At 46.0% G+C, this 72,089-nt stretch overlaps 1 protein-coding gene across 1 annotated transcript; it reads left to right on the top strand.

The window, feature by feature from the left end:
• The first annotated feature begins 54,517 nt into the window (after positions 1 to 54,517).
• Positions 54,518 to 56,533, top strand: LOC135816791 (E3 SUMO-protein ligase ZBED1-like). The gene has a single exon (XM_065329892.1). The coding sequence runs from the start codon at positions 54,518 to 54,520 to the stop codon at positions 56,531 to 56,533; it is 2,016 nt and encodes a 671-aa protein (XP_065185964.1).
• Positions 56,534 to 72,089: the final 15,556 nt, after the last annotated feature.

The raw sequence follows: 72,089 nt of genomic DNA, 5'->3' as shown, positions 1-72,089 counted from the left end.
AACAAGAAGCTCCACGGAAGGCATGGACACAAGTAAAGGAAAACACAAGTAGATATACATACACTTACACATACATTTGCATTGAGGGTTTCGGCCGATATTTCTTTACACTCGGCTTTGGTACTGGATGACAACGGGTATTATGAGTTTTTCGCCATGATGATAACTATCCACGATGCATTCGACACATCCAGGGGGGGGGGGGCAATGCGTGCCTTCCCGTACCTTGACCACCATTTTTGCACAATAATTATTGTTTTCCGCATTCTGCCAGGGTCGGCAGTCGTCTTTCTAGTAAACAATGCAAAATTACTTAAGGCTAATGAAATTATTACTGCCATGCTCTGCCTCTCTTATCTTTTCCTATTCCGAGGGCTCGAGCATTCCGGGACCCAGCCAGCATGATCTACAACATCACCGGACATGAAGGGACAAGGTACCAAGAAGACGGACCAACTACAAGCAAACACCGGGCCACCATGACACCTCTCATTGAGGTCATGGTGGAGGACGACCTACACATTTTATAAACCCTAATTCATAAATCACCATAATTCTCTCCATAGTAATCCCTATTCTCTGTAAGGAGTCGTGGTCGACTCCTCCCATTAGGGGAGGCTGTGTTACGAAATTCGATTCGCTTATTATTTACATCCGTTGTTGTTCCTGGTCTCGTTGTCTTGTCTTGTCCGGTGTCAAATATGGTCTGCTGTCTGTACGGGAGTGATGCGGGGTGTGCAGTATATGGGTGTGATGTGTATGACGTGGTGTATGTAGTATATGCGTTGTCAGAGAGTGTGGATCTGCTTCTGCCTGAGTGAGTGCGTTTGTCTAACTAGTTGTCGCGCATGCGTGGATTATGTGGAGCATGCGCTGTGCGAGTCGAGTTCGGGTGTGAGGGAGTGGTGTGATTCGTCCACGATGTTGTTGTCTTGGTTCTAGTCACATGTATCGTACGTACTGGTCGCTCATTGGTCGTTTCGATGTGTTCGCCGTTTCTCTGTTTATTACTGTTGGTTGTTTATTATTTCGTTGTCTTTCTCCCCCGCTCTCTTCGCCATCAGTTCTTATTTTGATAAAGTATTCTTGGAGCCAACAGATGAGTCAACGAACGGTTGTGTGGTGTGAAGGCAAAGGGGTGGGGAGAAATTCCGTAACAGCAGTGCCAAGTGTTCAGCGTCACTGAATGCGGGTGCCAGCGGCCTACAAGCAAACCAAAAATCAAATCTAAGCGGTCACTCATATTGCAGCTGGGTCTTGTTATAGAGGGGTACGTTGAAAGTGACACGTGGACACAAATGGTCAAAAAGCGACAATTTCTCACCTTTCTGCCCGTTCGAAGCTCAAGAACTGACCATCGCCACCCTGATCTTGTTGTATAGCTGGACATAGAGAAGTGCACCAAGAAAAAATGCCACATTTCAATAAACAACTCGCCCAGGGCTGCTCAAAGCTGAACAGAACCTATCTCGAAGTTTTGGGCCTTTTTGCCCGTGATTCTTCACTTTGCGACTAAACTATTCGCAGCAGTGCCAAATGTTCAGCGTCACTGAATGCGGGTGCCAGCGGCCTACAAGCAAACCAAAAATCAAATCAAAGCGGTCACTCATATTGCAGCTGGGTCTTGTTATAGAGAGGTACGTTGAAAGTGACACGTGGACACAAATGGTCAAAAAGCGACAATTTCTCACCTTTCTGCCCGTTCGAAGCTCAAGAACTGACCATCGCCACCCTGATCTTGTTGGATAGCTGGACATAGGGAAGTGCACCAAGAAAAAATGCCACATTTCAATAAACAACTCGCCCAGGGCTGCTTAAAGCTGAACAGAACCTATCTCGAAGTTTTGGGCCTTTTTGCCCGTGATTCTTCACTTTGCGACTAAACTATTCGCAGCAGTGCCAAATGTTCAGCATCATTGAATGCGGGTGCCAGCGGCCTACAAGCAAATCAAAAATCAAATCAAAGCGGTCACTCATATTGCTGCTGGGTCTTGTTATAGAGAGGTACGTTGAAAGTGACACGTGGACACAAATGGTCAAAAAGCGACAATTTCTCACCTTTCTGCCCGTTCGAAGCTCAAGAACTGACCATCGCCACCCTGATCTTGTTGTATTCCTGGACATAGGGAAGTGTACCAAGAAAAAATGCCATATTTCAATAAACAACTCGCCCAGGGCTGCTCAAAGCTGAACAGAACCTATCTCGAAGTTTTGGTCCTTTTGCCCGTGATTCTTCACTTTTCGACTAAACTATTCGTAGCAGTGCCAAATGTTCAGCGTCACGGAATCAGGGTGCCAGCGGCCTACAAGCAAACCAAAAATCAAATCAAAGCGGTCACTCATATTGCAGCTGGGTCTTGTTATAGAGAGGTACGTTGAAAGTGACACGTGGACACAAATGGTCAAAAAGCGACAATTTCTCACCTTTCTGCCCGTTCGAAGCTCAAGAACTGACCATCGCCACCCTGATCTTGTTGTATAGCTGGACATAGAGAAGTGCACCAAGAAAAAATGCCACATTTCAATAAACAACTCGCCCAGGGCTGCTCAAAGCTGAACAGAACCTATCTCGAAGTTTTGGTCCTTTTGCCCGTGATTCTTCACTTTTCGACTAAACTATTCGTAGCAGTGCCAAATGTTCAGCATCATTGAATGCGGGTGCCAGCGGCCTACAAGAAAACCAAAAATCAAATCAAATCGGTCACTCATATTGCAGCTGGGTCTTGTTATAGAGAGGTGCGTTGAAAGTGAAACGTGGACACAAAGTGTCAAAAAGCGACAATTTCTCACCTTTCTGCCCGTTCGAAGCTCAAGAACTGACCATCGCCACCCTGATGTTGTTGTATAACTGGACATAGGGAAGTGCACCGAGGAAAAATGCCACATTTCAATAAACAACTCGCCCAGGGCTGCTCAAAGCTGAACAGAACCTATCTCGAAGTTTTGGGCCTTTTTGCCCGTGATTCTTCACTTTGCGACTAAACTATTCGCAGCAGTGCCAAAGGTTCAGCATTATTCAATGCGGGTGCCAGCGGCCTACAAGAAAACCAAAAATCAAATCAAAGCGGTCACTCATATTGCAGCTGGGTCTTGTTATAGAGAGGTACGTTGAAAGTGAAACGTGGACACAAAGTGTCAAAAAGCGACAATTTCTCACCTTTCTGCCCGTTCGAAGCTCAAAAACTGACCATCGCCACTCTGATCTTGTTGTATTTCTGGACATAGGGAAGTGTACCCAGAAAAAATGCCACATTTCAATAAACAACTCGCCCAGGGCTGCTCAAAGCTGAACAGAACCTATCTCGAAGTTTTGGGCCTTTTTGCCCGTGATTCTTCACTTTGCGACTAAACTATTCGCAGCATTGCCAAATGTTCAGCGTCACTGAATGCGGGTGCCAGCGGCCTACATGCAAACCAAAAATCAAATCAAAGCGGTCACTCATATTGCTGCTGGCTCTTGTTATAGAGAGGTACGTTGAAAGTGACGCGTGGACACAAATGGTCAAAAAGCGACAATTTCTCACCTTTCTGCCCGTTCGAAGCTCACGAACTGACCATCGCCACCCTGATCTTGTTGTATAACTGGACATAGGGAAGTGCACCAAGAAAAAATGCCACATTTCAATAAACAACTCGCCCAGGGCTGCTCAAAGCTGAACAGAACCTATCTCGAAGTTTTGGGCCTTTTTGTCCGTGATTCTTCACTTTGCGACTAAACTATTCGCAGCAGTGCCAAATGTTCAGCGTCACTGAATGCGGGTGCCAGCGGCCTACAAGCAAACCAAAAATCAAATCAAAGCGGTCACTCATATTGCTGCTGGGTCCTGTTATAGAGAGGTACGTTGAAAGTGACACGTGGACACAAATGGTCAAAAAGCGACAATTTCTCACCTTTCTGCCCGTTCGAAGCTCAAGAACTGACCATCGCCACCCTCATCTTGTTGTTTTCCTGGACATAGGGAAGTGCACCAAGAAAAAATGCCACATTTCAATAAACAACTCGCCCAGGGCTGCTCAAAGCTGAACAGAACCTATCTCGAAGTTTTGGGCCTTTTTGCCTGTGATTCTTCACTTTGCGACTAAACTATTCGCAGCAGTGCCAAATGTTCAGCATCATTGAATGCGGGTGCCAGCGGCCTACAAGAAAACCAAAAATCAAATCAAATCGGTCACTCATATTGCAGCTGGGTCTTGTTATAGAGAGGTACGTTGAAAGTGAAACGTGGACACGAAGTGTCAAAAAGCGACAATTTCTCACCTTTCTGCCCGTTCGAAGCTCAAGAACTGACCATCGCCACCCTGATGTTGTTGTATAACTGGACATAGGGAAGTGCACCAAGGAAAAATGCCACATTTCAATAAACAACTCGCCCAGGGCTGCTCAAAGCTGAACAGAACCTATCTCGAAGTTTTGGGTCTTTTTGCCCGTGATTCTTCACTTTGCGACTAAACTATTCGCAGCAGTGCGTAATGTTCAGCGTCACTGAATGCGGGTGCCAGCGGCCTACAAGCAAACCAAAAATAAAATCAAAGCGGTCACTCATATTGCAGCTGGGTCTTGTTATAGAGAGGTACGTTGAAAGTGACACGTGGACACAAATGGTCAAAAAGCGACAATTTCTCACCTTTCTGCCCGTTCGAAGCTCAAGAACTGACAATCGCCACCCTGATCTTGTTGTATAGCTGGACATAGGTATGTGGACCAAGAAAATATGCCACATTTCAATAAACAACTCGCCCAGGGTTGCTCAAAGCTGAACAGAACCTATCTCGAAGTTTTGGGCCTTTTGCCCGTGATTCTTCACTTTGCGACTAAACTATTCGTAGCAGTGCCAAATGTTTCGCGTCACTGAATGCGGGTGCCAGCGGCCTACAAGCAAACCAAAAATCAAATAAAAGCGGTCACTCATATTGCAGCTGGGTCTTGTTATAGAGAGGTACGTTGAAAGTGACACGTGGACACAAATGGTCAAAAAGCGACAATTTCTCACCTTTCTGCCCGTTCGAAGCTCAAGAACTGACCATCGCCACCCTGATCTTGTTGTATAGCTGGACATAGGGAAGTGCACCAAGAAAAAATGCCACATTTCAATAAACAACTCGCCCAGGGCTGCTCAAAGCTGAACAGAACCTATCTCGAAGTTTTGGGCCTTTTTGCCCGTGATTCTTCACTTTGCGACTAAACTATTCGCAGCAGTGCCAAATGTTCAGCATCATTGAATGCGGGTGCCAGCGGCCTACAAGCAAACCAAAAATCAAATCAAAGCGGTCACTCATATTGCTGCTGGGTCTTGTTATAGAGAGGTACGTTGAAAGTGACACGTGGACACAAATGGTCAAAAAGCGACAATTTCTCACCTTTCTGCCCGTTCGAAGCTCAAGAACTGACCATCGCCACCCTGATCTTGTTGTATTCCTGGACATAGGGAAGTGTACCAAGAAAAAATGCCATATTTCAATAAACAACTCGCCCAGGGCTGCTCAAAGCTGAACAGAACCTATCTCGAAGTTTTGGTCCTTTTCCCGTGATTCTTCACTTTTCGACTAAACTATTCGTAGCAGTGCCAAATGTTCAGCGTCAAGAAATCAGGGTGCCAGCGGCCTACAAGCAAACCAAAAATAAAATCAAAGCGGTCACTCATATTGCAGCTGGGTCTTGTTATAGAGAGGTACGTTGAAAGTGACACGTGGACACAAATGGTCAAAAAGCGACAATTTCTCACCTTTCTGCCCGTTCGAAGCTCAAGAACTGACCATCGCCACCCTGATCTTGTTGTATAGCTGGACATAGACAAGTGCACCAAGAAAAAATGCCACATTTCAATAAACAACTCGCCCAGGGCTGCTCAAAGCTGAACAGAACCTATCTTGAAGTTTTGGGCCTTTTTGCCCGTGATTCTTCACTTTGCGACTAAACTATTCGCAGCAGTGCCAAATGTTCAGCGTCACTGAATGCGGGTGCCAGCGGCCTACAAGCAAACCAAAAATCAAATCAAAGCGGTCACTCATATTGCAGCTGGGTCTTGTTATAGAGGGGTACGTTGAAAGTGACACGTGGACACAAATGGTCAAAAAGCGACAATTTCTCACCTTTCTGCCCGTTCGAAGCTCAAGAACTGACCATCGCCACCCTGATCTTGTTGTATAGCTGGACATAGGGAAGTGCACCAAGAAAAAATGACACATTTCAATAAACAACTCGCCCAGGGCTGCTCAAAGCTGAACAGAACCTATCTCGAAGTTTTGGGCCTTTTTGCCCGTGATTCTTCAATTTGCGACTAAACTATTCGCAGCAGTGCCAAATGTTCAGCATCATTGAATGCGGGTGCCAGCGGCCTACAAGAAAACCAAAAATCAAATCAAATCGGTCACTCATATTGCAGCTGGGTCTTGTTATAGAGAGGTACGTTGAAAGTGAAACGTGGACACAAAGTGTCAAAAAGCGACAATTTCTCACCTTTCTGCCCGTTCGAAGCTCAAAAACTGACCATCGCCACTCTGATCTTGTTGTATTTCTGGACATAGGGAAGTGTACCCAGAAAAAATGCCACATTTCAATAAACAACTCGCCCAGGGCTGCTCAAAGCTGAACAGAACCTATCTCGAAGTTTTGGGCCTTTTTGCCCGTGATTCTTCACTTTGCGACTAAACTATTCGCAGCATTGCCAAATGTTCAGCGTCACTGAATGCGGGTGCCAGCGGCCTACATGCAAACCAAAAATCAAATCAAAGCGGTCACTCATATTGCTGCTGGCTCTTGTTATAGAGAGGTACGTTGAAAGTGACGCGTGGACACAAATGGTCAAAAAGCGACAATTTCTCACCTTTCTGCCCGTTCGAAGCTCACGAACTGACCATCGCCACCCTGATCTTGTTGTATAACTGGACATAGGGAAGTGCACCAAGAAAAAATGCCACATTTCAATAAACAACTCGCCCAGGGCTGCTCAAAGCTGAACAGAACCTATCTCGAAGTTTTGGGCCTTTTTGTCCGTGATTCTTCACTTTGCGACTAAACTATTCGCAGCAGTGCCAAATGTTCAGCGTCACTGAATGCGGGTGCCAGCGGCCTACAAGCAAACCAAAAATCAAATCAAAGCGGTCACTCATATTGCTGCTGGGTCCTGTTATAGAGAGGTACGTTGAAAGTGACACGTGGACACAAATGGTCAAAAAGCGACAATTTCTCACCTTTCTGCCCGTTCGAAGCTCAAGAACTGACCATCGCCACCCTCATCTTGTTGTTTTCCTGGACATAGGGAAGTGCACCAAGAAAAAATGCCACATTTCAATAAACAACTCGCCCAGGGCTGCTCAAAGCTGAACAGAACCTATCTCGAAGTTTTGGGCCTTTTTGCCTGTGATTCTTCACTTTGCGACTAAACTATTCGCAGCAGTGCCAAATGTTCAGCATCATTGAATGCGGGTGCCAGCGGCCTACAAGAAAACCAAAAATCAAATCAAATCGGTCACTCATATTGCAGCTGGGTCTTGTTATAGAGAGGTACGTTGAAAGTGAAACGTGGACACGAAGTGTCAAAAAGCGACAATTTCTTACCTTTTTGCCCGTTCGAAGCTCAAGAACTGACCATCGCCACCCTGATGTTGTTGTATAACTGGACATAGGGAAGTGCACCAAGGAAAAATGCCACATTTCAATAAACAACTCGCCCAGGGCTGCTCAAAGCTGAACAGAACCTATCTCGAAGTTTTGGGTCTTTTTGCCCGTGATTCTTCACTTTGCGACTAAACTATTCGCAGCAGTGCGTAATGTTCAGCGTCACTGAATGCGGGTGCCAGCGGCCTACAAGCAAACCAAAAATAAAATCAAAGCGGTCACTCATATTGCAGCTGGGTCTTGTTATAGAGAGGTACGTTGAAAGTGACACGTGGACACAAATGGTCAAAAAGCGACAATTTCTCACCTTTCTGCCCGTTCGAAGCTCAAGAACTGACCATCGCCACCCTGATCTTGTTGGATAGCTGGACATAGGGAAGTGCACCAAGAAAAAATGCCACATTTCAATAAACAACTCGCCCAGGGCTGCTTAAAGCTGAACAGAACCTATCTCGAAGTTTTGGGCCTTTTTGCCCGTGATTCTTCACTTTGCGACTAAACTATTCTCAGCAGTGCCAAATGTTCAGCGTCACTGAATGCGGGTGCCAGCGGCCTACAAGCAAACCAAAAATCAAATCAAAGCGGTCACTCATATTGCAGCTGGGTCTTGTTATAGAGGGGTACGTTGAAAGTGACACGTGGACACAAATGGTCAAAAAGCGACAATTTCTCACCTTTCTGCCCGTTCGAAGCTCAAGAACTGACCATCGCCACCCTGATCTTGTTGTATTCCTGGACATAGGGAAGTGTACCAAGAAAAAATGCCATATTTCAATAAACAACTCGCCCAGGGCTGGTCAAAGCTGAACAGAACCTATCTCGAAGTTTTGGGCCTTTTTGCCCGTGATTCTTCACTTTTCGACTAAACTATTCGTAGCAGTGCCAAATGTTCAGCATCATTTAATGCGGGTGCCAGCGGCCTACAAGCAAACCAAAAATAAAATCAAAGCGGTCACTCATATTGCAGCTGGGTCTTGTTATAGAGAGGTACGTTGAAAGTGACACGTGGACACAAATGGTCAAAAAGCGACAATTTCTCACCTTTCTGCCCGTTCGAAGCTCAAGAACTGACCATCGCCACCCTGATCTTGTTGTATAGCTGGACATAGAGAAGTGCACCAAGAAAAAATGCCACATTTCAATAAACAACTCGCCCAGGGCTGCTTAAAGCTGAACAGAACCTATCTCGAAGTTTTGGGCCTTTTTGCCCGTGATTCTTCACTTTGCGACTAAACTATTCGCAGCAGTGCCAAATGTTCAGCATCATTGAATGCGGGTGCCAGCGGCCTACAAGCAAACCAAAAATCAAATCAAAGCGGTCACTCATATTGCTGCTGGGTCTTGTTATAGAGAGGTACGTTGAAAGTGACACGTGGACACAAATGGTCAAAAAGCGACAATTTCTCACCTTTCTGCCCGTTCGAAGCTCAAGAACTGACCATCGCCACCCTGATCTTGTTGTATAGCTGGACATAGAGAAGTGCACCAAGAAAAAATGCCATATTTCAATAAACAACTCGCCCAGGGCTGCTCAAAGCTGAACAGAACCTATCTCGAAGTTTTGGGCCTTTTTGCCCGTGATTCTTCACTTTGCGACTAAACTATTCGCAGCAGTGCCAAATGTTCAGCGTCACGGAATCCGGGTGCCAGCGGCCTACAAGCAAACCAAAAATCAAATCAAAGCGGTCACTCATATTGCAGCTGGGTCTTGTTATAGAGAGGTACGTTGAAAGTGACACGTGGACATAAATGGTCAAAAAGCCACAATTTCTCACCTTTCTGCCCGTTCGAAGCTCAAGAACTGACCATCGCCACCCTGATCTTGTTGTATAGCTGGACATAGAGAAGTGCACCAAGAAAAAATGCCACATTTCAATAAACAACTCGCCCAGGGCTGCTCAAAGCTGAACAGAACCTATCTCGAAGTTTTGGGCCTTTTTGCCAGTGATTCTTCACTTTGCGACTAAACTATTCGCAGCAGTGCCAAATGTTCAGCGTCACTGAATGCGGGTGCCAGCGGCCTACAAGCAAACCAAAAATAAAATCAAAGCGGTCACTCATATTGCAGCTGGGTCTTGTTATAGAGAGGTACGTTGAAAGTGACACGTGGACACAAATGGTCAAAAAGCGACAATTTCTCACCTTTCTGCCCGTTCGAAGCTCAAGAACTGACAATCGCCACCCTGATCTTGTTGTATAGCTGGACATAGGTATGTGGACCAAGAAAAAATGCCACATTTCAATAAACAACTCGCCCAGGGCTGCTCAAAGCTGAACAGAACCTATCTCGAAGTTTTGGGCCTTTTTGCCCGTGATTCTTCACTTTGCGACTAAACTATTCGCAGCAGTGCCAAATGTTCAGCGTCACTGAATGCGGGTGCCAGCGGCCTACAAGCAAACCAAAAATCAAATCAAAGCGGTCACTCATATTGCAGCTGGGTCTTGTTATAGAGAGGTACGTTGAAAGTGACACGTGGACACAAATGGTCAAAAAGCCACAATTTCTCACCTTTCTGCCCGTTCGAAGCTCAAGAACTGACCATCGCCAACCTGATCTTGTTGTATAGCTGGACATAGGGATGTGCACCAAGAAAAAATGCCACATTTCAATAAACAACTCGCCCAGGGCTGCTCAAAGCTGAACAGAACCTATCTCGAAGTTTTGGGCCTTTTGCCCGTGATTCTTCACTTTGCGACTAAACTATTCGTAGCAGTGCCAAATATTCAGCGTCACGGAATGCGGGTGCCAGCGGCCTACAAGCAAACCAAAAATCAAATCAAAGCGGTCACTCATATTGCAGCTGGGTCTTGTTATAGAGAGGTACGTTGAAAGTGACACGTGGACACAAATGGTCAAAAAGCGACAATTTCTCACCTTTCTGCCCGTTCGAAGCTCAAGAACTGACCATCGGCACCCTGATCTTGTTGTATAGCTGGACATAGAGAAGTGCACCAAGAAAAAATGCCACATTTCAATAAGCAACTCGCCCAGGGCTGCTCAAAGCTGAACAGAACCTATCTCGAAGTTTTGGGCCTTTTTGCCCGTGATTCTTCACTTTGCGACTAAACTATTCGCAGCAGTGCCAAATGTTCAGCGTCACTGATTGCGGGTGCCAGCGGCCTACAAGCAAACCAAAAATCAAATCAAAGCGGTCACTCATATTGCAGCTGGGTCTTGTTATAGAGAGGTACGTTGAAAGTGACACGTGGACACAAACGGTCAAAAAGCGACAATTTCTCACCTTTCTGCCCGTTCGAAGCTCAAGAACTGACCATCGCCACCCTGATCTTGTTGTATAGCTGGACATAGGGAAGTGCACCAAGAAAAAATGCCACATTTCAATAAACAACTCGCCCAGGGCTGCTCAAAGCTGAACAGAACCTATCTCGAAGTTTTGGGCCTTTTTGCCCGTGATTCTTCACTTTGCGACTAAACTATTCGCAGCAGTGCCAAATGTTCAGCGTCACTGAATGCGGGTGCCAGCGGCCTACAAGCAAACCAAAAATCAAATCAAAGCGGTCACTCATATTGCAGCTGGGTCTTGTTATAGAGAGGTACATTGAAAGTGACACGTGGACACAAATGGTCAAAAAGCGACAATTTCTCACCTTTCTGTCCGTTCGAAGCTCAAGAACTGACCATCGCCACCCTGATCTTGTTGTATAGCTGGACATAGGGAAGTGCACCAAGAAAAAATGCCACATTTCAATAAACAACTCGCCCAGGGCTGCTCAAAGCTGAACAGAACCTATCTCGAAGTTTTGGGCCTTTTGCCCGTGATTCTTCACTTTGCGACTAAACTATTCGTAACAGTACCAAATGTTCAGCGTCACGAAATGCGGGTGCCAGCGGCCTACAAGCAAACCAAAAATCAAATCAAAGCGGTCACTCATATTGCAGCTGGGTCTTGTTATAGAGAGGTACGTTGAAAGTGACACGTGGACACAAATGGTCAAAAAGCCACAATTTCTCACCTTTCTGCCGGTTCGAAGCTCAAGAACTGACCATCGCCAACCTGATCTTGTTGTATAGCTGGACATAGGGAAGTACACCAAGAAAAAATGCCACATTTCAATAAACAACTCGCCCAGGGCTGCTCAAAGCTGAACAGAACCTATCTCGAAGTTTTGGGCCTTTTGCCCGTGATTCTTCACTTTGCGACTAAACTATTCGTAACAGTGCCAAATGTTCAGCGTCACGAAATGCGGGTGCCAGCGGCCTACAAGCAAACCAAAAATCAAATCAAAGCGGTCACTCATATTGCAGCTGGGTCTTGTTATAGAGAGGTACGTTGAAAGTGACACGTGGACACAAATGGTCAAAAAGCGACAATTTCTCACCTTTCTGCCGGTTCGAAGCTCAAGAACTGACCATCGCCGCTCTGATCTTGTTGTATAGCTGGACATGGGGATGTGCACCAAGAAAAATGCCACATTTCAATAAACAACTCGCCCAGGGCTGCTCAAAGCTGAACAGAACCTATCTCGAAGTTTTGGGCCCTTTCCCTGTGATTCTTTACTTTGCGACTAAACTATTCGCAGCAGTGCCAAATGTTCAGCGTCACTGAATGCGGGTGCCAGCGGCCTACAAGCAAACCAAAAATCAAATCGAAGCGGTCACTCATATTGCAGCTGGGTCTTGTTATAGAGAGGTACGTTGAAAGTGACACGTGGACACAAATGGTCAAAAAGCGACAATTTCTCACCTTTCTGCCCGTTCGAACCTCAAGAACTGACCATCGCCACCCTGATCTTGTTGTATAGCTGTACATAGGGATGTGCACCAAGAAAAAATGCCACATTTCAATAAACAACTCGCCCAGGGCTGCTCAAAGCTGAACCGAACCTATCTCGAAGTTTTGGGCCTTTTGCCTGTGATTCTTTACTTTGCGACTAAACTATTCGCAGCAGTGCCAAATGTTCAGCGTCACTGAATGCGGGTGCCAGCGGCCTACAAGAAAACCAAAAATCAAATCAAATCGGTCACTCCTATTGCAGCTGGGTCTTGTTATAGAGAGGTACGTTGAAAGTGACACGTGGACACAAATGGTCAAAAAGCGACAATTTCTCACCTTTCTGCCCGTTCGAAGCTCAAGAACTGACCATCGGCACCCTGATCTTATTGTTTTGCTGGACATAGGGACGTGTAGCAAGAAAAAATGCCACATTTCAATAAACAACTCGCCCAGGGCTGCTCAAAGCTGAACCGAACCTATCTCGAAGTTTTGGGCCTTTTGCCTGTGATTATTTACTTTGCGACTAAACTATTCGCAGCAGTGCCAAATGTTCAGCGTCACTGAATGCGGGTGCCAGCGGCCTACAAGCAAACCAAAAATCAAATCAAAGCGGTCACTCATATTGCAGCTGGGTCTTGTTATAGAGAGGTACGTTGAAAGTGACACGTGGACACAAATGGTCAAAAAGCGACAATTTCTCACCTTTCTGCCGGTTCGAAGCTCAAGAACTGACCATCGCCACCCTGATCTTGTTGTATAGCTGAACATAGGGATGTGCACCAAGAAAAAATGCCACATTTCAATAAACAACTCTCCCAGGGCTGCTCAAAGCTGAACAGAACCTATCTCGAAGTTTTGGGCCTTTTTGCCCGTGATTCTTCACTTTGCGACTAAACTATTCGATGCAGTGCCAAATGTTGAGCGTCACTGAATGCGGGTGCCAGCGGCCTACAAGCAAACCAAAAATCAAATCAAAGCGGTCACTCATATTGCAGCTGGGTCTTGTTATAGAGAGGTACGTTGAAAGTGACACGTGAACACAAATGGTCAAAAAGCGACAATTTCTCACCTTTCTGCCCGTTCGAAGCTCAAGAACTGACCATCGCCACCCTGATCTTGTTGTATAGCTGCACATAGGGATGTGCACCAAGAAAAAATGCCACATTTCAATAAACAACTCGCCCAGAGCTGCTCAAAGCTGAGCAGAACCTATCTCGAAGTTTTGGGCCTTTTTGCCTGTGATTCTTCACTTTACGACTAAACTATTCGCAGCAGTGCCAAATTTTGAGCGTCACTGAATGCGGGTGCCAGCAGCCTACAAGCAAACCAAAAATCAAATCAAAGCGGTCACTCATATTGCAGCTGGGTCTTGTTATAGAGAGGTACGTTGAAAGTGACACGTGGACACAAATGGTCAAAAAGCGACAATTTCTCACCTTTCTGCCCGCTCGAAGCTCAAGAACTGACCATCGCCACCCTGATCTTGTTGTATAGCTGGACATAGGGATGTGCACCAAGAAAAAATGCCACATTTCAATAAACAACTCGCCCAGGGCTGCTCAAAGCTGAACCGAACCTATCTCGAAGTTTTGGGCCTTTTGCCTGTGATTCTTTACTTTGCGACTAAACTATTCGCAGCAGTGCCAAATGTTCAGCGTCACTGAATGCGGGTGCCAGTGGCCTACAAGAAAACCAAAAATCAAATCAAATCGGTCACTCCTATTGCAGCTGGGTCTTGTTATAGAGAGGTACGTTGAAAGTGACACGTCGACACAAATGGTCAAAAAGCGACAATTTCTCACCTTTCTGCCCGTTCGAAGCTCAAGAACTGACCATCGGCACCCTGATCTTATTGTTTTGCTGGACATAGGGAAGTGTACCAAGAAAAAATGCCACATTTCAATAAACAACTCGCCCAGGGCTGCTCAAAGCTGAACCGAACCTATCTCGAAGTTTTGGGCCTTTTGCCTGTGATTCTTTACTTTGCGACTAAACTATTCGCAGCAGTGCCAAATGTTCAGCGTCACTGAATGCGAGTGCCAGCGGCCTACAAGCAAACCAAAAATCAAATCAAATCGGTCACTCCTATTGCAGCTGGGTCTTGTTATAGAGAGGTACGTTGAAAGTGACACGTGGACACAAATGGTCAAAAAGCGACAATTTCTCACCTTTCTGCCCGTTCGAAGCTCAAGAACTGACCATCGCCACCCTGATCTTGTTGTATAGCTGGACATAGGGATGTGCACCAAGAAAAAATGCCACATTTCAATAAACAACTCGCCCAGGGCTGCTCAAAGCTGAACAGAACCTATCTCGAAGTTTTGGGCCTTTTGCCTGTGATTCTTTACTTGGCGACTAAACTATTCGCAGCAGTGCCAAATGTTAAGCGTCACTGAATGCGGGTGCCAGCGGCCTACAAGCAAACCAAAAATAAAATCAAATCGGTCACTCCTATTGCAGCTGGGTCTTGTTATAGAGAGATACGTTGAAAGTGACACGTGGACACAAATGGTCAAAAAGCCACAATTTCTCACCTTTCTGCCCGTTCGAAGCTCAAGAACTGACCATCGGCACCCTGATCTTGTTGTATTGCTGGACATAGGGAAGTGTACCAAGAAAAAATGCCACATTTCAATAAACAACTCGCCCAGGGCTGCTCAAAGCTGAATAGAACCTATCTCGAAGTTTTGGGCCTTTTGCTCGTGATTCTTCACTTTGCGACTAAACTATTCGCAGCAGTGCCGAATATTCAGCGTCACTGAATGCGGGTGCCAGCGGCCTACAAGCAAACCAAAAATCAAATCAAAGCGGTCACTCATATTGCAGCTGGGTCTTGTTATAGAGAGGTACATTGAAAGTGACACGTGGACACAAATGGTCAAAAAGCGACAATTTCTCACCTTTCTGCCCGTTCGAAGCTCAAGAACTGACCATCGCCACCCTGATCTTGTTGTATAACTGGACATGGGGAAGTGCACCAAGAAAAAATGCCACATTTCAATAAACAACTCGCCCAGGGCTGCTCAAAGCTGAACAGAACCTATCTCGAAGTTTTGGGCCTTTTTGCCCATGATTCTTCACTTTGCGACTAAACTATTCGCAGCAGTGCCAAATGTTCAGCGTCATTGAATGCGGGTGCCAGCGGCCTACAACCAAACCAAAAATCAAATCAAAGCGGTCACTCATATTGCAGCTGGGTCTTGTTATAGAGAGGTACGTTGAAAGTGACACGTGGACACAAATGGTCAAAAAGCGACAATTTCTCACCTTTCTGCCCGTTCGAAGCTCAAGAACTGACCATCGCCACCCTGATCTTGTTGTATTTCTGGACATAGGGAAGTTTACCAAGAAAATATGCCACATTTCAATAAACAACTCGCCCAGGGCTGCTCAAAGCTGAACAGAACCTATCTCGAAGTTTTGTGCCTTTTTGCCCGTGATTCTTCACTTTGCGACTAAACTATTCGCAGCAATGCCAAATGTTCAGCGTCACTGAATGCGGGTGCCAGCGGCCTACAAGCAAACCAAAAATCAAATCAAAGCGGTCACTCATATTGCAGCTGGGTCTTGTTATAGAGAGGTACGTTGAAAGTGACACGTGGACACAAATGGTCAAAAAGCGACAATTTCTCACCTTTCTGCCCGTTCAAAGCTCAAGAACTGACAATCGCCACCCTGATCTTGTTGTATAGCTGGACATAGGTATGTGGACCAAGAAAAAATGCCACATTCCAATAAACAACTCGCCCAGGGTTGCTCAAAGCTGAACAGAACCTATCTCGAAGTTTTGGGCCTTTTGCCCGTGATTCTTCACTTTGCGACTAAACTATTCGTAGCAGTGCCAAATGTTCCGCGTCACTGAATGCGGGTGCCAGCGGCCTACAAGCAAACCAAAAATCAAATAAAAGCGGTCACTCATATTGCAGCTGGGTCTTGTTATAGAGAGGTACGTTGAAAGTGACACGTGGACACAAATGGTCAAAAAGCGACAATTTCTCACCTTTCTGCCCGTTCGAAGCTCAAGAACTGACCATCGCCACCCTGATCTTGTTGTGTAGCTGGACATAGGGAAGTGCACCAAGAAAAAATGCCACATTTCAATAAACAACTCGCCCAGGGCTGCTCAAAGCTGAACAGAACCTATCTCGAAGTTTTGGGCCTTTTTGCCCGTGATTCTTCACTTTGCGACTAAACTATTCGCAGCAGTGCCAAATGTTCAGCATCATTGAATGCGGGTGCCAGCGGCCTACAAGAAAACCAAAAATCAAATCAAATCGGTCACTCATATTGCAGCTGGGTCTTGTTATAGAGAGGTACGTTGAAAGTGAAACGTGGACACAAAGTGTCAAAAAGCGACAATTTCTCACCTTTCTGCCCGTTCGAAGCTCAAAAACTGACCAGCGCCACTCTGATCTTGTTGTATTTCTGGACATAGGGAAGTGTACCCAGAAAAAATGCCACATTTTATTAAACAACTCGCCCAGGGCTGCTCAAAGCTGAACAGAACCTATCTCGAAGTTTTGTGCCTTTTTGCCCGTGATTCTTCACTTTGCGACTAAACTATTCGCAGCATTGCCAAATGTTCAGCGTCACTGAATGCGGGTGCCAGCGGCCTACAAGCAAACCAAAAATCAAATCAAAGCGGTCACTCATCTTGCTGCTGGCTCTTGTTATAGAGAGGTACGTTGAAAGTGACACGTGGACACAAATGGTCAAAAAGCGACAATTTCTCACCTTTCTGCCCGTTCGAAGCTCAAGAACTGACCATCGCCACCCTGATCTTGTTGTATAGCTGGACATAGGGATGTGCACCAAGAAAAAATGCCACATTTCAATAAACAACTCTCCCAGGGCTGCTCAAAGCTGAACAGAACCTATCTCGAAGTTTTGGGCCTTTTTGCCCGTGATTCTTCACTTTGCGACTAAACTATTCGATGCAGTGCCAAATGTTGAGCGTCACTGAATGCGGGTGCCAGCGGCCTACAAGCAAACCAAAAATCAAATCAAAGCGGTCACTCATATTGCAGCTGGGTCTTGTTATAGAGAGGTACGTTGAAAGTGACACGTGGACACAAATGGTCAAAAAGCGACAATTTCTCACCTTTCTGCCCGTTCGAAGCTCAAGAACTGACCATCGCCACCCTGATCTTGTTGTATAGCTGGACATAGGGATGTGCACCAAGAAAAAATGCCACATTTCAATAAACAACTCTCCCAGGGCTGCTCAAAGCTGAACAGAACCTATCTCGAAGTTTTGGGCCTTTTTGCCCGTGATTCTTCACTTTGCGACTAAACTATTCGATGCAGTGCCAAATGTTGAGCGTCACTGAATGCGGGTGCCAGCGGCCTACAAGCAAACCAAAAATAAAATCAAAGCGGTCACTCATATTGCAGCTGGGTCTTGTTATAGAGAGGTACGTTGAAAGTGACACGTGGACACAAATGGTCAAAAAGCGACAATTTCTCACCTTTCTGCCCGTTCGAAGCTCAAGAACTGACCATCGCCACCCTGATCTTGTTGTATAGCTGGACATAGGGAAGTGCACCAAGAAAAAATGCCACATTTCAATAAACAACTCGCCCAGGGCTGCTCAAAGCTGAACAGAACCTATCTCGAAGTTTTGGGCCTTTTGCCTGTGATTCTTTACTTTGCGACTAAACTATTCGCAGCAGTGCCAAATGTTCAGCGTCACTGAATGCGGGTGCCAGCGGCCTACAAGCAAACCAAAAATCAAATCGAAGCGGTCACTCATATTGCAGCTGGGTCTTGTTATAGAGAGGTACGTTGAAAGTGACACGTGGACACAAATGGTCAAAAAGCGACAATTTCTCACCTTTCTGCCCGTTCGAAGCTCAAGAACTGACCATCGCCACCCTGATCTTGTTGTATAGCTGGACATAGGGATGTGCACCAAGAAAAAATGCCACATTTCAATAAACAACTCGCCCAGGGCTGCTCAAAGCTGAACCGAACCTATCTCGAAGTTTTGGGCCTTTTGCCTGTGATTCTTTACTTTGCGACTAAACTATTCGCAGCAGTGCCAAATGTTCAGCGTCACTGAATGCGGGTGCCAGCGGCCTACAAGCAAACCAAAAATCAAATCAAATCGGTCACTCCTATTGCAGCTGGGTCTTGTTATAGAGAGGTACGTTGAAAGTGACACGTGGACACAAATGGTCAAAAAGCGACAATTTCTCACCTTTCTGCCCGTTCGAAGCTCAAGAACTGACCATCTGCACCCTGATCTTGTTGTATTGCTGGACATAGGGAAGTGTACCAAGAAAAAATGCCACATTTCAATAAACAACTCGCCCAGGGCTGCTCAAAGCTGAACAGAACCTATCTCGAAGTTTTGGGCCTTTTTGCCCGTGATTCTTCAGTTTGCGACTAAACTATTCGCAGCAGTGCCAAATGTTCAGCGTCACTGAATGCGGGTGCCAGCGGCCTACAAGGAAACCAAAAATCAAATCAAAGCGACCACTCATATTGCAGCTGGGTCATGTTATAGAGAGGTACGTTGAAAGTGACACGTGGACACAAATGGTCAAAAAGCGACAATTTCTCACCTTTCTGCCCGTTCGAAGCTCAAGAACTGACCATCGCCACCCTGATCTTCTTGTATAGCTGGACATAGGGAAGTGCGCCAAAAAAATGCCACATTTCAATAAACAACTCGCCCAGAGCTGCTCAAAGCTGAAAAATTTTGGGCCTTTTTGCCGGTGATTATTCACTTTGCGACTAAACTATTCGCAGCAGTGCCAAATGTTCAGTGTCACTGAATGCGGGTGCCAGCGGCCTACAAGCAAACCAAAAATCAAATCAAAGCGGTCACTCATATTGCAGCTGGGTCTTGTTATAGAGAGGTACGTTGAAAGTGACACGTGGACACAAATGGTCAAAAAGCGACAATTTCTCACCTTTCTGCCGGTTCGAAGCTCAAGAACTGACCATCGCCACCCTGATCTTGTTGTATAGCTGGACATAGGGATGTGCACCAAGAAAAAATGCCACATTTCAATAAACAACTCGCCCAGGGCTGCTCAAAGCTGAACAGAACCTATCTCGAAGTTTTGGGCCTTTTTGCCCGTGATTCTTCACTTTGCGACTAAACTATTCGCAGCAATGCCAAATGTTCAGCGTCACTGAATGCGGGTGCCAGCGGCCTACAAGCAAACCAAAAATCAAATCAAAGCGGTCACTCATATTGCTGCTGGCTCTTGTTATAGAGAGGTACGTTGAAAGTGACGCGTGGACACAAATGGTCAAAAAGCGACAATTTCTCACCTTTCTGCCCGTTCGAAGCTCCAGAACTGACCATCGCCACCCTGATCTTGTTGTATAACTGGACATGGGGAAGTGCACCAAGAAAAAATGCCACATTTCAATAAACAACTCGCCCAGGGCTGCTCAAAGCTGAACAGAACCTATCTCGAAGTTTTGGGCCTTTTTGCCCGTGATTCTTCACTTTGCGACTAAACTATTCGCAGCAATGCCAAATGTTCAGCGTCACTGAATGCGGGTGCCAGCGGCCTACAAGCAAACTAAAAATCCAATCAAAGCGGTCACTCATATTGCAGCTGGGTCTTGTTATAGAGAGGTACGTTGAAAGTGACACGTGGACACAAATGGTCAAAAAGCGACAATTTCTCACCTTTCTGCCCGTTCGAAGCTCAAGAACTGACCATCGCCACCCTGATCTTGTTGTATAGCTGGACATAGGGAAGTGCACCAAGAAAAAATGCCACATTTCAATAAACAACTCGCCCAGGGCTGCTCAAAGCTGAACAGAACCTATCTCGAAGTTTTGGGCCTTTTTGCCCGTGATTCTTCACTTTGCGACTAAACTATTCGCAGCAGTGCCAAATGTTCAGCGTCACTGAATGCGGGTGCCAGCGGCCTACAAGCAAACCAAAAATCAAATCAAAGCGGTCACTCATATTGCAGCTGAGTCTTGTTATAGAGAGGTACGTTGAAAGTGACACGTGGACACAAAGTGTCAAAAAGCGACAATTTCTCACTTTTCTGCCCGTTTGAAGCTCAAGAACTGACCATCGCCACCCTGATCTTGTTGGATAGCTGGACATAGGGAAGTGCACCAAGAAAAAATGCCACATTTCAATAAACAACTCGCCCAGAGCTGCTTAAAGCTGAACAGAACCTATCTCGAAGTTTTGGGCCTTTTCGCCCGTGATTCTTCACTTTGCGACTAAACTATTCGCAGCAGTGCCAAATGTTCAGCATCATTGAATGCGGGTGCCAGCGGCCTACAAGCAAACCAAAAATCAAATCAAAGCGGTCACTCATATTGCTGCTGGCTCTTGTTATAGAGAGGTACGTTGAAAGTGACGCGTGGACACAAATGGTCAAAAAGCGACAATTTCTCACCTTTCTGCCCGTTCGAAGCTCCAGAACTGACCATCGCCACCCTGATCTTGTTGTATAACTGGACATAGGGAAGTGCACCAAGAAAAAATGCCACATTTCAATAAACAACTCGCCCAGGGCTGCTCAAAGCTGAACAGAACCTATCTCGAAGTTTTGGGCCTTTTTGCCCGTGATTCTTCACTTTGCGACTAAACTATTCGCAGCAATGCCAAATGTTCAGCGTCACTGAATGCGGGTGCCAGCGGCCTACAAGCAAACCAAAAATCAAATCAAAGCGGTCACTCATATTGCAGCTGGGTCTTGTTATAGAGAGGTACGTTGAAAGTGACACGTGGACACAAATGGTCAAAAAGCGACAATTTCTCACCTTTCTGCCCGTTCGAAGCTCAAGAACTGACCATCGCCACCCTGATCTTGTTGTATAGCTGGACATAGAGAAGTGCACCAAGAAAAAATGCCACATTTCAATAAACAACTCGCCCAGGGCTGCTCAAAGCTGAACAGAACCTATCTCGAAGTTTTGGGCCTTTTTGCCCGTGATTCTTCACTTTGTGACTAAACTATTCGCAGCAGTGCCAAATGTTCAGCGTCACTGAATGCGGGTGCCAGCGGCCTACAAGCAAACTAAAAATAAAATCAAAGCGGTCACTCATATTGCAGCTGGGTCTTGTTATAGAGAGGTACGTTGAAAGTGACACGTGGACACAAATGGTCAAAAAGCGACAATTTCTCACCTTTCTGCACGTTCGAAGCTCAAGAACTGACAATCGCCACCCTGATCTTGTTGTATAGCTGGACATAGGTATGTGGACCAAGAAAATATGCCACATTTCAATAAACAACTCGCCCAGGGTTGCTCAAAGCTGAACAGAACCTATCTCGAAGTTTTGGGCCTTTTGCCCGTGATTCTTCACTTTGCGACTAAACTATTCGCAGCATTGCCAAATGTTCAGCGTCACTGAATGCGGGTGCCAGCGGCCTACAAGCAAACCAAAAATAAAATCAAAGCGGTCACTCATATTGCAGCTGGGTCTTGTTATAGAGAGGTACGTTGAAAGTGAAACGTGGACACAAAGTGTCAAAAAGCGACAATTTCTCACCTTTCTGCCCGTTCGAAGCTCAAAAACTGACCATCGCCACTCTGATCTTGTTGTATTTCTGGACATAGGGAAGTGTACCCAGAAAAAATGCCACATTTCAATAAACAACTCGCCCAGGGCTGCTCAAAGCTGAACAGAACCTATCTCGAGGTTTTGGGCCTTTTTGCCCGTGATTCTTCACTTTGCGACTAAACTATTCGCAGCATTGCCAAATGTTCAGCGTCACTGAATGCGGGTGCCAGCGGCCTACAAGCAAACCAAAAATCAAATCAAAGCGGTCACTCATATTGCTGCTGGGTCTTGTTATAGAGAGGTACGTTGAAAGTGACGCGTGGACACAAATGGTCAAAAAGCGACAATTTCTCACCTTTCTGCCCGTTCGAAGCTCAAGAACTGACCATCGCCACCCTGATCTTGTTGTATAACTGGACATAGGGAAGTGCACCAAGAAAAAATGCCACATTTCAATAAACAACTCGCCCAGGGCTGCTCAAAGCTGAACAGAACCTATCTCGAAGTTTTGGGCCTTTTTGCCCGTGATTCTTCACTTTGCGACTAAACTATTCGCAGCAGTGCCAAATGTTCAGCGTCACTGAATGCGGGTGCCAGCGGCCTACAAGCAAACCAAAAATCAAATCAAAGCGGTCACTCATATTGCAGCTGGGTCTTGTTATAGAGAGGTACGTTGAAAGTGACACGTGGACACAAATGGTCAAAAAGCGACAATTTCTCACCTTTCTGCCCGTTCGAAGCTCAAGAACTGACCATCGCCACCCTGATCTTGTTGTATAGCTGGACATAGGGAAGTGCACCAAGAAAAAATGCCACATTTCAATAAACAACTCGCCCAGGGCTGCTTAAAGCTGAACAGAACCTATCTTGAAGTTTTGGGCCTTTTTGCCCGTGATTCTTCACTTTGCGACTAAACTATTCGCAGCAGTGCCAAATGTTCAGCATCATTGAATGCGGGTGCCAGCGGCCTACAAGCAAATCAAAAATCAAATCAAAGCGGTCACTCATATTGCTGCTGGGTCTTGTTATAGAGAGGTACGTTGAAAGTGACACGTGGACACAAATGGTCAAAAAGCGACAATTTCTCACCTTTCTGCCCGTTCGAAGCTCAAGAACTGACCATCGCCACCCTGATCTTGTTGTATTCCTGGACATAGGGAAGTGTACCAAGAAAAAATGCACTATTTCAATAAACAACTCGCCCAGGGCTGCTCAAAGCTGAACAGAACCTATCTCGAAGTTTTGGTCCTTTTGCCCGTGATTCTTCACTTTTCGACTAAACTATTCGTAGCAGTGCCAAATGTTCAGTGTCAGGGAATCCGGGTGCCAGCGGCCTACAAGCAAACCAAAAATAAAATCAAAGCGGTCACTCATATTGCAGCTGGGTCTTGTTATAGAGAGGTACGTTGAAAGTGACACGTGGACACAAATGGTCAAAAAGCGACAATTTCTCACCTTTCTGCCCGTTCGAAGCTCAAGAACTGACCATCGCCACCCTGATCTTGTTGTATAGCTGGACATAGGGAAGTGCACCAAGAAAAAATGCCACATTTCAATAAACAACTCGCCCAGGGCTGCTCAAAGCTGAACAGAACCTATCTCGAAGTTTTGGGCCTTTTTGCCCGTGATTCTTCACTTTGCGACTAAACTATTCGCAGCAGTGCCAAATGTTCAGCATCATTGAATGCGGGTGCCAGCGGCCTACAAGCAAACCAAAAATCAAATCAAAGCGGTCACTCATATTGCTGCTGGGTCTTGTTATAGAGAGGTACGTTGAAAGTGACACGTGGACACAAATGGTCAAAAAGCGACAATTTCTCACCTTTCTGCCCGTTCGAAGCTCAAGAACTGACCATCGCCACCCTGATCTTGTTGTATAGCTGGACATAGAGAAGTGCACCAAGAAAAAATGCCACATTTCAATAAACAACTCGCCCAGGGCTGCTCAAAGCTGAACAGAACCTATCTCGAAGTTTTGGGCCTTTTTGCCCGTGATTCTTCACTTTGCGACTAAACTATTCGCAGCAGTGCCAAATGTTCAGCGTCACTGAATGCGGGTGCCAGCGGCCTACAAGCAAACCAAAAATCAAATCAAAGCGGTCACTCATATTGCAGCTGGGTCTTGTTATAGAGAGGTACGTTGAAAGTGACACGTGGACACAAATGGTCAAAAAGCGACAATTTCTCACCTTTCTGCCCGTTCGAAGCTCAAGAACTGACAATCGCCACCCTGATCTTGTTGTATAGCTGGACATAGGTATGTGGACCAAGAAAATATGCCACATTTCAATAAACAACTCGCCCAGGGTTGCTCAAAGCTGAACAGAACCTATCTCGAAGTTTTGGGCCTTTTGCCCGTGATTCTTCACTTTGCGACTAAACTATTCGTAGCAGTGCCAAATGTTCTGCGTCACTGAATGCGGGTGCCAGCGGCCGACAAGCAAACCAAAAATCAAATAAAAGCGGTCACTCATATTGCAGCTGGGTCTTGTTATAGAGAGGTACGTTGAAAGTGACACGTGGACACAAATGGTCAAAAAGCGACAATTTCTCACCTTTCTGCCCGTTCGAAGCTCAAGAACTGACCATCGCCACCCTGATCTTGTTGTATAGCTGGACATAGGGAAGTGCACCAAGAAAAAATGCCACATTTCAATAAACAACTCGCCCAGGGCTGCTCAAAGCTGAACAGAACCTATCTCGAAGTTTTGGGCCTTTTTGCCCGTGATTCTTCACTTTGCGACTAAACCATTCGCAGCAGTGCCAAATGTTCAGCATTATTCAATGCGGGTGCCAGCGGCCTACAAGAAAACCAAAAATCAAATCAAAGCGGTCACTCATATTGCAGCTGGGTCTTGTTATAGAGAGGTACGTTGAAAGTGAAACGTGGACACAAATGGTCAAAAAGCGACAATTTCTCACCTTTCTGCCCGTTCGAAGCTCAAGAACTGACCATCGCCACCCTGATCTTGTTGTATAGCTGGACATAGGGAAGTGCACCAAGAAAAAATGCCACATTTCAATAAACAACTCGCCCAGGGCTGCTCAAAGCTGAACAGAACCTATCTCGAAGTTTTGGGCCTTTTTGCCCGTGATTCTTCACTTTGCGACTAAACTATTCGCAGCAGTGCCAAATGTTCAGCGTCACTGAATGCGGGTGCCAGCGGCCTACAAGCAAACCAAAAATCAAATCAAAGCGGTCACTCATATTGCAGCTGGGTCTTGTTATAGAGAGGTACGTTGAAAGTGAAACGTGGACACAAAGTGTCAAAAAGCGACAATTTCTCACCTTTCTGCCCGTTCGAAGCTCAAAAACTGACCATCGCCACTCTGATCTTGTTGTATTTCTGGACATAGGGAAGTGTACCCAGAAAAAATGCCACATTTCAAAAAACAACTCGCCCAGGGCTGCTCAAAGCTGAACAGAACCTATCTCGAAGTTTTGGGCCTTTTTGCCCGTGATTCTTCACTTTGCGACTAAACTATTCGCAGCATTGCCAAATGTTCAGCGTCACTGAATGCGGGTGCCAGCGGCCTACAAGCAAACCAAAAATCAAATCAAAGCGGTCACTCATATTGCTGCTGGGTCTTGTTATAGAGAGGTACGTTGAAAGTGACGCGTGGACAAAATTAATGGTCAAAAAGCGACAATTTCTCACCTTTCTGCCCGTTCGAAGCTCAAGAACTGACCATCGCCACCCTGATCTTGTTGTATAACTGGACATAGGGAAGTGCACCAAGAAAAAATGCCACATTTCAATAAACAACTCGCCCAGGGCTGCTCAAAGCTGAACAGAACCTATCTCGAAGTTTTGGGCCTTTTTGCCCGTGATTCTTCACTTTGCGACTAAACTATTCGCAGCAATGCCAAATGTTCAGCGTCACTGAATGCGGGACCCAGCGGCCTACAAGCAAACCAAAAATCAAATCAAAGCGGTCACTCATATTGCAGCTGGGTCTTGTTATAGAGAGGTACGTTGAAAGTGACACGAGGACACAAATGGTCAAAAAGCGACAATTTCTCACCTTTCTGCCCGTTCGAAGCTCAAGACCTGACCATCGCCACCCTGATCTTGTTGTATAGCTGGACATAGAGAAGTGCACCAAGAAAAAATGCCACATTTCAATAAACAACTCGCCCAGGGCTGCTCAAAGCTGAACAGAACCTATCTCGAAGTTTTGGGCCTTTTTGCCCGTGATTCTTCACTTTGCGACTAAACTATTCGCAGCAGTGCCAAATGTTCAGCGTCACTGAATGCGGGTGCCAGCGGCCTACAAGCAAACCAAAAATCAAATCGAAGCGGTCACTCATATTGCAGCTGGGTCTTGTTATAGAGAGGTACGTTGAAAGTGACACGTGGACACAAATGGTCAAAAAACGACAATTTCTCACCTTTCTGCCGGTTCGAAGCTCAAGAACTGACCATCGCCACCCTGATCTTGTTGTATAGCTGGACAGAGGGATGTGCACCAAGAAAAAATGCCACATTTCAATAAACAACTCGCCCAGGGCTGCTCAAAGCTGAACCGAACCTATCTCGAAGTTTTGGGCCTTTTTGCCCGTGATTCTTCACTTTGCGACTAAACCATTCGCAGCAGTGCCAAATGTTCAGCATTATTCAATGCGGGTGCCAGCGGCCTACAAGAAAACCAAAAATCAAATCAAAGCGGTCACTCATATTGCAGCTGGGTCTTGTTATAGAGAGGTACGTTGAAAGTGAAACGTGGACACAAATGGTCAAAAAGCGACAATTTCTTACCTTTCTGCCCGTTCGAAGCTCAAAAACTGACCATCGCCACTCTGATCTTGTTGTATTTCTGGACATAGGGAAGTGTACCCAGAAAAAATGCCACATTTCAATAACCAACTCGCCCAGGGCTGCTCAAAGCTGAACAGAACCTATCTCGAAGTTTTGGGCCTTTTTGCCCGTGATTCTTCACTTTGCGACTAAACTATTCGCAGCATTGCCAAATGTTCAGCGTCACTGAATGCGGGTGCCAGCGGCCTACAAGCAAACCAAAAATCAAATCAAAGCGGTCACTCATATTGCTGCTGGCTCTTGTTATAGAGAGGTACGTTGAAAGTGACGCGTGGACACAAATGGTCAAAAAGCGACAATTTCTCACCTTTCTGCCCGTTCGAAGCTCAAGAACTGACCATCGCCACCCTGATCTTGTTGTATAACTGGACATAGGGAAGTGCACCAAGAAAAAATGCCACATTTCAATAAACAACTCGCCCAGGGCTGCTCAAAGCTGAACAGAACCTATCTCGAAGTTTTGGGCCTTTTTGCCCGTGATTCTTCACTTTGCGACTAAACTATTCGCAGCAGTGCCAAATGTTCAGCGTCACTGAATGCGGGTGCCAGCGGCCTACAAGCAAACCAAAAATCAAATCAAAGCGGTCACTCATATTGCAGCTGGGTCTTGTTATAGAGAGGTACGTTGAAAGTGAAACGTGGACACAAAGTGTCAAAAAGCGACAATTTCTCACCTTTCTGCCCGTTCGAAGCTCAAAAACTGACCATCGCCACTCTGATCTTGTTGTATTTCTGGACATAGGGAAGTGTACCCAGAAAAAATGCCACATTTCAAAAAACAACTCGCCCAGGGCTGCTCAAAGCTGAACAGAACCTATCTCGAAGTTTTGGGCCTTTTTGCCCGTGATTCTTCACTTTGCGACTAAACTATTCGCAGCATTGCCAAATGTTCAGCGTCACTGAATGCGGGTGCCAGCGGCCTACAAGCAAACCAAAAATCAAATCAAAGCGGTCACTCATATTGCTGCTGGGTCTTGTTATAGAGAGGTACGTTGAAAGTGACGCGTGGACAAAATTAATGGTCAAAAAGCGACAATTTCTCACCTTTCTGCCCGTTCGAAGCTCAAGAACTGACCATCGCCACCCTGATCTTGTTGTATAACTGGACATAGGGAAGTGCACCAAGAAAAAATGCCACATTTCAATAAACAACTCGCCCAGGGCTGCTCAAAGCTGAACAGAACCTATCTCGAAGTTTTGGGCCTTTTTGCCCGTGATTCTTCACTTTGCGACTAAACTATTCGCAGCAATGCCAAATGTTCAGCGTCACTGAATGCGGGACCCAGCGGCCTACAAGCAAACCAAAAATCAAATCAAAGCGGTCACTCATATTGCAGCTGGGTCTTGTTATAGAGAGGTACGTTGAAAGTGACACGAGGACACAAATGGTCAAAAAGCGACAATTTCTCACCTTTCTGCCCGTTCGAAGCTCAAGACCTGACCATCGCCACCCTGATCTTGTTGTATAGCTGGACATAGAGAAGTGCACCAAGAAAAAATGCCACATTTCAATAAACAACTCGCCCAGGGCTGCTCAAAGCTGAACAGAACCTATCTCGAAGTTTTGGGCCTTTTTGCCCGTGATTCTTCACTTTGCGACTAAACTATTCGCAGCAGTGCCAAATGTTCAGCGTCACTGAATGCGGGTGCCAGCGGCCTACAAGCAAACCAAAAATCAAATCGAAGCGGTCACTCATATTGCAGCTGGGTCTTGTTATAGAGAGGTACGTTGAAAGTGACACGTGGACACAAATGGTCAAAAAACGACAATTTCTCACCTTTCTGCCGGTTCGAAGCTCAAGAACTGACCATCGCCACCCTGATCTTGTTGTATAGCTGGACAGAGGGATGTGCACCAAGAAAAAATGCCACATTTCAATAAACAACTCGCCCAGGGCTGCTCAAAGCTGAACCGAACCTATCTCGAAGTTTTGGGCCTTTTGCCTGTGATTCTTTATTTTGCGACTAAACTATTCGCAGCAGTGCCAAATGTTCAGCGTCACTGAATGCGGGTGCCAGCGGCCTACAAGCAAACCAAAAATCAAATCAAATCGGTAACTCCTATTGCAGCTGGGTCTTGTTATAGAGAGGTACGTTGAAAGTGACACGTGGACACAAATGGTCAAAAAGCGACAATTTCTCACCTTTCTGCCCGTTCGCAGCTCAAGAACTGACCATCGCCACCCTGATCTTGTTGTATTGCTGGACATAGGGAAGTGTACCAAGAAAAAATGCCACATTTCAATAAACAACTCGCCCAGGGCTGCTCAAAGCTGAATAGAACCTATCTCGAAGTTTTGGGCCTTTTGCTCATGATTCTTCACTTTGCGACTAAACTATTCGCAGCAGTGCCGAATGTTAAGCGTCACTGAATGCGGGTGCCAGCGGCCTACAAGCAAACCAAAAATCAAATCGAAGCGGTCACTCATATTGCAGCTGGGTCTTGTTATAGAGAGGTACATTGAAAGTGACACGTGGACATAAATGGTCAAAAAGCGACAATTTCTCACCTTTCTGCCCGTTCGAAGCTCAAGAACTGACCATCGCCACCCTGATCTTGTTGTATAGCTGGACATAGGGATGTGCACCAAGAAAAAATGCCACATTTCAATAAACAACTCGCCCAGGGCTGCTCAAAGCTGAACCGAACCTATCTCGAAGTTTTGGGCCTTTTGCCTGTGATTCTTTACTTTGCGACTAAACTATTCGCAGCAGTGCCAAATGTTCAGCGTCACTGAATGCGGGTGCCAGCGGTCTACAAGCAAACTAAAAATCAAATCGAAGCGGTCACTCATATTGCAGCTGGGTCTTGCTATAGAGAGGTACGTTGAAAGTGACACGTGGACACAAATGGTCAAAAAGCGACAATTTCTCACCTTTCTGCCCGTTCGAAGCTCAAGAACTGACCATCGGCACCCTGATCTTGTTGTATAGCTGGACATAGGGATGTGCACCAAGAAAAAATGCCACATTTCAATAAACAACTCGCCCAGGGCTGCTCAAAGCTGAACAGAACCTATCTCGAAGTTTTGGGCCTTTTTGCCCGTGATTCTTCACTTTGCGACTAAACTATTCGCAGCAGTGCCAAATGTTGAGCGTCACTGAATGCGGGTGCCAGCGGCCTACAAGCAAACCAAAAATCAAATCAAAGCGGTCACTCATATTGCAGCTGGGTCTTGTTATAGAGAGGTACGTTGAAAGTGACACGTGGACACAAATGGTCAAAAAGCGACAATTTCTCACCTTTCTGCCCGTTCGAAGCTCAAGAACTGACCATCGCCACCCTGATCTTGTTGTATAGCTGGACATAGGGATGTGCACCAAGAAAAAATGCCACATTTCAATAAACAACTCGCCCAGGGCTGCTCAAGGCTGAACAGAACCTATCTCGAAGTTTTGGGCCTTTTTGCCCGTGATTCTTCACTTTGCGACTAAACTATTCGCAGCAGTGCCAAATGTTCAGCATCATTGAATGCGGGTGCCAGCGGCCTACAAGAAAACCAAAAATCAAATCAAATCGGTCACTCATATTGCAGCTGGGTCTTGTTATAGAGAGGTACGTTGAAAGTGAAACGTGGACACAAAGTGTCAAAAAGCGAAAATTTCTCACCTTTCTGCCCGTTCGAAGCTCAAAAACTGACCATCGCAACTCTGATCTTGTTGTATTTCTGGACATAGGGAAGTGTACCCAGAAAAAATGCCACATTTCAATAAACAACTCGCCCAGGGCTGCTCAAAGCTGAACAGAACCTATCTCGAAGTTTTGGGCCTTTTTGCTCGTGATTCTTCACTTTGCGACTAAACTATTCGCAGCAGTGCCAAATGTTCAGCATCATTGAATGCGGGTGCCAGCGGCCTACAAGCAAACCAAAAATCAAATCAAAGCGGTCACTCATATTGCAGCTGGGTCTTGTTATAGAGAGGTACGTTGAAAGTGACACGTGGACACAAATGGTCAAAAAGCGACAATTTCTCACCTTTCTGCCCGTTCGAAGCTTAAGAACTGACCATCGCCAACCTGATCTTGTTGTATTCCTGGACATAGGGAAGTGTACCAAGAAAAAATGCCATATGTCAATAAACAACCCGCCCAGGGTTGCTCAAAGCTGAACAGAACCTATCTCGAAGTTTTGGGCCTTTTGCCCGTGATTCTTCACTTTTCGACTAAACTATTCGTAGCAGTGCCAAATGTTCAGCGTCACTGAATGCGGGTGCCAGCGGCCTACAAGCAAACCAAAAATCAAATCAAAGCGGTCACTCATATTGCTGCTGGCTCTTGTTATAGAGAGGTACGTTGAAAGTGACGCGTGGACACAAATGGTCAAAAAGCGACAATTTCTCACCTTTCTGCCCGTTCGAAGCTCAAGAACTGACCATCGCCACCCTGATCTTGTTGTATAACTGGACATAGGGAAGTGCACCAAGAAAAAATGCCACATTTCAATAAACAACTCGCCCAGGGCTGCTCAAAGCTGAACAGAACCTATCTCGAAGTTTTGGGCCTTTTTGCCCGTGATTCTTCACTTTGCGACTAAACTATTCGCAGCAGTGCCAAATGTTCAGCGTCATTGAATGCGGGTGTCAGCGGCCTACAACCAAACCAAAAATCAAATCAAAGCGGTCACTCATATTGCAGCTGGGTCTTGTTATAGAGAGGTACGTTGAAAGTGACACGTGGACACAAATGGTCAAAAAGCGACAATTTCTCACCTTTCTGCCCGTTCGAAGCTCAAGAACTGACCATCGCCACCCTGATCTTGTTGTATTTCTGGACATAGGGAAGTTTACCAAGAAAAAATGCCACATTTCAATAAACAACTCGCCCAGGGCTGCTTAAAGCTGAACAGAACCTATCTCGAAGTTTTGGGCCTTTTTGCCCGTGATTCTTCACTTTGCGACTAAACTATTCGCAGCAATGCCAAATGTTCCGCGTCACTGAATGCGGGTGCCAGCGGCCTACAAGCAAACCAAAAATAAAATAAAAGCGGTCACTCATATTGCAGCTGGGTCTTGTTATAGAGAGGTACGTTGAAGTGACACGTGGACACAAATGGTCAAAAAGCGACAATTTCTCACCTTTCTGCTCGTTCGAAGCTCAAGAACTGACCATCGCCACCCTGATCTTGTTGTATAGCTGGACATAGGGAAGTGCACCAAGAAAAAATGCCACATTTCAATAAACAACTCGCCCAGGGCTGCTCAAAGCTGAACAGAACCTATCTCGAAGTTTTGGGCCTTTTTGCCCGTGATTCTTCACTTTGCGACTAAACTATTCGCAGCAGTGCCAAATGTTCAGCATCATTGAATGCGGGTGCCAGTGGCCTACAAGAAAACCAAAAATCAAATCAAATCGGTCACTCATATTGCAGCTGGGTCTTGTTATAGAGAGGTACGTTGAAAGTGAAACGTGGACACAAAGTGTCAAAAAGCGACAATTTCTCACCTTTCTGCCCGTTCGAAGCTCAAAAACTGACCATCGCGACTCTGATCTTGTTGTATTTCTGGACATAGGGAAGTGTACCCAGAAAAAATGCCACATTTCAATAAACAACTCGCCCAGGGCTGCTCAAAGCTGAACAGAACCTATCTCGAAGTTTTGGGCCTTTTTGCCCGTGATTCTTCACTTTGCGACTAAACTATTCGCAGCAGTGCCAAATGTTCAGCATCATTGAATGCGGGTGCCAGTGGCCTACAAGAAAACCAAAAATCAAATCAAATCGGTCACTCATATTGCAGCTGGGTCTTGTTATAGAGAGGTACGTTGAAAGTGAAACGTGGACACAAAGTGTCAAAAAGCGACAATTTCTCACCTTTCTGCCCGTTCGAAGCTCAAAAACTGACCATCGCGACTCTGATCTTGTTGTATTTCTGGACATAGGGAAGTGTACCCAGAAAAAATGCCACATTTCAATAAACAACTCGCCCAGGGCTGCTCAAAGCTGAACAGAACCTATCTCGAAGTTTTGGGCCTTTTTGCCCGTGATTCTTCACTTTGCGACTAAACTATTCGCAGCAGTGCCAAATGTTCAGCATCATTGAATGCGGGTGCCAGCGGCCTACAAGCAAACCCAAAATCAAATCAAATCGGTCACTCATATTGCAGCTGGGTCTTGTTATAGAGAGGTACGTTGAAAGTGACACGTGGACACAAATGGTCAAAAAGCGACAATTTCTCACCTTTCTGCCCGTTCGAAGCTCAAGAACTGACCATCGCCAACCTGATTTTGTTGTATTCCTGGACATAGGGAAGTGTACCAAGAAAAAATGCCATATTTCAATAAACAACCCGCCCAGGGCTGCTCAAAGCTGAACAGAACCTATCTCGAAGTTTTGGGCCTTTTGCCCGTGATTCTTCACTTTTCGACTAAACTATTCGTAGCAGTGCCAAATGTTCAGCGTCACTGAATGCGGGTGCCAGCGGCCTACAAGCAAACCAAAAATCAAATCAAAGCGGTCACTCATATTGCTGCTGGCTCTTGTTATAGAGAGGTCCATTGAAAGTGACGCGTGGACACAAATGGTCAAAAAGCGACAATTTCTCACCTTTCTGCCCGTTCGAAGCTCAAGAACTGACCATCGCCACCCTGATCTTGTTGTATAACTGGACATAGGGAAGTGCACCAAGAAAAAATGCCACATTTCAATAAACAACTCGCCCAGGGCTGCTCAAAGCTGAACAGAACCTATCTCGAAGTTTTGGGCCTTTTTGCCCGTGATTCTTCACTTTGCGACTAAACTATTCGCAGCAGTGCCAAATGTTCAGCGTCATTGAATGCGGGTGCCAGCGGCCTACAACCAAACCAAAAATCAAATCAAAGCGGTCACTCATATTGCAGCTGGGTCTTGTTATAGAGAGGTACGTTGAAAGTGACACGTGGACACAAATGGTCAAAAAGTAGTGGTGAAACGAATATCAAAACCCAGTAGCCGAATATTCTTTGGCTTAACGAACGAACGAACGAATATTCTTTCGTTAACACGGATGACATCACACGCCCTCCTCTCAGTCATTTTGTTGGATATTGTCACTATTATCAAGAGTATATAAAATGTACTCTTGCTATTATTAGGCATGACAAACGAAGGCGCATATTTTCCATCATTTCTAGGTCAATTTTCACCAAATCCCCAGCTGAAGTGAATGTTACACGCTAAAAACCCAGCTTGAGACGTGATTTTCGTTCGACAGCCATAACTCCATTCCAGGACCTCGGCTCGCGTTCGGGTTGCTTCGAGACGACAGCTGTGAGTATTCTAATGCCGATAGACCTTTCGATGAAGTGATTCGGTCAAGTATTCACGAAGTTATGGAGGTTTGAAGTTGCCCGGTAAACTCTGCATACCGGGTTAACGAATATTCGCCATGAGAAATATTTGTTCGAATGTGACAAACCGAACGAATATTCGAATATTCGGTATATTCGTTTCACCACTATCAAAAAGCGACAATTTCTCACCTTTCTGCCCGTTCGAAGCTCAAGAACTGACCATCGCCACCCTGATCTTGTTGTATAGCTGGACATAGGGAAGTGCACCAAGAAAAAATGCCACATTTCAATAAACAACTCGCCCAGGGCTGCTCAAAGCTGAACAGAACCTATCTCGAAGTTTTGGGCCTTTTTGCCCGTGATTCTTCACTTTGCGACTAAACTATTCGCAGCAGTGCCAAATGTTCAGCATTATTGAATGCGGGTGCCAGCGGCCTACAAGAAAACCAAAAATCAAATCAAATCGGTCACTCATATTGCAGCTGGGTCTTGTTATAGAGAGGTACGTTGAAAGTGAAACGTGGACACAAAGTGTCAAAAAGCGACAATTTCTCACCTTTCTGCCCGTTCGAAGCTCAAGAACTGACCATCGCCACCCTGATTTTGTTGTATAGCTGGACATAGAGAAGTGCACCTAGAAAAAATGCCACATTTCAATAAACAACTCGCCCAGGGCTGCTCAAAGCTGAACAGAACCTATCTCGAAGTTTTGGGCCTTTTTGCCCGTGATTCTTCACTTTGCGACTAAACTATTCGCAGCATTGCCAAATGTTCAGCGTCACTGAATGCGGGTGCCAGCGGCCTACAAGCAAACCAAAAATAAAATCAAAGCGGTCACTCATATTGCTGCTGGCTCTTGTTATAGAGAGGTACGTTGAAAGTGACGCGTGGACACAAATGGTCAAAAAGCGACAATTTCTCACCTTTCTGCCCGTTCGAAGCTCAAGAACTGACCATCGCCACCCTGATCTTGTTGTATAACTGGACATAGGGAAGTGCACCAAGAAAAAATGCCACATTTCAGTAAACAACTCGCCCAGGGCTGCTCAAAGCTGAACAGAACCTATCTCGAAGTTTTGGGCCTTTTTGCCCGTGATTCTTCACTTTGCGACTAAACTATTCGCAGCAGTGCCAAATGTTCAGCGTCACTGAATGCGGGTGCCAGCGGCCTACAAGCAAACCAAAAATCAAATCAAAGCGGTCACTCCTATTGCAGCTGCCTCTTGTTATAGAGAGGTACGTTGAAAGTGACGCGTGGACACAAATGGTCAAAAAGCGACAATTTCTCACCTTTCTGCCCGTTCGAAGCTCAAGAACTGACCATCGCCACCCTGATCTTGTTGTATAACTGGACATAGGGAAGTGCACCAAGAAAAAATGCCACATTTCAATAAACAACTCGCCCAGGGCTGCTCAAAGCTGAACAGAACCTATCTCGAAGTTTTGGGCCTTTTTGCCCGTGATTCTTCACTTTGCGACTAAACTATTCGCAGCAGTGCCAAATGTTCAGCGTCATTGAATGCGGGTGCCAGCGGCCTACAACCAAACCAAAAATCAAATCAAAGCGGTCACTCCTATTGCAGCTGGGTCTTGTTATAGAGAGGTACGTTGAAAGTGACACGTGGACACAAATGGTCAAAAAGCGACAATTTCTCACCTTTCTGCCCGTTCGAAGCTCAAGAACTGACCATCGCCACCCTGATCTTGTTGTATAACTGGACATAGGGAAGTGCACCAAGAAAAAATGCCACATTTCAATAAACAACTCGCCCAGGGCTGCTCAAAGCTGAACAGAACCTATCTCGAAGTTTTGGGCCTTTTTGCCCGTGATTCTTCACTTTGCGACTAAACTATTCGCAGCAGTGCCAAATGTTCAGCGTCATTGAATGCGGGTGCCAGCGGCCTACAACCAAACCAAAAATCAAATCAAAGCGGTCACTCCTATTGCAGCTGGGTCTTGTTATAGAGAGGTACGTTGAAAGTGACACGTGGACACAAATGGTCAAAAAGCGACAATTTCTCACCTTTCTGCCCGTTCGAAGCTCAAGAACTGACCATCGCCACCCTGATCTTGTTGTATTTCTGGACATAGGGAAGTTTACCAAGAAAAAATGCCACATTTCAATAAACAACTCGCCCAGGGCTGCTCAAAGCTGAACAGAACCTATCTCGAAGTTTTGGGCCTTTTTGCCCGTGATTCTTCACTTTGCGACTAAACTATTCGCAGCAGTGCCAAATGTTCAGCGTCACGGAATGCGGGTGCCAGCGGCCTACAAGCAAACCAAAAATCAAATCAAAGCGGTCACTCATATTGCAGCTGGGTCTTGTTATAGAGAGGTACGTTGAAAGTGACACTTGGACACAAATGGTCAAAAAGCGACAATTTCTCACCTTTCTGCCCGTTCGAAGCTCAAGAACTGACAATCGCCACCCTGATCTTGTTGTATAGCTGGACATAGGTATGTTGACCAAGAAAATATGTCACATTTCAATAAACAACTCGCCCAGGGTTGCTCAAAGCTGAACAGAACCTATCTCGAAGTTTTGGGCCTTTTGCCCGTGATTCTTCACTTTGCGACTAAACTATTCGTAGCAGTGCCGAATGTTCCGCGTCACTGAATGCGGGTGCCAGCGGCCTACAAGCAAACCAAAAATCAAATCAAAGCGGTCACTCATATTGCAGCTGGGTCTTGTTATAGAGAGGTACGTTGAAAGTGACACGTGGACACAAATGGTCAAAAAGCGACAATTTCTCACCTTTCTGCCCGTTCGAAGCTCAAGAACTGACCATCGCCACCCTGATCTTGTTGTATAGCTGGACACAGGGAAGTGCACCAAGAAAAAATGCCACATTTCAATAAACAACTCGCCCAGGGCTGCTCAAAGCTGAACAGAACCTATCTCGAAGTTTTGGGCCTTTTTGCCCGTGATTCTTCACTTTGCGACTAAACTATTCGCAGCAGTGCCAAATGTTCAGCATCATTGAATGCGGGTGCCAGCGGCCTACAAGAAAACCAAAAATCAAATCAAATCGGTCACTCATATTGCAGCTGGGTCTTGTTATAGAGAGGTACGTTGAAAGTGACACGTGGACACAAAGTGTCAAAAAGCGACAATTTCTCACCTTTCTGCCCGTTCGAAGCTCAAAAACTGACCATCGCCACCCTGATCTTGTTGTATTTCTGGACATAGGGAAGTGTACCCAGAAAAAATGCCACATTTCAATAAACAACTCGCCCAGGGCTGCTCAAAGCTGAACAGAACCTATCTCGAAGTTTTGTGCCTTTTTGCCCGTGATTCTTCACTTTGCGACTAAATTATTCGTAGCATTGCCAAATGTTCAGCGTCACTGAATGCGGGTGCCAGCGGCCTACAAGCAAACCAAAAATCAAATCCAAGCGGTCACTCATATTGCTGCTGGCTCTTGTTATAGAGAGGTACGTTGAAAGTGACGCGTGGACACAAATGGTCAAAAAGCGACAATTTCTCACCTTTCTGCCCGTTCGAAGCTCAAGAACTGACCATCGCCACCCTGATCTTGTTGTATAACTGGACATAGGGAAGTGCACCAAGAAAAAATGCCACATTTCAATAAACAACTCGCCCAGGGCTGCTTAAAGCTGAACAGAACCTATCTCGAAGTTTTGGGCCTTTTTGCCCGTGATTCTTCACTTTGCGACTAAACTATTCGCAGCAGTGCCAAATGTTCAGCGTCACTGAATGCGGGTGCCAGCGGCCTACAAGCAAACCAAAAATCAAATCAAAGCGGTCACTCATATTGCAGCTGGGTCTTGTTATAGAGAGGTACGTTGAAAGTGACACGTGGACACAAATGGTCAAAAAGCGACAATTTCTCACCTTTCTGCCCGTTCGAAGCTCAAGAACTGACCATCGCCACCCTGATCTTGTTGTATAGCTGGACATAGGGAAGTGCACCAAGAAAAAATGCCACATTTCAATAACCAACTCGCCCAGGGCTGCTCAAAGCTGAACAGAACCTATCTCGAAGTTTTGGGCCTTTTTGCCCGTGATTCTTCACTTTGCGACTAAACTATTCGCAGCATTGCCAAATGTTCAGCGTCACTGAATGCGGGTGCCAGCGGCCTACAAGCAAACCAAAAATCAAATCAAAGCGGTCACTCATATTGCTGCTGGCTCTTGTTATAGAGAGGTACGTTGAAAGTGACGCGTGGACACAAATGGTCAAAAAGCGACAATTTCTCACCTTTCTGCCCGTTCGAAGCTCAAGAACTGACCATCGCCACCCTGATCTTGTTGTATAACTGGACATAGGGAAGTGCACCAAGAAAAAATGCCACATTTCAATAAACAACTCGCCCAGGGCTGCTCAAAGCTGAACAGAACCTATCTCGAAGTTTTGGGCCTTTTTGCCCGTGATTCTTCACTTTGCGACTAAACTATTCGCAGCAGTGCCAAATGTTCAGCGTCACTGAATGCGGGTGCCAGCGGCCTACAAGCAAACCAAAAATCAAATCAAAGCGGTCACTCATATTGCAGCTGGGTCTTGTTATAGAGAGGTACGTTGAAAGTGAAACGTGGACACAAAGTGTCAAAAAGCGACAATTTCTCACCTTTCTGCCCGTTCGAAGCTCAAAAACTGACCATCGCCACTCTGATCTTGTTGTATTTCTGGACATAGGGAAGTGTACCCAGAAAAAATGCCACATTTCAAAAAACAACTCGCCCAGGGCTGCTCAAAGCTGAACAGAACCTATCTCGAAGTTTTGGGCCTTTTTGCCCGTGATTCTTCACTTTGCGACTAAACTATTCGCAGCATTGCCAAATGTTCAGCGTCACTGAATGCGGGTGCCAGCGGCCTACAAGCAAACCAAAAATCAAATCAAAGCGGTCACTCATATTGCTGCTGGGTCTTGTTATAGAGAGGTACGTTGAAAGTGACGCGTGGACAAAATTAATGGTCAAAAAGCGACAATTTCTCACCTTTCTGCCCGTTCGAAGCTCAAGAACTGACCATCGCCACCCTGATCTTGTTGTATAACTGGACATAGGGAAGTGCACCAAGAAAAAATGCCACATTTCAATAAACAACTCGCCCAGGGCTGCTCAAAGCTGAACAGAACCTATCTCGAAGTTTTGGGCCTTTTTGCCCGTGATTCTTCACTTTGCGACTAAACTATTCGCAGCAATGCCAAATGTTCAGCGTCACTGAATGCGGGACCCAGCGGCCTACAAGCAAACCAAAAATCAAATCAAAGCGGTCACTCATATTGCAGCTGGGTCTTGTTATAGAGAGGTACGTTGAAAGTGACACGAGGACACAAATGGTCAAAAAGCGACAATTTCTCACCTTTCTGCCCGTTCGAAGCTCAAGACCTGACCATCGCCACCCTGATCTTGTTGTATAGCTGGACATAGAGAAGTGCACCAAGAAAAAATGCCACATTTCAATAAACAACTCGCCCAGGGCTGCTCAAAGCTGAACAGAACCTATCTCGAAGTTTTGGGCCTTTTTGCCCGTGATTCTTCACTTTGCGACTAAACTATTCGCAGCAGTGCCAAATGTTCAGCGTCACTGAATGCGGGTGCCAGCGGCCTACAAGCAAACCAAAAATCAAATCGAAGCGGTCACTCATATTGCAGCTGGGTCTTGTTATAGAGAGGTACGTTGAAAGTGACACGTGGACACAAATGGTCAAAAAACGACAATTTCTCACCTTTCTGCCGGTTCGAAGCTCAAGAACTGACCATCGCCACCCTGATCTTGTTGTATAGCTGGACAGAGGGATGTGCACCAAGAAAAAATGCCACATTTCAATAAACAACTCGCCCAGGGCTGCTCAAAGCTGAACCGAACCTATCTCGAAGTTTTGGGCCTTTTGCCTGTGATTCTTTATTTTGCGACTAAACTATTCGCAGCAGTGCCAAATGTTCAGCGTCACTGAATGCGGGTGCCAGCGGCCTACAAGCAAACCAAAAATCAAATCAAATCGGTAACTCCTATTGCAGCTGGGTCTTGTTATAGAGAGGTACGTTGAAAGTGACACGTGGACACAAATGGTCAAAAAGCGACAATTTCTCACCTTTCTGCCCGTTCGCAGCTCAAGAACTGACCATCGCCACCCTGATCTTGTTGTATTGCTGGACATAGGGAAGTGTACCAAGAAAAAATGCCACATTTCAATAAACAACTCGCCCAGGGCTGCTCAAAGCTGAATAGAACCTATCTCGAAGTTTTGGGCCTTTTGCTCATGATTCTTCACTTTGCGACTAAACTATTCGCAGCAGTGCCGAATGTTAAGCGTCACTGAATGCGGGTGCCAGCGGCCTACAAGCAAACCAAAAATCAAATCGAAGCGGTCACTCATATTGCAGCTGGGTCTTGTTATAGAGAGGTACATTGAAAGTGACACGTGGACATAAATGGTCAAAAAGCGACAATTTCTCACCTTTCTGCCCGTTCGAAGCTCAAGAACTGACCATCGCCACCCTGATCTTGTTGTATAGCTGGACATAGGGATGTGCACCAAGAAAAAATGCCACATTTCAATAAACAACTCGCCCAGGGCTGCTCAAAGCTGAACCGAACCTATCTCGAAGTTTTGGGCCTTTTGCCTGTGATTCTTTACTTTGCGACTAAACTATTCGCAGCAGTGCCAAATGTTCAGCGTCACTGAATGCGGGTGCCAGCGGTCTACAAGCAAACTAAAAATCAAATCGAAGCGGTCACTCATATTGCAGCTGGGTCTTGCTATAGAGAGGTACGTTGAAAGTGACACGTGGACACAAATGGTCAAAAAGCGACAATTTCTCACCTTTCTGCCCGTTCGAAGCTCAAGAACTGACCATCGGCACCCTGATCTTGTTGTATAGCTGGACATAGGGATGTGCACCAAGAAAAAATGCCACATTTCAATAAACAACTCGCCCAGGGCTGCTCAAAGCTGAACAGAACCTATCTCGAAGTTTTGGGCCTTTTTGCCCGTGATTCTTCACTTTGCGACTAAACTATTCGCAGCAGTGCCAAATGTTGAGCGTCACTGAATGCGGGTGCCAGCGGCCTACAAGCAAACCAAAAATCAAATCAAAGCGGTCACTCATATTGCAGCTGGGTCTTGTTATAGAGAGGTACGTTGAAAGTGACACGTGGACACAAATGGTCAAAAAGCGACAATTTCTCACCTTTCTGCCCGTTCGAAGCTCAAGAACTGACCATCGCCACCCTGATCTTGTTGTATAGCTGGACATAGGGATGTGCACCAAGAAAAAATGCCACATTTCAATAAACAACTCGCCCAGGGCTGCTCAAGGCTGAACAGAACCTATCTCGAAGTTTTGGGCCTTTTTGCCCGTGATTCTTCACTTTGCGACTAAACTATTCGCAGCAGTGCCAAATGTTCAGCATCATTGAATGCGGGTGCCAGCGGCCTACAAGAAAACCAAAAATCAAATCAAATCGGTCACTCATATTGCAGCTGGGTCTTGTTATAGAGAGGTACGTTGAAAGTGAAACGTGGACACAAAGTGTCAAAAAGCGAAAATTTCTCACCTTTCTGCCCGTTCGAAGCTCAAAAACTGACCATCGCAACTCTGATCTTGTTGTATTTCTGGACATAGGGAAGTGTACCCAGAAAAAATGCCACATTTCAATAAACAACTCGCCCAGGGCTGCTCAAAGCTGAACAGAACCTATCTCGAAGTTTTGGGCCTTTTTGCTCGTGATTCTTCACTTTGCGACTAAACTATTCGCAGCAGTGCCAAATGTTCAGCATCATTGAATGCGGGTGCCAGCGGCCTACAAGCAAACCAAAAATCAAATCAAAGCGGTCACTCATATTGCAGCTGGGTCTTGTTATAGAGAGGTACGTTGAAAGTGACACGTGGACACAAATGGTCAAAAAGCGACAATTTCTCACCTTTCTGCCCGTTCGAAGCTTAAGAACTGACCATCGCCAACCTGATCTTGTTGTATTCCTGGACATAGGGAAGTGTACCAAGAAAAAATGCCATATGTCAATAAACAACCCGCCCAGGGTTGCTCAAAGCTGAACAGAACCTATCTCGAAGTTTTGGGCCTTTTGCCCGTGATTCTTCACTTTTCGACTAAACTATTCGTAGCAGTGCCAAATGTTCAGCGTCACTGAATGCGGGTGCCAGCGGCCTACAAGCAAACCAAAAATCAAATCAAAGCGGTCACTCATATTGCTGCTGGCTCTTGTTATAGAGAGGTACGTTGAAAGTGACGCGTGGACACAAATGGTCAAAAAGCGACAATTTCTCACCTTTCTGCCCGTTCGAAGCTCAAGAACTGACCATCGCCACCCTGATCTTGTTGTATAACTGGACATAGGGAAGTGCACCAAGAAAAAATGCCACATTTCAATAAACAACTCGCCCAGGGCTGCTCAAAGCTGAACAGAACCTATCTCGAAGTTTTGGGCCTTTTTGCCCGTGATTCTTCACTTTGCGACTAAACTATTCGCAGCAGTGCCAAATGTTCAGCGTCATTGAATGCGGGTGTCAGCGGCCTACAACCAAACCAAAAATCAAATCAAAGCGGTCACTCATATTGCAGCTGGGTCTTGTTATAGAGAGGTACGTTGAAAGTGACACGTGGACACAAATGGTCAAAAAGCGACAATTTCTCACCTTTCTGCCCGTTCGAAGCTCAAGAACTGACCATCGCCACCCTGATCTTGTTGTATTTCTGGACATAGGGAAGTTTACCAAGAAAAAATGCCACATTTCAATAAACAACTCGCCCAGGGCTGCTTAAAGCTGAACAGAACCTATCTCGAAGTTTTGGGCCTTTTTGCCCGTGATTCTTCACTTTGCGACTAAACTATTCGCAGCAATGCCAAATGTTCCGCGTCACTGAATGCGGGTGCCAGCGGCCTACAAGCAAACCAAAAATAAAATAAAAGCGGTCACTCATATTGCAGCTGGGTCTTGTTATAGAGAGGTACGTTGAAGTGACACGTGGACACAAATGGTCAAAAAGCGACAATTTCTCACCTTTCTGCTCGTTCGAAGCTCAAGAACTGACCATCGCCACCCTGATCTTGTTGTATAGCTGGACATAGGGAAGTGCACCAAGAAAAAATGCCACATTTCAATAAACAACTCGCCCAGGGCTGCTCAAAGCTGAACAGAACCTATCTCGAAGTTTTGGGCCTTTTTGCCCGTGATTCTTCACTTTGCGACTAAACTATTCGCAGCAGTGCCAAATGTTCAGCATCATTGAATGCGGGTGCCAGTGGCCTACAAGAAAACCAAAAATCAAATCAAATCGGTCACTCATATTGCAGCTGGGTCTTGTTATAGAGAGGTACGTTGAAAGTGAAACGTGGACACAAAGTGTCAAAAAGCGACAATTTCTCACCTTTCTGCCCGTTCGAAGCTCAAAAACTGACCATCGCGACTCTGATCTTGTTGTATTTCTGGACATAGGGAAGTGTACCCAGAAAAAATGCCACATTTCAATAAACAACTCGCCCAGGGCTGCTCAAAGCTGAACAGAACCTATCTCGAAGTTTTGGGCCTTTTTGCCCGTGATTCTTCACTTTGCGACTAAACTATTCGCAGCAGTGCCAAATGTTCAGCATCATTGAATGCGGGTGCCAGTGGCCTACAAGAAAACCAAAAATCAAATCAAATCGGTCACTCATATTGCAGCTGGGTCTTGTTATAGAGAGGTACGTTGAAAGTGAAACGTGGACACAAAGTGTCAAAAAGCGACAATTTCTCACCTTTCTGCCCGTTCGAAGCTCAAAAACTGACCATCGCGACTCTGATCTTGTTGTATTTCTGGACATAGGGAAGTGTACCCAGAAAAAATGCCACATTTCAATAAACAACTCGCCCAGGGCTGCTCAAAGCTGAACAGAACCTATCTCGAAGTTTTGGGCCTTTTTGCCCGTGATTCTTCACTTTGCGACTAAACTATTCGCAGCAGTGCCAAATGTTCAGCATCATTGAATGCGGGTGCCAGCGGCCTACAAGCAAACCCAAAATCAAATCAAATCGGTCACTCATATTGCAGCTGGGTCTTGTTATAGAGAGGTACGTTGAAAGTGACACGTGGACACAAATGGTCAAAAAGCGACAATTTCTCACCTTTCTGCCCGTTCGAAGCTCAAGAACTGACCATCGCCAACCTGATTTTGTTGTATTCCTGGACATAGGGAAGTGTACCAAGAAAAAATGCCATATTTCAATAAACAACCCGCCCAGGGCTGCTCAAAGCTGAACAGAACCTATCTCGAAGTTTTGGGCCTTTTGCCCGTGATTCTTCACTTTTCGACTAAACTATTCGTAGCAGTGCCAAATGTTCAGCGTCACTGAATGCGGGTGCCAGCGGCCTACAAGCAAACCAAAAATCAAATCAAAGCGGTCACTCATATTGCTGCTGGCTCTTGTTATAGAGAGGTCCATTGAAAGTGACGCGTGGACACAAATGGTCAAAAAGCGACAATTTCTCACCTTTCTGCCCGTTCGAAGCTCAAGAACTGACCATCGCCACCCTGATCTTGTTGTATAACTGGACATAGGGAAGTGCACCAAGAAAAAATGCCACATTTCAATAAACAACTCGCCCAGGGCTGCTCAAAGCTGAACAGAACCTATCTCGAAGTTTTGGGCCTTTTTGCCCGTGATTCTTCACTTTGCGACTAAACTATTCGCAGCAGTGCCAAATGTTCAGCGTCATTGAATGCGGGTGCCAGCGGCCTACAACCAAACCAAAAATCAAATCAAAGCGGTCACTCATATTGCAGCTGGGTCTTGTTATAGAGAGGTACGTTGAAAGTGACACGTGGACACAAATGGTCAAAAAGTAGTGGTGAAACGAATATCAAAACCCAGTAGCCGAATATTCTTTGGCTTAACGAACGAACGAACGAATATTCTTTCGTTAACACGGATGACATCACACGCCCTCCTCTCAGTCATTTTGTTGGATATTGTCACTATTATCAAGAGTATATAAAATGTACTCTTGCTATTATTAGGCATGACAAACGAAGGCGCATATTTTCCATCATTTCTAGGTCAATTTTCACCAAATCCCCAGCTGAAGTGAATGTTACACGCTAAAAACCCAGCTTGAGACGTGATTTTCGTTCGACAGCCATAACTCCATTCCAGGACCTCGGCTCGCGTTCGGGTTGCTTCGAGACGACAGCTGTGAGTATTCTAATGCCGATAGACCTTTCGATGAAGTGATTCGGTCAAGTATTCACGAAGTTATGGAGGTTTGAAGTTGCCCGGTAAACTCTGCATACCGGGTTAACGAATATTCGCCATGAGAAATATTTGTTCGAATGTGACAAACCGAACGAATATTCGAATATTCGGTATATTCGTTTCACCACTATCAAAAAGCGACAATTTCTCACCTTTCTGCCCGTTCGAAGCTCAAGAACTGACCATCGCCACCCTGATCTTGTTGTATAGCTGGACATAGGGAAGTGCACCAAGAAAAAATGCCACATTTCAATAAACAACTCGCCCAGGGCTGCTCAAAGCTGAACAGAACCTATCTCGAAGTTTTGGGCCTTTTTGCCCGTGATTCTTCACTTTGCGACTAAACTATTCGCAGCAGTGCCAAATGTTCAGCATTATTGAATGCGGGTGCCAGCGGCCTACAAGAAAACCAAAAATCAAATCAAATCGGTCACTCATATTGCAGCTGGGTCTTGTTATAGAGAGGTACGTTGAAAGTGAAACGTGGACACAAAGTGTCAAAAAGCGACAATTTCTCACCTTTCTGCCCGTTCGAAGCTCAAGAACTGACCATCGCCACCCTGATTTTGTTGTATAGCTGGACATAGAGAAGTGCACCTAGAAAAAATGCCACATTTCAATAAACAACTCGCCCAGGGCTGCTCAAAGCTGAACAGAACCTATCTCGAAGTTTTGGGCCTTTTTGCCCGTGATTCTTCACTTTGCGACTAAACTATTCGCAGCATTGCCAAATGTTCAGCGTCACTGAATGCGGGTGCCAGCGGCCTACAAGCAAACCAAAAATAAAATCAAAGCGGTCACTCATATTGCTGCTGGCTCTTGTTATAGAGAGGTACGTTGAAAGTGACGCGTGGACACAAATGGTCAAAAAGCGACAATTTCTCACCTTTCTGCCCGTTCGAAGCTCAAGAACTGACCATCGCCACCCTGATCTTGTTGTATAACTGGACATAGGGAAGTGCACCAAGAAAAAATGCCACATTTCAGTAAACAACTCGCCCAGGGCTGCTCAAAGCTGAACAGAACCTATCTCGAAGTTTTGGGCCTTTTTGCCCGTGATTCTTCACTTTGCGACTAAACTATTCGCAGCAGTGCCAAATGTTCAGCGTCACTGAATGCGGGTGCCAGCGGCCTACAAGCAAACCAAAAATCAAATCAAAGCGGTCACTCCTATTGCAGCTGCCTCTTGTTATAGAGAGGTACGTTGAAAGTGACGCGTGGACACAAATGGTCAAAAAGCGACAATTTCTCACCTTTCTGCCCGTTCGAAGCTCAAGAACTGACCATCGCCACCCTGATCTTGTTGTATAACTGGACATAGGGAAGTGCACCAAGAAAAAATGCCACATTTCAATAAACAACTCGCCCAGGGCTGCTCAAAGCTGAACAGAACCTATCTCGAAGTTTTGGGCCTTTTTGCCCGTGATTCTTCACTTTGCGACTAAACTATTCGCAGCAGTGCCAAATGTTCAGCGTCATTGAATGCGGGTGCCAGCGGCCTACAACCAAACCAAAAATCAAATCAAAGCGGTCACTCCTATTGCAGCTGGGTCTTGTTATAGAGAGGTACGTTGAAAGTGACACGTGGACACAAATGGTCAAAAAGCGACAATTTCTCACCTTTCTGCCCGTTCGAAGCTCAAGAACTGACCATCGCCACCCTGATCTTGTTGTATAACTGGACATAGGGAAGTGCACCAAGAAAAAATGCCACATTTCAATAAACAACTCGCCCAGGGCTGCTCAAAGCTGAACAGAACCTATCTCGAAGTTTTGGGCCTTTTTGCCCGTGATTCTTCACTTTGCGACTAAACTATTCGCAGCAGTGCCAAATGTTCAGCGTCATTGAATGCGGGTGCCAGCGGCCTACAACCAAACCAAAAATCAAATCAAAGCGGTCACTCCTATTGCAGCTGGGTCTTGTTATAGAGAGGTACGTTGAAAGTGACACGTGGACACAAATGGTCAAAAAGCGACAATTTCTCACCTTTCTGCCCGTTCGAAGCTCAAGAACTGACCATCGCCACCCTGATCTTGTTGTATTTCTGGACATAGGGAAGTTTACCAAGAAAAAATGCCACATTTCAATAAACAACTCGCCCAGGGCTGCTCAAAGCTGAACAGAACCTATCTCGAAGTTTTGGGCCTTTTTGCCCGTGATTCTTCACTTTGCGACTAAACTATTCGCAGCAGTGCCAAATGTTCAGCGTCACGGAATGCGGGTGCCAGCGGCCTACAAGCAAACCAAAAATCAAATCAAAGCGGTCACTCATATTGCAGCTGGGTCTTGTTATAGAGAGGTACGTTGAAAGTGACACTTGGACACAAATGGTCAAAAAGCGACAATTTCTCACCTTTCTGCCCGTTCGAAGCTCAAGAACTGACAATCGCCACCCTGATCTTGTTGTATAGCTGGACATAGGTATGTTGACCAAGAAAATATGTCACATTTCAATAAACAACTCGCCCAGGGTTGCTCAAAGCTGAACAGAACCTATCTCGAAGTTTTGGGCCTTTTGCCCGTGATTCTTCACTTTGCGACTAAACTATTCGTAGCAGTGCCGAATGTTCCGCGTCACTGAATGCGGGTGCCAGCGGCCTACAAGCAAACCAAAAATCAAATCAAAGCGGTCACTCATATTGCAGCTGGGTCTTGTTATAGAGAGGTACGTTGAAAGTGACACGTGGACACAAATGGTCAAAAAGCGACAATTTCTCACCTTTCTGCCCGTTCGAAGCTCAAGAACTGACCATCGCCACCCTGATCTTGTTGTATAGCTGGACACAGGGAAGTGCACCAAGAAAAAATGCCACATTTCAATAAACAACTCGCCCAGGGCTGCTCAAAGCTGAACAGAACCTATCTCGAAGTTTTGGGCCTTTTTGCCCGTGATTCTTCACTTTGCGACTAAACTATTCGCAGCAGTGCCAAATGTTCAGCATCATTGAATGCGGGTGCCAGCGGCCTACAAGAAAACCAAAAATCAAATCAAATCGGTCACTCATATTGCAGCTGGGTCTTGTTATAGAGAGGTACGTTGAAAGTGACACGTGGACACAAAGTGTCAAAAAGCGACAATTTCTCACCTTTCTGCCCGTTCGAAGCTCAAAAACTGACCATCGCCACCCTGATCTTGTTGTATTTCTGGACATAGGGAAGTGTACCCAGAAAAAATGCCACATTTCAATAAACAACTCGCCCAGGGCTGCTCAAAGCTGAACAGAACCTATCTCGAAGTTTTGTGCCTTTTTGCCCGTGATTCTTCACTTTGCGACTAAATTATTCGTAGCATTGCCAAATGTTCAGCGTCACTGAATGCGGGTGCCAGCGGCCTACAAGCAAACCAAAAATCAAATCCAAGCGGTCACTCATATTGCTGCTGGCTCTTGTTATAGAGAGGTACGTTGAAAGTGACGCGTGGACACAAATGGTCAAAAAGCGACAATTTCTCACCTTTCTGCCCGTTCGAAGCTCAAGAACTGACCATCGCCACCCTGATCTTGTTGTATAACTGGACATAGGGAAGTGCACCAAGAAAAAATGCCACATTTCAATAAACAACTCGCCCAGGGCTGCTTAAAGCTGAACAGAACCTATCTCGAAGTTTTGGGCCTTTTTGCCCGTGATTCTTCACTTTGCGACTAAACTATTCGCAGCAGTGCCAAATGTTCAGCGTCACTGAATGCGGGTGCCAGCGGCCTACAAGCAAACCAAAAATCAAATCAAAGCGGTCACTCATATTGCAGCTGGGTCTTGTTATAGAGAGGTACGTTGAAAGTGACACGTGGACACAAATGGTCAAAAAGCGACAATTTCTCACCTTTCTGCCCGTTCGAAGCTCAAGAACTGACCATCGCCACCCTGATCTTGTTGTATAGCTGGACATAGGGAAGTGCACCAAGAAAAAATGCCACATTTCAATAAACAAGTCGCCCAGGGCTGCTTAAAGCTGAACAGAACCTATCTCGAAGTTTTGGGCCTTTTTGCCCGTGATTCTTCACTTTGCGACTAAACTATTCGCAGCAGTGCCAAATGTTCAGCGTCACGGAATGCGGGTGCCAGCGGCCTACAAGCAAACCAAAAATCAAATCAAAGCGGTCACTCATATTGCAGCTGGGTCTTGTTATAGAGAGGTACGTTGAAAGTGACACGTGGACACAAATGGTCAAAAAGCGACAATTTCTCACCTTTCTGCCCGTTCGAAGCTCAAGAACTGACCATCGCCACCCTGATCTTGTTGGATAGCTGGACATAGGGAAGTGCACCAAGAAAAAATGCCACATTTCAATAAACAACTCGCCCAGGGCTGCTTAAAGCTGAACAGAACCTATCTCGAAGTTTTGGGCCTTTTTGCCCGTGATTCTTCACTTTGCGACTAAACTATTCGCAGCAGTGCCAAATGTTCAGCATCATTGAATGCGGGTGCCAGCGGCCTACAAGCAAACCAAAAATCAAATCAAAGCGGTCATTCATATTGCAGCTGGGTCTTGTTATAGAGAGGTACGTTGAAAGTGAAACGTGGACACAAAGTGTCAAAAGCCGACAATTTCTCACCTTTCTGCCCGTTCGAAGCTCAAGAACTGACCATCGCCACCCTGATCTTGTTGTATTTCTGGACATAGGGAAGTGTACCAAGAAAAAATGCCACATTTCAATAAACAACTCGCCCAGGGCTGCTCAAAGCTGAACAGAACCTATCTCGAAGTTTTGGGCCTTTTTGCCCGTGATTCTTCACTTTGCGACTAAACTATTCCCAGCATTGCCAAATGTTCAGCGTCACTGAATGCGGGTGCCAGCGGCCTACAAGCAAACCAAAAATCAAATCAAAGCGGTCACTCATATTGCTGCTGGGTCTTGTTATAGAGAGGTACGTTGAAAGTGACGCGTGGACACAAATGGTCAAAAAGCGACAATTTCTCACCTTTCTGCCCGTTCGAAGCTCAAGAACTGACCATCGCCACCCTGATCTTGTTGTATAACTGGACATAGGGAAGTGCACCAAGAAAAAATGCCACATTTCAATAAACAACTCGCCCAGGGCTGCTCAAAGCTGAACAGAACCTATCTCGAAGTTTTGGGCCTTTTTGCCCGTGATTCTTCACTTTGCGACTAAACTATTCGCAGCAGTGCCAAATGTTCAGCGTCACTGAATGCGGGTGCCAGCGGCCTACAAGCAAACCAAAAATCAAATCAAAGCGGTCACTCATATTGCAGCTGGGTCTTGTTATAGAGAGGTACGTTGAAAGTGACACGTGGACACAAATGGTCAAAAAGCGACAATTTCTCACCTTTCTGCCCGTTCGAAGCTCAAGAACTGACCATCGCCACCCTGATCTTGTTGTATAGCTAGACATAGGGAAGCGCACCAAGAAAAAATGCCACATTTCAATAAACAACTCGCCCAGGGCTGCTCAAAGCTGAACAGAACCTATCTCGAAGTTTTGGGCCTTTTTGCCCGTGATTCTTCACTTTGCGACTAAACTATTCGCAGCAGTGCCAAATGTTCAGCGTCACTGAATGCGGGTGCCAGCGGCCTACAAGCAAACCAAAAATCAAATCAAAGCGGTCACTCATATTGCTGCTGGGTCTTGTTATAGAGAGGTACGTTGAAAGTGACGCGTGGACACAAATGGTCAAAAAGCGACAATTTCTCACCTTTCTGCCCGTTCGAAGCTCAAGAACTGACCATCGCCACCCTGATCTTGTTGTATAACTGGACATAGGGAAGTGCACCAAGAAAAAATGCCACATTTCAATAAACAACTCGCCCAGGGCTGCTCAAAGCTGAACAGAACCTATCTCGAAGTTTTGGGCCTTTTTGCCCGTGAGTCTTCACTTTGCGACTAAACTATTCGCAGCAGTGCCAAATGTTCAGCGTCACGGAATGCGGGTGCCAGCGGCCTACAAGCAAACCAAAAATCAAATCAAAGCGGTCACTCATATTGCAGCTGGGTCTTGTTATAGAGAGGTACGTTGAAAGTGGTACGTGGACACAAATGGTAAAAAAGCGACAATTTCTCACCTTTCTGCCCGTTCGAAGCTCAAGAACTGACCATCGCCACCCTGATCTTGTTGTATTTCTGGACATAGGGAAGTTTACCAAGAAAAAATGCCACATTTCAATAAACAACTCGCCCAGGGCTGCTCAAAGCTGAACAGAACCTATCTCGAAGTTTTGGGCCTTTTTGCCCGTGATTCTTCACTTTGCGACTAAACTATTCGCAGCAATGCCAAATGTTCAGCGTCACTGAATGCGGGTGCCAGCGGCCTACAAGCAAACCAAAAATCAAATCAAAGCGGTCACTCATATTGCAGCTGGGTCTTGTTATAGAGAGGTACGTTGAAAGTGACACGTGGACACAAATGGTCAAAAAGCGACAATTTCTCACCTTTCTGCCCGTTCGAAGCTCAAGAACTGACCATCGCCACCCTGATTTTGTTGTATAGCTGGACATAGAGAAGTGCACCAAGAAAAAATGCCACATTTCAATAAACAACTCGCCCAGGGCTGCTCAAAGCTGAACAGAACCTATCTCGAAGTTTTGGGCCTTTTTGCCCGTGATTCTTCACTTTGCGACTAAACTATTCGCAGCAGTGCCAAATGTTCAGCGTCACTGAATGCGGCTGCCAGCGGCCTACAAGCAAACCAAAAATCAAATCAAAGCGGTCACTCATATTGCAGCTGGGTCTTGTTATAGAGAGGTACGTTGAAAGTGACACGTGGACACAAATGGTCAAAAAGCGACAATTTCTCACCTTTCTGCCCGTTCGAAGCTCAAGAACTGACCATCGCCACCCTGATCTTGTTGTATAGCTAGACATAGGGAAGCGCACCAAGAAAAAATGCCACATTTCAATAAACAACTCGCCCAGGGCTGCTCAAAGCTGAACAGAACCTATCTCGAAGTTTTGGGCCTTTTTGCCCATGATTCTTCACTTTGCGACTAAACTATTCGCAGCAGTGCCAAATGTTCAGCGTCACTGAATGCGGGTGCCAGCGGCCTACAAGCAAACCAAAAATAAAATCAAAGCGGTCACTCATATTGCTGCTGGGTCTTGTTATAGAGAGGTACGTTGAAAGTGACGCGTGGACACAAATGGTCAAAAAGCGACAATTTCTCACCTTTCTGCCCGTTCGAAGCTCAAGAACTGACCATCGCCACCCTGATCTTGTTGTATAACTGGACATAGGGAAGTGCACCAAGAAAAAATGCCACGTTTCAATAAACAACTCGCCCAGGGCTGCTCAAAGCTGAACAGAACCTATCTCGAAGTTTTGGGCCTTTTTGCCCGTGAGTCTTCACTTTGCGACTAAACTATTCGCAGCAGTGCCAAATGTTCAGCGTCACGGAATGCGGGTGCCAGCGGCCTACAAGCAAACCAAAAATCAAATCAAAGCGGTCACTCATATTGCAGCTGGGTCTTGTTATAGAGAGGTACGTTGAAAGTGGTACGTGGACACAAATGGTCAAAAAGCGACAATTTCTCACCTTTCTGCCCGTTCGAAGCTCAAGAACTGACCATCGCCACCCTGATCTTGTTGTATTTCTGGACATAGGGAAGTTTACCAAGAAAAAATGCCACATTTCAATAAACAACTCGCCCAGGGCTGCTCAAAGCTGAACAGAACCTATCTCGAAGTTTTGGGCCTTTTTGCCCGTGATTCTTCACTTTGCGACTAAACTATTCGCAGCAATGCCAAATGTTCAGCGTCACTGAATGCGGGTGCCAGCGGCCTACAAGCAAACCAAAAATCAAATCAAAGCGGTCACTCATATTGCAGCTGGGTCTTGTTATAGAGAGGTACGTTGAAAGTGACACGTGGACACAAATGGTCAAAAAGCGACAATTTCTCACCTTTCTGCCCGTTCGAAGCTCAAGAACTGACCATCGCCACCCTGATTTTGTTGTATAGCTGGACATAGAGAAGTGCACCAAGAAAAAATGCCACATTTCAATAAACAACTCGCCCAGGGCTGCTCAAAGCTGAACAGAACCTATCTCGAAGTTTTGGGCCTTTTTGCCCGTGATTCTTCACTTTGCGACTAAACTATTCGCAGCAGTGCCAAATGTTCAGCGTCACTGAATGCGGGTGCCAGCGGCCTACAAGCAAACCAAAAATCAAATCAAAGCGGTCACTCATATTGCTGCTGGCTCTTGTTATAGAGAGGTACGTTGAAAGTGACACGTGGACACAAATGGTCAAAAAGCCACAATTTCTCACCTTTCTGCCCGTTCGAAGCTCAAGAACTGACCATCGCCACCCTGATCTTGTTGTATAACTGGACATAGGGAAGTGCACCAAGAAAAAATGCCACATTTCAATAAACAACTCGCCCAGGGCTGCTGAAAGCTGAACAGAACCTATCTCGAAGTTTTGGGCCTTTTTGCCCGTGATTCTTCACTTTGCGACTAAACTATTCGCAGCAGTGCCAAATGTTCAGCGTCATTGAATGCGGGTGCCAGCGGCCTACAACCAAACCAAAAATCAAATCAAAGCGGTCACTCATATTGCAGCTGGGTCTTGTTATAGAGAGGTACGTTGAAAGTGACACGTGGACACAAATGGTCAAAAAGTAGGGGTGAAACGATTATACCGAATACTCGAGTACTCGATCGCTTTTTTTTGAACGATCGAGTACTCGGAAAAAAAATCGAGTACTCGATCATGCATGCATGCATGTACAGTGTTGACAACTGTTGTGGATGCAGTCTACAACCATGATCACAAGTCACATACTCGTAGACCTACAACGTGCACAGCCCAGACCTGGCAGAAGGCGTGCAGAGTACTAGTACTACTAGTAGACCTACTAGCGTACTCTCGCTAAAAGTAACACGCAATGCCGCATACGGCTGCCAAATGGTCTGGTGGTACATGTAGCCAAGTGTCAGTGCGGCGCTCCGCGTACCTAGTTCAAAGTTGTCCTATGCTGCATGCAGTTTGAGTTCTCACCTTTTCGCTTCCAGTGTCAGGGGCAGTGCGGCATGCACTTCTTTTGGTTCTGGAAAGGTTCTGGAAAACTGTTTTGGTTGTGAGGAGAGCAGTTCCTGTACACGCGACTACGGATAGCTACCGTACCGGTTTGCGCGGTTGAGCTGAGCAGGAATCCCTGCGCGTGGGATCGAGCGGGGGTCAATCGTGTACTACGGAGCCGTTTACATAACGAAAGATGTGAAGGGCTCCGTGAATACAGTCGTGTAGCGAAACTCGGAGAAGACGTGCTAGCTGTCGCTGCTCCTTCAGTTTTCTTCGTGGGTCTCGCAGTCACATCCAAGAGTTCCTTTCGTAGTTGAGTGATTTTCGTTTGCAGTAGTTGGCTTGAGTGAAGTGTAGTGTTGTCTGACGAAAAATGGAGTTGCAACAAGCATCGTCATCAAGCGGAGCTGGCTTACCACGAAAGACCGGTCAGAGATCGAAGGTCTGGGACCACTTCTCCCAACCTGTGTCAAAGCAAGTCTTGTGCAAACATTGCCAGGGCAAATACAAATATACGGGTGGTACAACGAACTTGTCCAATCATCTGCTAACATGCCAAAGTTACAAGGAGAAGAGGGAAAGTGAGAAAGGCAGCGAGCCGAGCGAGCGCAGCGCAGCGGCAGCAACACGTACCACGGTTGGGACAAAGCCAATGGAATCGTTTGCAGTATCGCACTCGAAGAGAACTTGTAATTCGGCCAGGTCAACTCAGATTCGGGGGCTAATCGCCGACTGGGTCACTGCTGATATGCGTCCTCTTGGGATAGTAAACGATCCTGGGTTCAGGCAATTGCTGTCCTTCGTGGAACCTTCATTCACCGTTCCCTCACGGACGACCATCGCATCCATGGTGCGTCGGCGACACGATGCTGCACGAAAGGAGCTTGTGACAAAATTAGCAGGTGCTACATCAATTGCTATCACAACGGATGCGTGGACATCGAAGGCTGTGGTCTCCTTTGTAACGTACACGAGCCACTATGTCACGGACGACTGGAAACTGGTGTCGCACGTTCTTGAGACCAAGCGCTTCAACGGGAGTCACACAGCGGAAAACCTTGCTGCCAGCACAGAAGCAGTTCTTAGCAGATTCAACATTGCGCATGACACTGTGCAGTGCTTAGTCCATGATGAAGCACCAAACCAGATGGCAGCGAGCAGACTTCTTCGCAGCCAACATCACTGGGATTACCAAGCTTGCGCTGCCCATCGGTTGCAAACCTGCATCAGGCATGCTATAACAGCATCAAGGCCTGTCACGAAACTGCTGGCTTCTTCCAGGCAACTTGTTGGCCACTTCAGCCACAGTGCCAAGAGCACAGAGGCGCTCAACAAGAAGCAAGTAGCTATGGCGTCAGGTAGCAAGTCTGGCACTCCTCTACGAGTCATTCAGGATGTTCCAACGCGATGGAACAGCTCCTTTCTGATGCTCCAGCGCCTGATTCACCTGAGGCTGCCAATCATGGCGGTTTTGGAAGACCCCGAGCTGACCAAGAGCTCCCATCGGCACCTGCAGTTGAAGGACCACCAGTGGAATCTCGCCAAGGAGATAGTGGCAGCACTGGAGGCACCAGCAAAGGCTACCACTGTTCTTGGTGGGGAAACCTACTGTACACAGACGTTGGTGGTGCCGGTGGCCAAGTCTTTGCTACGTGGTCTTCGTATTGCGAATGAGGAACTCTCGGCATCGGCTGCGGATTTCCGGAAATCACTGGCGATGGAAATCGAGGTGAAGTTTTCCCTCGATCCATTTGACCCAATCTCGCTGCCATCTGTATCTGCAGCACTGGATCCCAGGTCACGGAGCCTCGGATTCTTGGACAGTGACGAAGACAAGGACGAGTTGAAGTCAGAGATTGTTCGCCGGGTGTGTGCTCAAATCACTGCCGACAGCGATGGGAGCAGCTCTGATGACGAATGTATTCTGGAGCCACCTGCCAAGCGACCTATGGAAGAGGACATGTCGTTGTTCTTCACGTGCCCTAGCGTCGAGCCATCCACAACTTCATCGGCAGCATCGGATGGTGAGGTGGAGGTAACCCAATTCTTCACGGAGAAACAAGTAGGCTCATCTGTGGACCCACTCGATTGGTGGAGGACGAATGCGGACAGGTTTCCCACCATGGCAAGGTTGGCAAAGCGCGTGCTGTGCATACCTGCCACCTCTGTGCCGTCGGAGCGAGTATTTTCAGCGGCTGGCATCATTGTCAGCAAACTACGAGCAAGTCTAACGCACGAGAACGTTGATGCACTCGTCTTCCTTCATGCAAACAGTGGTCTTCAAGCAGCAAGAACTGCTGCCCCTGTGGCGGTCCAGCAGTTGATGCCACGGCTTGAGAGGTTTGCAGAGGAAGAAGCCGATGACTTGCCTCCTTTGCCTGACCTGTAGACAGATAGTTGCAGCCAGTGCGTATCATGATGTTCCATCAGTTCTTTCTTTCTTTATTCATTTATTTAATTAACTTCTGAGCAGCTGGCTGTTTGAACGCGTTTAGTCTCCTCAGTGGAGCTCAGAATCACTGATTGTGTGTACTTCTTTTAGTTTCAATTTATTTTTGACTAGTGGCTCTTGGTTGCCTTCTAGGGTTGGCTGTTGTGAGAATTTTACCGTCACATATCGATGATAATATTATGATTGATATGATTGATATCACATCTGATAATACTGCACATTTGTGCCCTATTCAAGGCTATTGTTATTGAGGTCGGGCGTGAGTGCGTGAACACGTGATCCATGTATGTACGTAATGTGTGTGCATGCGGACAAGTGAACCGTGGCATGTGGCGTGATGCTGGAAATGGGGAAAGTGACAGTGCAGGCAATAGTCGTATACTCGAATACTCGATCGGAAAAAAATAGAGTACTCGTACTCGAGTTTTGCATGCACACTTTCACCCCTATCAAAAAGCGACAATTTCTCACCTTTCTGCCCGTTCGAAGCTCAAGAACTGACCATCGCCACCCTGATCTTGTTGTATTTCTGGACATAGGGAAGTTTACCAAGAAAAAATGCCACATTTCAATAAACAACTCGCCCAGGGCTGCTCAAAGCTGAACAGAACCTATCTCGAAGTTTTGGGCCTTTTTGCCCGTGATTCTTCACTTTGCGACTAAACTATTCGCAGCAATGCCAAATGTTCAGCGTCACTGAATGCGGGTGCCAGCAGCCTACAAGTAAACCAAAAATCAAATCAAAGCGGTCACTCATATTGCAGCTGGGTCTTGTTATAGAGAGGTACGTTGAAAGTGACACGTGGACACAAATGGTCAAAAAGCGACAATTTCTCACCTTTCTGCCTGTTCGAAGCTCAAGAACTGACAATCGCCACCCTGATCTTGTTGTATAGCTGGACATAGGTATGTGGACCAAGAAAATATGCCACATTTCAATAAACAACTCGCCCAGGGTTGCTCAAAGCTGAACAGAACCTATCTCGAAGTTTTGGGCCTTTTGCCCGTGATTCTTCACTTTGCGACTAAACTATTCGTAGCAGTGCCAAATGTTCCGCGTCACTGAATGCGGGTGCCAGCGGCCTACAAGCAAACCAAAAATCAAATAAAAGCGGTCACTCATATTGCAGCTGGGTCTTGTTATAGAGAGGTACGTTGAAAGTGACACGTGGACACAAATGGTCAAAAAGCGACAATTTCTCACCTTTCTGCCCGTTCGAAGCTCAAGAACTGACCATCGCCACCCTGATCTTGTTGTATAGCTGGACATAGGGAAGTGCACCAAGAAAAATGCCACATTTCAATAAACAACTCGCCCAGGGCTGCTCAAAGCTGAACAGAACCTATCTTGAAGTTTTGGGCCTTTTTGCCCGTGATTCTTCACTTCGCGACTAAACTATTCGCAGCAGTGCCAAATGTTCAGCGTCACTGAATGCGGGTGCCAGCGGCCTACAAGCAAGCCAAAAATCAAATCAAAGCGGTCACTCATATTGCTGCTGGGTCGTGTTATAGAGAGGTACGTTGAAAGTGACGCGTGGACACAAAGTGTCAAAAAGCGACAATTTCTCACCTTTCTGCTAGGGGTGAAACGAACATCGAATTTTGAATACGAACGAACTCTCACACTAACGAACGAACTCGAACGAACATTCTCCATTATGTATTTCATGGATGAATTTTTTTTGAAGACCATACAGTCTGTCAGTACAGGCGTTCTCTGTACTTGGCTGGCCACAGTTCAGTATTGACGGTGTACGATACACTGCCAGAACAGAATTTTTTTTATCGCGTCCGCCTGAGCTGAATCACAGGGTTTTGCAGCTAGCTGCAAAGTCCATCACCATCGTCCGGACGAGAGTTTTCTTCTCATCGCTAGCTCAGGTCGTCAGAGCAGGAGAACGGTACTTCTTGAGGTGGGTACGAAGATTGCTCGTCGTCGCTCTGCTGTGTGATAGAACCTTTTTGAAATTGAGAAAAGGACTTCGTCTTTCCCGACCACTTTATCAAATTCCGCTCCAACTCCGAATCGCGATGAAAGGCTCGAATGTTTTGACATGATTGCAACGAGTGAACGTTTGCTTTCAGGAACAGATGTCACAAGCGACTCGAATCCTTTCACTACGAGTACAAATCTAACTCAAACGGACACACAGACATATTTCAAGAAACTTTGTCCCGACGCGACACTCAACTCCTTCAACTTGCTTCAAGTGATCATCAAGGCAAACGCAGTCAATCAGCGTGCAAGCTCGCGATCTCCGAACCTCCGCGGCTCCTTCGTGATCTAGTCACAAGCGATCTTTATGCTTGCTTGCTGTGTTCGTTTATCAATCTTGCGAGTTCGTTCGTTCGTTTTCAAATTTTTCGAACGAATATTCGAACTTTCGTTCGTTCGTTTCACCCCTACTTTCTGCCCGTTCGAAGCTCAAGAACTGACCATCGCCACCCTGATCTTGTTGTATAACTGGACATAGGGAAGTGCACCAAGAAAAAATGCCACATTACAATAAACAACTCGCCCAGGGCTGCTCAAAGCTGAACAGAACCTATCTCGAAGTTTTGGGCCTTTTTGCCCGTGAGTCTTCACTTTGCGACTAAACTATTCGCAGCAGTGCCAAATGTTCAGCGTCACGGAATGCGGGTGCCAGCGGCCTACAAGCAAACCAAAAATCAAATCAAAGCGGTCACTCATATTGCAGCTGGGTCTTGTTATAGAGAGGTACGTTGAAAGTGACACGTGGACACAAATGGTCAAAAAGCGACAATTTCTCACCTTTCTGCCCGTTCGAAGCTCAAGAACTGACCATCGCCACCCTGATCTTGTTGTATTTCTGGACATAGGGAAGTTTACCAAGAAAAAATGCCACATTTCAATAAACAACTCGCCCAGGGCTGCTCAAAGCTGAACAGAACCTATCTCGAAGTTTTGGGCCTTTTTGCCCGTGATTCTTCACTTTGCGACTAAACTATTCGCAGCAGTGCCAAATGTTCCGTGTCAGTAAATGCGGGTGCCAGCGGCCTACAAGCAAACCAAAAATCAAATCAAAGCGGTCACTCATATTGCAGCTGGGTCTTGTTATAGAGAGGTACGTTGAAAGTGACTTGTGTTCACAAATGGTCAAAAAGCAACAATTTCTCACCTTTCTGCCCGTTCGAAGCTCAAGAACTGACCATCGCCAACCTGATCTTGGTGTATAGCTGGACATAGGAATGTGCACCAAGAAAAAATGCCACATTTCAATAAACAACTCGCCCAGGGCTGCTCAAAGCTGAACAGAACCTATCTCGAAGTTTTGGGCCTTTTGCCCGTGATTCTTCACTTCGCGACTAAACTATTCGTAGCAGTGCCAAATGTTCAGCGTCACGGAATGCGGGTGCCAGCGGCCTACAAGCAAACCAAAAATAAAATCAAAGCGGTCACTCATATTGCAGCTGGGTCTTGTTATAGAGAGGTACGTTGAAAGTGACACGTGGACACAAATGGTCAAAAAGCCACAATTTCTCACCTTTCTGCCCGTTCGAAGCTCAAGAACTGACCATCGCCACCCTGATCTTGTTGTATAGCTGGACATAGAGAAGTGCACCAAGAAAAAATGCCACATTTCAATAAGCAACTCGCCCAGGGCTGCTCAAAGCTGAACAGAACCTATCTCGAAGTTTTGGGCCTTTTTGCCCGTGATTCTTCACTTTGCGACTAAACTATTCGCAGCAGTGCCAAATGTTCAGCGTCACTGATTGCGGGTGCCAGCGGCCTACAAGCAAACCAAAAATCAAATCAAAGCGGTCACTCATATTGCAGCTGGGTCTTGTTATAGAGAGGTACGTTGAAAGTGACACGTGGACACAAATGGTCAAAAAGCGACAATTTCTCACCTTTCTGCCCGTTCGAAGCTCAAGAACTGACCATCGCCACCCTGATCTTGTTGTGTAGCTGGACATAGGGAAGTGCACCAAGAAAAAATGCCACATTTCAATAAACAACTCGCCCAGGGCTGCTCAAAGCTGAACAGAACCTATCTCGAAGTTTTGGGCCTTTTTGCCCGTGATTCTTCACTTTGCGACTAAACTATTCGCAGCAGTGCCAAATGTTCAGCGTCACTGAATGCGGATGCCAGCGGCCTACAAGCAAACCAAAAATCAAATCAAAGCGGTCACTCATATTGCAGCTGGGTCTTGTTATAGAGAGGTACGTTGAAAGTGACACGTGGACACAAATGGTCAAAAAGCGACAATTTCTCACCTTTCTGCCCGTTCGAAGCTCAAGAACTGACCATCTCCACCCTGATTTTGTTGGATAGCTGGACTTAGGGAAGTGCACCAAGAAAAAATGCCACATTTCAATAAACAACTCGCCCAGGGCTGCTCAAAGCTGAACAGAACCTATCTCGAAGTTTTGGGCCTTTTTGCCCGTGATTCTTCACTTTGCGACTAAACTATTCGCAGCAGTGCCAAATGTTCCGTGTCAGTAAATGCGGGTGCCAGCGGCCTACAAGCAAACCAAAAATCAAATCAAAGCGGACACTCATATTGCAGCTGGGTCTTGTTATAGAGAGGTACGTTGAAAGTGACTTGTGTTCACAAATGGTCAAAAAGCAACAATTTCTCACCTTTCTGCCCGTTCGAAGCTCAAGAACTGACCATCGCCAACCTGATCTTGTTGTATAGCTGGACATAGGAATGTGCACCAAGAAAAAATGCCACATTTCAATAAACAACTCGCCCAGGGCTGCTCAAAGCTGAACAGAACCTATCTCGAAGTTTTGGGCCTTTTGCCCGTGATTCTTCACTTTGCGACTAAAATATTCGTAGCAGTGCCAAATGTTCAGCGTCACGGAATGCGGGTGCCAGCGGCCTACAAGCAAACCAAAAATCAAATCAAAGCGGTCACTCATATTGCAGCTGGGTCTTGTTATAGAGAGGTACGTTGAAAGTGACACGTGGACACAAATGGTCAAAAAGCGACAATTTCTCACCTTTCTGCCCGTTCGAAGCTCAAGAACTGACCATCGCCACCCTGATCTTGTTGTATAGCTGGACATAGAGAAGTGCACCAAGAAAAAATGCCACATTTCAATAAGCAACTCGCCCAGGGCTGCTCAAAGCTGAACAGAACCTATCTCGAAGTTTTGGGCCTTTTTGCCCGTGATTCTTCACTTTGCGACTAAACTATTCGCAGCAGTGCCAAATGTTCAGCGTCACTGATTGCGGGTGCCAGCGGCCTACAAGCAAACCAAAAATCAAATCAAAGCGGTCACTCATATTGCAGCTGGGTCTTGTTATAGAGAGGTACGTTGAAAGTGACACGTGGACACAAATGGTCAAAAAGCCACAATTTCTCACCTTTCTGTCCGTTCGAAGCTCAAGAACTGACCATCGCCACCCTGATCTTGTTGTGTAGCTGGACATAGGGAAGTGCACCAAGAAAAAATGCCACATTTCAATAAACAACTCGCCCAGGGCTGCTCAAAGCTGAACAGAACCTATCTCGAAGTTTTGGGCCTTTTTGCCCGTGAGTCTTCACTTTGCGACTAAACTATTCGCAGCGGTGCCAAATGTTCAGCGTCACTGAATGCGGGTGCCAGCGGCCTACAAGCAAACCAAAAATCAAATCAAAGCGGTCACTCATATTGCAGCTGGGTCTTGTTATAGAGAGGTACGTTGAAAGTGACACGTGGACACAACTGGTCAAAAAGCCACAATTTCTCACCTTTCTGCCCGTTCGAAGCTCAAGAACTGACCATCGCCACCCTGATCTTGTTGGATAGCTGGACATAGGGAAGTGCACCAAGAAAAAATGCCACATTTCAATAAACAACTCGCCCAGGGCTGCTTAAAGCTGAACAGAACCTATCTCGAAGTTTTGGGCCTTTTTGCCCGTGATTCTTCACTTTGCGACTAAACTATTCGCAGCAGTGCCAAATGTTCAGCATCATTGAATGCGGGTGCCAGCGGCCTACAAGCCAACCAAAAATCAAATCAAATCGTTCACTCATATTGCAGCTGGGTCTTGTTATAGAGAGGTACGTTGAAAGTGACACGTGGACACAAATGGTCAAAAAGCGACAATTTCTCACCTTTCTGCCCGTTCGAAGCTCAAGAACTGACCATCGCCACCCTGATCTTGTTGTATAGCTGGACATAGAGAAGTGCACCAAGAAAAAATGCCACATTTCAATAAACAACTCGCCCAGGGCTGCTCAAAGCTGAACAGAACCTATCTCGAAGTTTTGGGCCTTTTTGCCCGTGATTCTTCACTTTGCGACTAAACTATTCGCAGCAGTGCCAAATGTTCAGCGTCACTGAATGCGGGTGCCAGCGGCCTACAAGCAAACCAAAAATCAAATCAAAGCGGTCACTCATATTGCAGCTGGGTCTTGTTATAGAGAGGTACGTTGAAAGTGACACGTGGACACAAATGGTCAAAAAGCGACAATTTCTCACCTTTCTGCCCGTTCGAAGCTCAAGAACTGACCATCGCCACCCTGATCTTGTTGGATAGCCGGACATAGGGAAGTGCACCAAGAAAAAATGCCACATTTCAATAAACAACTCGCCCAGGGCTGCTTAAAGCGGAACAGAACCTATCTCGAAGTTTTGGGCCTTTTTGCCCGTGATTCTTCACTTTGCGACTAAACTATTCGCAGCAGTGCCAAATGTCCAGCATCATTGAATGCGGGTGCCAGCGGCCTACAACCAAACCAAAAATCAAATCAAAGCGGTCACTCATATTGCAGCTGGGTCTTGTTATAGAGAGGTACGTTGAAAGTGACACGTGGACACAAATGGTCAAAAAGCCACAATTTCTCACCTTTCTGCCCGTTCGAAGCTCAAGAACTGACCATCGCCACCCTGATCTTGTTGTATAGCTGGACATAGAGAAGTGCACCAAGAAAAAATGCCACATTTCAATAAACAACTCGCCCAGGGCTGCTCAAAGCTGAACAGAACCTATCTCGAAGTTTTGGGCCTTTTTGCCCGTGATTCTTCACTTTGCGACTAAACTATTCGCAGCAGTGCCAAATGTTCAGCGTCACTGAATGCGGGTGCCAGCGGCCTACAAGCAAACCAAAAATCAAATAAAAGCGGTCACTCATATTGCAGCTGGGTCTTGTTATAGAGAGGTACGTTGAAAGTGACACGTGGACACAAATGGTCAAAAAGCGACAATTTCTCACCTTTCTGCCCGTTCGAAGCTCAAGAACTGACCATCGCCACTCTGATCTTGTTGTATAGCTGGACATAGGGAAGTGCACCAAGAAAAAATGCCACATTTCAATAAACAACTCGCCCAGGGCTGCTCAAAGCTGAACAGAACCTATCTCGAAGTTTTGGGCCTTTTTGCCCGTGATTCTTCACTTTGCGACTAAACCATTCGCAGCAGTGCCAAATGTCCAGCATCATTGAAAGCGGGTGCCAGCGGCCTACAAGCAAACCAAAAATCAAATCAAAGCGGTCACTCATATTGCAGCTGGGTCTTGTTATAGAGAGGTACGTTGAAAGTGACACGTGGACACAAATGGTCAAAAAGCGACAATTTCTCACCTTTCTGCCCGTTCGAAGCTCAAGAACTGACCATCGCCACCCTGATCTTGTTGTATAGCTGGACATAGGAAAGTGCACCAAGAAAAATGCCACATTTCAATAAACAACTCGCCCAGGGCTGCTCAAAGCTGAACAGAACCTATCTCGAAGTTTTGGGCCTTTTGCCCGTGATTCTTCACTTTGCGACTAAAATATTCGTAGCAGTGCCAAATGTTCAGCGTCACGGAATGCGGGTGCCAGCGGCCTACAAGCAAACCAAAAATCAAATCAAAGCGGTCACTCATACCGTATTTTTCCGGTTGTAAGTCGACCTTTTACGACTTAAAATAGAAGGAGAAAGGGTGGGGGTCGACTTACAACCGGGATTCGACTTATAACCGGGAACTATCAGAATCTTACAAAAAAATGACCTGCACTGCATGCACGAGTGCACTATGTGTACACATTTTTCCAGTTTATTGGTCTTTTGAAGGATTGGGATGTTATAACCTCAATTAAGGAATGTTTACATGATTTGTTGATGTGTTAATAGCAGGAAGTGGTTAATAGTGCTTCTTTGGGTGAAAACTTTAAAACGCAGAATTGAGACCTCCGGATACGGGGGTCGACCTATAACCGGGGTCGACTTACAACCGGTAAAATACGGTATTGCAGCTGGGTCTTGTTATAGAGAGGTACGTTGAAAGTGACACGTGGACACAAATGGTCAAAAAGCGACAATTTCTCACCTTTCTGCCCGTTCGAAGCTCAAGAACTGACCATCGCCACCCTAATCTTGTTGTATAGCTGGACATAGAGAAGTGCACCAAGAAAAAATGCCACATTTCAATAAGCAACTCGCCCAGGGCTGCTCAAAGCTGAACAGAACCTATCTCGAAGTTTTGGGCCTTTTTGCCCGTGATTCTTCACTTTGCGACTAAACTATTCGCAGCAGTGCCAAATGTTCAGCGTCACTGATTGCGGGTGCCAGCGGCCTACAAGCAAACCAAAAATCAAATCAAAGCGGTCACTCATATTGCAGCTGGGTCTTGTTATAGAGAGGTACGTTGAAAGTGACACGTGGACACAAATGGTCAAAAAGCCACAATTTCTCACCTTTCTGCCCGTTCGAAGCTCAAGAACTGACCATCGCCACCCTGATCTTGTTGTGTAGCTGGACATAGGGAAGTGCACCAAGAAAAAATGCCACATTTCAATAAACAACTCGCCCAGGGCTGCTCAAAGCTGAACAGAACCTATCTCGAAGTTTTGGGCCTTTTTGCCCGTGAGTCTTCACTTTGCGACTAAACTATTCGCAGCGGTGCCAAATGTTCAGCGTCACTGAATGCGGGTGCCAGCGGCCTACAAGCAAACCAAAAATCAAATCAAAGCGGTCACTCATATTGCAGCTGGGTCTTGTTATAGAGAGGTACGTTGAAAGTGACACGTGGACACAAATGGTCAAAAAGCCACAATTTCTCACCTTTCTGCCCGTTCGAAGCTCAAGAACTGACCATCGCCACCCTGATCTTGTTGGATAGCTGGACATAGGGAAGTGCACCAAGAAAAAATGCCACATTTCAATAAACAACTCGCCCAGGGCTGCTTAAAGCTGAACAGAACCTATCTCGAAGTTTTGGGCCTTTTTGCCCGTGATTCTTCACTTTGCGACTAAACTATTCGCAGCAGTGCCAAATGTTCAGCATCATTGAATGCGGGTGCCAGCGGCCTACAAGCCAACCAAAAATCAAATCAAATCGGTCACTCATATTGCAGCTGGGTCTTGTTATAGAGAGGTACGTTGAAAGTGACACGTGGACACAAATGGTCAAAAAGCGACAATTTCTCACCTTTCTGCCCGTTCGAAACTCAAGAACTGACCATCGCCACCCTGATCTTGTTGTATTCCTGGACATAGGGAAGTGTACCAAGAAAAAATGCCATATTTCAATAAACAACTCGCCCAGGGCTGCTCAAAGCTGAACAGAACCTATCTCGAAGTTTTGGGCCTTTTGCCCGTGATTCTTCACTTTGCGACTAAACTATTCGCAGCAGTGCCAAATGTTCAGCATCACGGAATGCGGGTGCCAGCGGCCTACAAGCAAACCAAAAATCAAATCAAAGCGGTCACTCATATTGCAGCTGGGTCTTGTTATAGAGAGGTACGTTGAAAGTGACACGTGGACACAAATGGTCAAAAAGCGACAATTTCTCACCTTTCTGCCCGTTCGAAGCTCAAGAACTGACCATCGCCACCCTGATCTTGTTGGATAGCCGGACATAGGGAAGTGCACCAAGAAAAAATGCCACATTTCAATAAACAACTCGCCCAGGGCTGCTTAAAGCGGAACAGAACCTATCTCGAAGTTTTGGGCCTTTTTGCCCGTGATTCTTCACTTTGCGACTAAACTATTCGCAGCAGTGCCAAATGTCCAGCATCATTGAATGCGGGTGCCAGCGGCCTACAACCAAACCAAAAATCAAATCAAAGCGGTCACTCATATTGCAGCTGGGTCTTGTTATAGAGAGGTACGTTGAAAGTGACACGTGGACACAAATGGTCAAAAAGCGACAATTTCTCACCTTTCTGCCCGTTCGAAGCTCAAGAACTGACCATCGCCACCCTGATCTTGTTGTATAGCTGGACATAGAGAAGTGCACCAAGAAAAAATGCCACATTTCAATTACCAACTCGCCCAGGGCTGCTCAAAGCTGAACAGAACCTATCTCGAAGTTTTGGGCCTTTTTGCCCGTGATTCTTCACTTTGCGACTAAACTATTCGCAGCAGTGCCAAATGTTCAGCGTCACTGAATGCGGGTGCCAGCGGCCTACAAGCAAACCAAAAATCAAATAAAAGCGGTCACTCATATTGCAGCTGGGTCTTGTTATAGAGAGGTACGTTGAAAGTGACACGTGGACACAAATGGTCAAAAAGCGACAATTTCTCACCTTTCTGCCCGTTCGAAGCTCAAGAACTGACCATCGCCACTCTGATCTTGTTGTAAAACTGGACATAGGGAAGTGCACCAAGAAAAAATGCCACATTTCAATAAACAACTCGCCCAGGGCTGCTCAAAGCTGAACAGAACCTATCTCGAAGTTTTGGGCCTTTTTGCCCGTGATTCTTCACTTTGCGACTAAACCATTCGCAGCAGTGCCAAATGTCCAGCATCATTGAAAGCGGGTGCCAGCGGCCTACAAGCAAACCAAAAATCAAATCAAAGCGGTCACTCATATTGCAGCTGGGTCTTGTTATAGAGAGGTACGTTGAAAGTGACACGTGGACACAAATGGTCAAAAAGCGACAATTTCTCACCTTTCTGCCCGTTCGAAGCTCAAGAACTGACCATCGCCACCCTGATCTTGTTGTATAGCTGGACATAGGAAAGTGCACCAAGAAAAATGCCACATTTCAATAAACAACTCGCCCAGGGCTGCTCAAAGCTGAACAGAACCTATCTCGAAGTTTTGGGCCTTTTTGCCCGTGATTCTTCACTTTGCGACTAAACTATTCGCAGCAGTGCCAAATGTTCCGTGTCAGTAAATGCGGGTGCCAGCGGCCTACAAGAAAACCAAAAATCAAATCAAAGCGGTCACTCATATTGCAGCTGGGTCTTGTTATAGAGAGGTACGTTGAAAGTGACACGTGGACACAAATGGTCAAAAAGCGACAATTTCTCACCTTTCTGCCCGTTCGAAGCTCAAGAACTGACCATCGCCACCCTGATCTTGTTGTATAGCTGGACATAGGAAAGTGCACCAAGAAAAATGCCACATTTCAATAAACAACTCGCCCAGGGCTGCTCAAAGCTGAACAGAACCTATCTCGAAGTTTTGGGCCTTTTTGCCCGTGATTCTTCACTTTGCGACTAAACTATTCGCAGCAGTGCCAAATGTTCAGCGTCACTGAATGCGGCTGCCAGCGGCCTACAAGCAAACCAAAAATCAAATCAAAGCGGTCACTCAATTTTGCAGCTGGGTCTTGTTATAGAGAGGTACGTTGAAAGTGACACGTGGACACAAATGGTCAAAAAGCGACAATTTCTCACCTTTCTGCCCGTTCGAAGCTCAAGAACTGACCATCGCCACCCTGATCTTGTTGTATAGCTGGACATAGGGAAGTGCACCAAGAAAAAATGCCACATTTCAATAAACAACTCGCCCAGGGCTGCTCAAAGCTGAACAGAACCTATCTCGAAGTTTTGGGCCTTTTTGCCCGTGATTCTTCACTTTGCGACTAAACTATTCGCAGCAGTGCCAAATGTTCAGCATCATTGAATGCGGGTGCCAGCGGCCTACAAGCAAACCAAAAATCAAATCAAATCGGTCACTCATATTGCAGCTGGGTCTTGTTATAGAGAGGTACGTTGAAAGTGACACGTGGACACAAATGGTCAAAAAGCGACAATTTCTCACCTTTCTGCCCGTTAGAAACTCAAGAACTGACCATCGCCACCCTGATCTTGTTGTATTCCTGGACATAGGGAAGTGTACCAAGAAAAAATGCCATATTTCAATAAACAACTCGCCCAGGGCTGCTCAAAGCTGAACAGAACCTATCTCGAAGTTTTGGGCCTTTTGCCCGTGATTCTTCACTTTGCGACTAAACTATTCGCAGCAGTGCCAAATGTTCAGCGTCACGGAATGCGGGTGCCAGCGGCCTACAAGCAAACCAAAAATCAAATCAAAGCGGTCACTCATATTGCAGCTGGGTCTTGTTATAGAGAGGTACGTTGAAAGTGACACGTGGACACAAATGGTCAAAAAGCGACAATTTCTCACCTTTCTGCCCGTTCGAAGCTCAAGAACTGACCATCGCCACACTGATCTTGTTGGATAGCTGGACATAGGGAAGTGCACCAAGAAAAAATGCCACATTTCAATAAACAACTCGCCCAGGGCTGCTCAAAGCTGAACAGAACCTATCTCGAAGTTTTGGGCCTTTTTGCCCGTGATTCTTCACTTTGCGACTAAACTATTCGCAGCAGTGCCAAATGTTCAGCGTCACTGAATGCGGGTGCCAGCGGCCTACAAGCAAACCAAAAATCAAATCAAAGTGGTCACTCATATTGCAGCTGGGTCTTGTTATAGAGAGGTACGTTGAAAGTGACACGTGGACACAAATGGTCAAAAAGCCACAATTTCTCACCTTTCTGCCCGTTCGAAGCTCAAGAACTGACCATCGCCACCCTGATCTTGTTGGATAGCTGGACATAGGGAAGTGCACCAAGAAAAAATGCCACATTTCAATAAACAACTCGCCCAGGGCTGCTTAAAGCTGAACAGAACCTATCTCGAAGTTTTGGGCCTTTTTGCCCGTGATTCTTCACTTTGCGACTAAACTATTCGCAGCAGTGCCAAATGTTCAGCGTCACTGAATGCGGGTGCCAGCGGCCTACAAGCAAACCAAAAATCAAATCAAAGTGGTCACTCATATTGCAGCTGGGTCTTGTTATAGAGAGGTACGTTGAAAGTGACACGTGGACACAAATGGTCAAAAAGCGACAATTTCTCACCTTTCTGCCCGTTCGAAGCTCAAGAACTGACCATCGCCACCCTGATCTTGTTGGATAGCTGGACATAGGGAAGTGCACCAAGAAAAAATGCCACATTTCAATAAACAACTCGCCCAGGGCTGCTTAAAGCTGAACAGAACCTATCTCGAAGTTTTGGGCCTTTTTGCCCGTGATTCTTCACTTTGCGACTAAACTATTCGCAGCAGTGCCAAATGTTCAGCATCATTGAATGCGGGTGCCAGCGGCCTACAAGCAAACCAAAAATCAAATCAAATCGGTCACTCATATTGCAGCTGGGTCTTGTTATAGAGAGGTACGTTGAAAGTGACACGTGGACACAAATGGTCAAAAAGCGACAATTTCTCACCTTTCTGCCCGTTAGAAACTCAAGAACTGACCATCGCCACCCTGATCTTGTTGTATTCCTGGACATAGGGAAGTGTACCAAGAAAAAATGCCATATTTCAATAAACAACTCGCCCAGGGCTGCTCAAAGCTGAACAGAACCTATCTCGAAGTTTTGGGCCTTTTGCCCGTGATTCTTCACTTTGCGACTAAACTATTCGCAGCAGTGCCAAATGTTCAGCGTCACGGAATGCGGGTGCCAGCGGCCTACAAGCAAACCAAAAATCAAATCAAAGCGGTCACTCATATTGCAGCTGGGTCTTGTTATAGAGAGGTACGTTGAAAGTGACACGTGGACACAAATGGTCAAAAAGCGACAATTTCTCACCTTTCTGCCCGTTCGAAGCTCAAGAACTGACCATCGCCACCCTGATCTTGTTGTATTTCTGGACGTAGGGAAGTTTACCAAGAAAAAATGCCATATTTCAATAAACAACTCGCCCAGGGCTGCTCAAAGCTGAACAGAACCTATCTCGAAGTTTTGGGCCTTTTTGCCCGTGATTCTTAACTTTGCGACTAAACTATTCGCAGCAGTGCCAAATGTTCCGCGTCACTGAATGCGGCTGCCAGCGGCCTACAAGCAAACCAAAAATCAAATCAAAGCGGTCACTCATATTGCAGCTGGGTCTTGTTATAGAGAGGTACGTTGAAAGTGACACGTGGACACAAATGGTCAAAAAGCGACAATTTCTCACCTTTCTGCCCGTTCGAAGCTCAAGAACTGACCATCGCCACCCTGATCTTGTTGTATAGCTGGACATAAGGAAGTGCACCAAGAAAAATGCCACATTTCAATAAACAACTCGCCCAGGGCTGCTCAAAGCTGAACAGAACCTATCTCGAAGTTTTGGGCCTTTTGCCCGTGATTCTTCACTTTGCGACTAAACTATTCGCAGCAGTGCCAAATGTTCAGCGTCACTGAATGCGGGTGCCAGCGGCCTACAAGCAAACCAAAAATCAAATCAAAGCGGTCACTCATATTGCAGCTGGGTCTTGTTATAGAGAGGTACGTTGAAAGTGACACGTGGACACAAATGGTCAAAAAGCGACAATTTCTCACCTTTCTGCCCGTTCGAAGCTCAAGAACTGACCATCGCCACCCTGATCTTGTTGGATAGCTGGACATAGGGAAGTGCACCAAGAAAAAATGCCACATTTCAATAAACAACTCGCCCAGGGCTGCTTAAAGCGGAACAGAACCTATCTCGAAGTTTTGGGCCTTTTTGCCCGTGATTCTTCACTTTGCGACTAAACTATTTGCAGCAGTGCCAAATGTCCAGCATCATTGAATGCGGGTGCCAGCGGCCTACAACCAAACCAAAAATCAAATCAAAGAGGTCACTCATATTGCAGCTGGGTCTTGTTATAGAGAGGTACGTTGAAAGTGACACGTGGACACAAATGGTCAAAAAGCCACAATTTCTCACCTTTCTGCCCGTTCGAAGCTCAAGAACTGACAATCGCCACCCTGATCTTGTTGTATAGCTGGACATAGGTATGTGGACCAAGAAAATATGCCACATTTCAATAAACAACTCGCCCAGGGTTGCTCAAAGCTGAACAGAACCTATCTCGAAGTTTTGGGCCTTTTGCCCGTGATTCTTCACTTTGCGACTAAACTATTCGTAGCAGTGCCAAATGTTCAGCGTCACTGAATGCGGGTGCCAGCGGCCTACAAGCAAACCAAAAATCAAATAAAAGCGGTCACTCATATTGCAGCTGGGTCTTGTTATAGAGAGGTACGTTGAAAGTGACACGTGGACACAAATGGTCAAAAAGCCACAATTTCTCACCTTTCTGCCCGTTCGAAGCTCAAGAACTGACCATCGCCACACTGATCTTGTTGTATAGCTGGACATAGGGAAGTGCACCAAGAAAAAATGCCACATTTCAATAAACAACTCGCCCAGGGCTGCTCAAAGCTGAACAGAACCTATCTCGAAGTTTTGGGCCTTTTTGCCCGTGATTCTTCACTTTGCGACTAAACTATTCGCAGCAGTGCCAAATGTCCAGCATCATTGAATGCGGGTGCCAGCGGCCTACAACCAAA

The sequence above is a fragment of the Sycon ciliatum genome, chromosome 5 (genome assembly GCF_964019385.1).
Source record: "Sycon ciliatum chromosome 5, ocSycCili1.1, whole genome shotgun sequence".
In the NCBI taxonomy this organism is placed as follows: domain Eukaryota; kingdom Metazoa; phylum Porifera; class Calcarea; order Leucosolenida; family Sycettidae; genus Sycon; species Sycon ciliatum.
Note: the sequence above shows the minus strand (reverse complement) of the source record. Positions and strands in the feature narration are given on the sequence as shown.

What these genes read in the sequence shown, in the direction of transcription:
- LOC135816791 (XM_065329892.1), top strand. Translation starts at nt 54,518, where the DNA reads ATGGAGTTGCAACAAGCATCGTCATCAAGCGGAGCTGGCTTACCACGA.